The 69653-nt window shown below is 49.9% G+C and overlaps 3 protein-coding genes across 4 annotated transcripts; 2 read left to right on the forward strand and 1 right to left on the reverse strand.

Annotated features, from left to right (window-relative positions):
- The first annotated feature begins 4467 nt into the window (after positions 1–4467).
- Positions 4468–32553, forward strand: GRPEL2 (GrpE like 2, mitochondrial). Its single transcript, XM_074960588.1, has 4 exons — positions 4468–4630; positions 21089–21245; positions 25119–25200; positions 27505–32553. The coding sequence occupies exons 1-4, from the start codon at positions 4554–4556 to the stop codon at positions 27858–27860; spliced, it is 672 nt and encodes a 223-aa protein (XP_074816689.1). The 5' UTR covers positions 4468–4553; the 3' UTR covers positions 27861–32553.
- Positions 32554–39614: 7061 nt separating this feature from the next.
- Positions 39615–48615, forward strand: PCYOX1L (prenylcysteine oxidase 1 like). 2 transcript variants are annotated; one of them, XM_074960590.1, is made up of 6 exons: positions 39615–39966; positions 41271–41477; positions 42255–42429; positions 42657–42868; positions 43096–43236; positions 47174–48615. In XM_074960590.1, the coding sequence occupies exons 1-6, from the start codon at positions 39846–39848 to the stop codon at positions 47830–47832; spliced, it is 1515 nt and encodes a 504-aa protein (XP_074816691.1). In that variant the 5' UTR covers positions 39615–39845; the 3' UTR covers positions 47833–48615. The 2 variants fall into 2 exon arrangements, with proteins under 2 accessions (XP_074816691.1, XP_074816692.1); XM_074960591.1 differs by lacking the exon at positions 39615–39966 and adding an exon at positions 40682–40758 and having other exon boundaries at positions 41242–41477.
- Positions 48616–51919: 3304 nt separating this feature from the next.
- On the reverse strand, positions 51920–55545 carry IL17B (interleukin 17B). Its single transcript, XM_074962105.1, has 3 exons — positions 55378–55545; positions 52676–53010; positions 51920–52181 (listed from the first exon to the last, which is right to left on the reverse strand). The coding sequence occupies exons 1-3, from the start codon at positions 55396–55398 to the stop codon at positions 51920–51922; spliced, it is 618 nt and encodes a 205-aa protein (XP_074818206.1). The 5' UTR covers positions 55399–55545.
- Positions 55546–69653: the final 14108 nt, after the last annotated feature.

Genomic DNA, 69653 nt, shown 5'->3' on the forward strand with positions numbered 1-69653 from the left:
GGGGTGGGCCTGGGCTGGATTTAGGCAAGGGGAGGGGTTAGCTGCTCCCTCCCACTGGGGGCCTGGTGCAGCAACCTAACACCATGATGCTGCACAGGCCGGGCTTGCTGCTCATGCCCTGGGGTCGCCAGAGCAGAGCTGGTGGTGTGCACACTGGGACTCTGGCAGGGGCAGGCCCCACAGCCTGATCCCTGGTTGGGCAGGTGTAAGATTACAAACTGCTGCCCCTCAGAATCTGTGGCTTTGCTGACACACGGCGTGCTGGCACGAAGTGGGGCTGCTCAGTAACATCTGCTGAAGCCGCTGCCCTCCCTTGTGATGACAATCCACTCCCTGCTGCTCAATAGGATAAGAGGGGGCAAATTGGAGGGGAGGGATGGGCTGAGTCGGAGGTGGGGGGAGGGACTGAATGCACAGGAACGTCAAACAGCTGGAGGCAGGGGAAAGAGGGGTGGAAAATCAGGGGCAGAAGATAGGAGCTGGGGTTAAGAACTAGCTTGAGATGCTGTCAGACAGTGACAGAGGGGGACAAACCCGACATCAGCAGGGGCAGAGAAGATAAAAGTTACCCCAGATGGAGTGAGCCACCTGCAGTTGCTGCAAAAATAGGGTGTTGGGGGCGGGGAGAGGGGGCCAGAGGACAGTACAGCTCAGCACCTGCTTCCCAGAGCTGTGTTCTTAAAAGCACCATGTGTCCCAATGCCTAGGCAAGGCAGCTCTTCCCTGTCTAAAATAATGTCTTGAGCTGCCGAAGGAGGCTTGAGTCAGTGAAATATTTCACATACACCCACTTCCAGAAATGGTAATTGTCACACAGTTTTTTAGAGACTGTATAAAGCCTCACAGCTCATAGACAAATTTGTCTCTTCTGCTGTTCGCACTGCCTGAATTGGACTGCCTGTTTCTTGTACTCCATTGTAAATGGAGTGTCACTCCTTTAAATTATTTCCTTTTTAAAATGCTATTTTAATTACTCGTAGCACTTTGTCATTTAGCTTCATCAGCATTGTGCAGATGGATGTCATTGTGCTATTAAGTGATATTTTAATAGCAAATAATCATTGAAAATAGTAATAATTACTCGTAGCTTCAGCAACAATGTCTCTCAGAGTTTCTAGTAGACCGCTTCTGGTTGGTATTGCAATGTTAGTTTTTATTTCTAAAGTTTTGTGTTGTTTGTTTTCATTTTTTATGCACAAGTTTATTTTTTGGGATTATATGACATCAAGGCTGACATTTCCTGGTTTGACATCAGAGCTTTTCAGATGCCTTTGAGCCGCCAATGGGGATTGCCTTTGTCAACAGTTATTCTGCATCTTTATCCAGCACCCTAGTGCTTTTTCGTGTCATCACTTGTGTCTGGAACTTGGTTCCCAAATATTCACCACAGGCCAGACTTTTAAAGGGTGAAAGCACCTAGATGCTTTTGAAAATCCCACTAGTTGCCTAAATTCTTTTAAAAATCTGACCCTAAGGGCATTATACTGTACTATCTTGTATGTAATCCTTTTCAAAGGCAAACTTCTACTGTGATGTTTAGTAAATATACATTTACAACCCTGAGAGAAACTGACAACCATAAGTATTCAAAAATCATGTTCTACACCAAAAAGTCATTAAATTAAAATAAATAAATACATTTAGAGTCCTCTTAATTTGCCTTTTTGTTTCTGAGCCTTTAGGGCACGTTAGCTTCATACTTTGCTGTTACCTTTCCCAAAGAATCCATATACCTAAAATCATTGTACACTCGTATAACATTCAATTCCATTTTGGATTTCCAGTAATATGTGATTTCCCCCCCACCCTTTGTATTGAAAAATTATTAAAAATCCTTGTTTCTGTATGGTTTCAGAGTAACAGCCGTGTTAGTCTGTATTCGCAAAAAGAAAAGGAGTACTAGTGGCACCTTAGAGACTAACCAATTTATTTGAGCATAAGCTTTCGTGAGCTACAGCTCACTTCATCGGATGCATCCCTCACAAAAAGTTTTTGTGAGGGATGCATCCGATGAAAGCTTATGCTCAAATAAATTGGTTAGTCTCTAAGGTGCCACTAGTACTCCTTCTCTTTTTGTTTCTGTATGTAATTCCCTGTCCTGCAAACACTGACTTGCACACTTGCCTCTTCTATTACTTCATTTGTTGCATACATAAATGTTGATTTTTCTATTAAATTGTTTATACTTCTAATTGCATATTTTAATGCCTTTTATGTATGCTACAGATTTGTTATGATCCATTTCAGTGATATTCCTTACGATTTTCACTGCCAAAATCAATTTTTTAAGATGAATTAGCCTGTTACTCCTTTGCATTGGCTGCCTTTTGGAGAAACCAACGTGCCTTGTCTCCGCTATGTTTTTACAGGGGGATAGCTAATGCATAAGTTACCCCATGATAAAAACACACATTTTTGTTCTCAGTGTTAAGTGCCTATAATGTTGACTCAGGTGTTAAATTATTATTCAGAGCCTGACAAGTCTCAGATGGATTGTGGCTAACACTGCTCCTTCGCCACCAGAGGTGTTTGTGTCTGCAGCCTGCCATTGTGTGGGTGTCATGGAAAACCAATTAAAGCATTTTAAATTAAAGGAATTAACAGCAGCATTTCCCCCTTCAATTTCCTTTATCCTCTTCCCTTATAAGGGCCTGCAGATGGTGTGACACAGCTGTGGAGTTGATGCACATAAATTACAGCACCTTAAACCCCTGCGTGAATACTTAAATTCAGAAATAAAGTGGTCTTAGTTTTGAGAATGTCAGTCAGGGCAAGCACAGATTGCAGGAGTCCTTCCCCAACAGCTATTAATCATCAGACCTTTGACCTGTCTTGAACATTTTTAAAATGTGGTACGGTCCAGGTGATTTTTCAAGTCCAAAGAGGAGTGAAGTAATGGAGCACTCTAAATATCAGAGGTGTAGGACTGGAAGGGACCTCTATAGATCATCTAGTTCAGTGTGATGGGCACATGTCACCCATAGGGTTGCCAGGTGTCCAGTTTTTGATGCTGGCAACTCTGATCAGTACCGCCAATCAGGCCGTTAAAACTCTGGTCAGTGGTGCTGCAGGGCTAAGGCAGGCTAGTACTCACCTGTCCTGGCACCGTGCTGTGCCCTGGAAGCGGCCAGCAGGTCTGGCTCCTAGGCGGAGGGGCCACAGGGCTCCGGGCGCTGTCCCTACCCTGAACACTGGCTCCGCACTCTCATTGGCCATGGTTCCTGGAAAATGGGAGCTGGGGCTGGATCTGCTGATTCCTGCTTCCAGAGCGCAGTGCAGAGCGAGGACAGGCAGGGAGCCTGCTTTAGTCCCGCTGCGCTGCTGACTGGGAGTGGCCGGAGGTAAGCCTGCACCCCAACCCCCTGTCCCAGCCCTGAGCCCCCCCAAACCTAAGCCCCTTCCTGCACTCCAAATCCCACATCCCTGACCTCACCCCAGAGCCTGCACCCCCAGCCAGAGCCCTCACCCCCCTGCCCCAGCCCAAAGTCCCCTCCCACACCCTTAACCCCTCATTTCTGGCCCCACTCTGGAGCCATCACCCCCTCCCACATCCCAACCCCTGCTCCAGCCCAGTGAAAGTGAGTGAGGGTGGGGGAGAGCAAGCCACTAAGGGAAAGGGAAATGGGAATGTAGTGAGCGGAGATGGGTTCAGGGGCGGGGCCTCGGGGAAGGGGCGGGGCTAGGGTATTCATTTTTGTGCGATTAGAAAATTAGCAACCCCACCTGCCTCCAGAAGATGCGGGAGGGCAGAGCCATCAGACTATGCAAGGCTGGCAACCCATATCTCACAGAGGGGGCAGCTTGGGACAGGCTACCTCCCCCAACCTGCACCAGAGCCTGGGCAGGGCAGCCCAAGGGACCTCTAGAGTCGAGACCGGGGGTAGGCAACCTATGGCACACGTGCCAAAGGCAGCACAGAAGCTGATTTTCAGTGGCACTCATCCTGCCTGGGTCCTGGCCATCTGCATTTTAATTTAATTTTAAATGAAGCTTCTTAAACATTTTAAAAACCTTATTTACTTTACATCTAACAACAGTTTAGTTATCTATTATAGACTTATAGAAAGAGACCCTCTATATGTATTACTGGCACGCGAGACCTTAAACTGGAGTGAATAAAGGAAGACTCAGCACACCACTTCTGAACAGTTGCCAACCCCTGATCTAGACGCCAGGTACCGCTACGGGCGGCGGCGTGTAACATTGCAGGCGAGGGCGGCACTAGGACCCGGGGGTGGGAGCAAGGATGATCCTCCTGCCGGCGACAGGCGCCCAAGCCCCGGCTTAAAGGGCAGCTCCGCGCGGTGCCTGCCGGGATGGGGAGCGCCGCCGCGTGTGCAGTGGCTAATGGGAGTTGTAGTCCCCACCGCCCCGTGCTGCCGGCAGCATGCACACAGGCCCGTGCCCGCTGACGCGGGGGCTAATGGGAGTTGGAGTCCATGACGCCGCGGCGCGGGGGCCGACGGGGCCTGTAGTTCTGCCGGGGGCGGGCGCATTGCCCGGCGGGAGGCGCTCAGTCACACGCCCGCGGACCAAGGGAGGGAGGCGGGAGCATGGCTGGCAGGTCCCTGCGGGCGGCCCGGCACTATCTCATCTCGCTGCTCTCGTTGGGCGCTCGGCGGCCCAGCAGGTAAGGCGGGGGGAGCCGGCCACTCATCCTATCACACAGGGGCCCCGTCCACAGCGTTTCCTGGCCCCGATCGCTCCCCTGCCCCCCGTGCTCTCTGTGTGCCCCTCACCGTGGTGCCCGGGCTGTCCGCGCTGTGCAGCGTGCGGGGCTTGGCCGCTGATCCACTGCGGGCTAGCAAGGGAGCCCGGGCGGCTGCACTCTCGGGTGAGCTGTGTGCCACTGCTAAGTACTGCCTGGCTGCTGCTCCGGTGCCCTGCCCAGGCGGACGGGGCTGGACGGGGGGGCGCGGCGCGGCCGGGGTCCGGTGCCCTGCCCAGGCGGACGGGGCTGGACGGGGGGGTGCGGCGCGGCCGGGGTCCGGTGCCCTGCCCAGGCGGACGGGGCTGGACAGGGGGGCGCGGCGCGGCCGGGGTCCGGTGCCCTGCCCAGGCGGACGGGGCTGGACGGGGGGGTGCGGCGCGGCCGGGGTCCGGTGCCCTGCCCAGGCGGACGGGGCTGGACGGGGGGGGTGCGGCGCGGCCGGGGTCCGGTGCCCTGCCCAGGCGGACGGGGCTGGACAGGGGGGCGCGGCGCGGCCGGGGTCCGGTGTCCTGCCCAGGCGGACGGGGCTGGACGGGGGGGCGCGGCGCGGCCGGGGTCCGGTGCCCTGCCCAGGCGGCTACGCTACTGTGGAGGAGGGGGAAGGCGTCGGAGCGCAGCCAGGTTAAAACCTTAAAACGCGGCCCCTGGTCCGAGCTCCTCCGTTTTGGGAGGCCACCTTGAGGGCCTCCGGACTGGTTTTCACCTGGGGCTGTGCGCCTCCGACCCGCGGGGGAGCAGGGCGAGCAGCCTCAAGCCGCTCCCCGCGCCAGGGTCGCTGCTGAGTGCTGGCCTGGCCCGCTGAGGGGAGAGGGGCCCCTCCCAGCAATGAGCCGACCCCCCCCCTTGACTTGCACTTGTGTTTTTAGTTTGGCCTTCCTGTTCCTAAATCAGATGTAAATAGGTACTTTATTTCATTTAATCTCTAGCAATAAAAGGAAGAAAAATTGCTGGGTGCTGGTTCTGAGAGGAGAAGAAGGTAACTGAAAGTAAGGAGGAACAGGTGTTAATCACTTCTGGGGCACAAGGGCTAGTAATTCAGTCTATGTGTTTCAGGAAAGCTCCAACCATAGACCTTGCTGGAGGTGTGTTCACTGCAGTCATTTTTAAGGCTTTTAATGAGAACGTGGGTGGCCCCTGTTTCTTTTTGAGGCCAGAAACAAATGTAGCTGCAGCTGGTCCATGACCAGGTCATCTAGACACTGCAATAATATAAATAAATAATCATATTGGGGCATATGTGTGGGGAAGTTAGTATATGCTGACAAAGCTTTAGGTATGGAATTGTTGCAGTGTGTATATAGAAAGCAAATTGTTGTCTAGAATTAAAAAAAAAAACCATAAAAACCAGTCTTGGCTACACGAGGGAAAATGGCACACAAGTTCCCATTGCTTCTGCTGCACTGGTGGGGGGCATAGTGTGGACAGGCTCCCTGTGGCTGAACCTGTTGTAAAAACTCTTCTAAATACATGAGCTTACAGAAGGTTTAACTAAAATAGTTTTAGAAGTGGGTCTCGGCTGCAGGAAACTTGCTTACAGAGGGGATCCCACTGGTGCAATGAACCTTTGGAAAAATTTGGTGAAACATCCTGGGTATAGACATAGCTATCTTAATGGAATCTGAATGTATATTAAATGGATTTTCAGATAACTAATCAGAAATAAGAGAGACAAAGTGGAGAGGTAGTATCTTTTATTGGGCCAACTTCTGCTGGTGAAACAGGAAGCTTTCAAGCTTACACAGAGCTCTTCAGGCAGATGCCTAGTGCTTTTCCTCTTTCTCTTTCACCAAAAGAAGCTGGTCCAATAAAAGATATTACCTCACCCACCTTATATCGCTAATATCCTGGCATCAACATGGCTATAGCAACACTGCAAACAATAATCGTGAAAGCAAGATGTATTTTGAAAAGCAGGTTTTTTGAACAGTTCAGCTTGCCTCTGAAAGGAAGTGGTTGTATAGTAAATGCAGTGGGTCAAGTTCTGCCCTCGCCTCCCACTGACTTTATCTCAGTGTTAGAAAAGCAGACAAGTGGCCTTATGAATACAGTTCTGTGCCTCTATAAACACCTTGCAAAAGGCTTTTAAATTTGTCAATTAGTGTAGTGTTGCTGCTTTGTCCATTACATACATAGCCTAATATTTTATATTCTTAAAGTGTTTCTTGGGCTTAGTTTCTAGCAAGATTTGAATACAGTTGAACTCAGATACAGTGTATCTGATTGGGGTAGCTGACTCCTGTTTTGGGTGATTTAACCTGGAGGCTTAACTTGGAGTGTCTATTCTATGTGAGTCCCACTTCAGACCTTGTGTTAAAGCACAACTGATGTCTACTAGTTGGTTCCTTGGTTGAAATGCAGACAGCAGAGAAGGGGAAAGACAAAGGGCTCACAGGTTTATTCCATATTTATCACTCTAAAGGGAAATAAGAAGAAAATTTAAGCAAAATAAAATGGAGAGTTCCCATATGTGCTTTGGGAACTGCTGGGCTTGGGGTTTGTAGTAAAAGCATGTTATGTCCAGAAATCCTCCCCTTCATGCACTCTTGTGTATTGGGTAATTATCCTTGTAAATGTAAATGTGCTGTCCGTGTTGAAATAGGTGTGGCCTCTGATCTGTAGATGGTGTCATTGGGATAGTTCATGACAGACAGTCAAGCCGCATCAGTAGTGTGAAACCAGTCCATAGATGCAAAATGTAAATGTATCCTCCAATTGCACACTGTCATGCTAATAAAGTGACTGTTAGGTGGATGATTGCATTGCAGAAAGTGACATTCAGATTGGATTGTCTGTCCTGGGTCTTTGACATGTGTGCCTGGGATGTGTAACTGATTATCATTAGAGAAGCAGGCTTCCTCACATCCAAAAAGGGAACATGGAGAGAAGCTTGAATTGGGAGAAGAGATAATGAGACAGGTGGGTGTTCAGAATGTGGATCAGGGAACTTCAGACTGTTGTATGACATCCTGTATGGCGGAAGGAGAGATGGTGCTATGTATCTTATCACACACCTACCCGTCTCATCATTTAAAGTCTGAGGTTTAAGGATAACTGGATTAAACTATATGGATAGATTTGGGTGTTGTCCCCTAAATCCTCTTCTACCCCCATTGATCCTGTCCATCTCTGGCACTGGTTTCAGAGTCTTTCACACCCAGCTCACTCCTTCAGAGATTTCCCCAGTGCTGTCACTGTCATGTCAGAATTTCCTAACTTCCTCTCGTATAATTACTATCTATTCATAGTTGTTTTCAGTGTTGATGTGGCTGTGTTGGTCACAGGATATTAGAGATGCAAGGTGGGTGAGGTAATGTCTTCTATTGGATCAACTTCTGTTAGTGAAAGAGACAAACTTTTGAGCTACACAGAGCTCATCTTCAAAGAAGTTGGTCCAATAAAAGATATTACCTCACCCACCTTGTCTCTCTATTCCTAGGAAAACTGGGGTTAACACTGTGTCTGGAAGGCAGGACAGTATTACAGTAGCTGCAGATAAACACTTGTTTGTTTCCTTAGTGTAGTATGCGCCTCATATCTCTTAGGAAGAAGCAAACTGTGCAGCTTTCTCCTGTGTTCCATTCCATATGGCAGTTCTGAGCAAACCCCTTTTAAACATTGCTCTGTGAGAGAGCTCTTGTTCCTCCTCTGCCACATGAGGCAGGCTAATCCAAACAGCATGTGGGAGTGGGGACTTTCTGTAGGATGAGGGTGTGTTTTGAGACTTGGATTTGGTTTCAGTAGCTTGGAAAGGGAGTCCATGCAGGCAGCTCTCTGCTTCACGTAGGCAGGTTTCTCTGGCTGAAACTCTAGCTCGTTTATTCCTCTCTCGCTCTTGCGTGCATACCCACCCACCCACCACAAGTCACATGCAAACAGCTCACTAAACTTCTGTTTCTGGGAAGTGAATGAGCAGCAACACCTTGAAATATCTATATAGGGTTTTAAAGCAAAATTTGTCTTGATCTGTGTATTATAAAACTGTAGGTGATTGAGCTGCCAGTTACATTTCAAGGCTATTTTGGCTGAATGGTTCATCTGCTGCATGTTTGTTAACTTCAGTGACTGAAGTTTATGTAAATGAAATGTAAAAAGTTTATGGGTCAGAAGTCATAATTACAATTCATATACTCAACCCATATACACTTTTTCCTTTACAAATCTTAAAATTTTCCAAACTTGCACTGATCTGTTTTGAAATCTAAGCTAACTTTTTCCCCCTACAGTTTGTGTGTCTCCTTTTAATTTTGGGAAATAGTGACCTGTTAATGTTGTTACCTTCTTTTTAAAGAGCAACTTTTAATTAACTGCTTGCCATTTGCAGCTTTTAATTCTAAAATAACACACCCTAGTTATTTTTAAGTCTCCGCCTCTCTCTGTCTTGTGATAGTGAACTGCATTTTTGTGGCATGACTGGCTAGACAGTTGCATCCTATCTTTTTATCTATCTCTTAGTGGGATAGTCTCTTTCCACTGAGACACAGAATCTCATTCACAGATTCCAAGGCCAGAAGGGACCATTGTGATCATCTAGTCCAGTGGTTTCAAATTTTTTTCTGGTGACCCAGTTGGAGAAAATTGTTGATGCCCGTGAACCAACGGAGCTGGGGATGAGGGGGCTGGGGCAGAGGGTTGGGGTTCGAGAGTGAGGGCTGCAGGGTGGGGCTGGGAATGAGAGGTTCAAGGTGTGGGAGGGGGTCAGGGCTCTGGGCTGGGGGTGCAGGCTCCAGGGTGGGGCCGGGGATGAGGGGTTTGGGGTGCAGGAAGGGGCTCAGGGCTGCGGCAGAGGATTGGGACATGGGCTTACCTCAGGTGGCTCCCAGTCAGCTGCGCAGTGGGGGTGCTAAGGCAGGCTTCCTGCTTGTCCTGGCACCGTGGACCGCGCTGCGCCCCGGAAGCGGCCAGCAGCAGGTCCGGCTCCTAGGCACGCAAGCAGCTCCACGAGGCTCTCACCCGCAGGCACCCCTCACACACCCCAGCTCCCATTGGCTGGGAACCAGCCAATGGGAGTGTGGAGGTGGTGTTCAGGGAGGGGGGCAGCGCATGGAGCCCCGTGGCCCCACCCCCACCCTCCGCCGGCCTAGGAGCCAGACCTGCTGCTGGCCACTTCTGGGGTGCAGCGCGGTGTCAGAACAGATAGGGACTAGCCTGCCTTAGCCGGGCAGCACCGCCGACAGGACTTTTAACGGCCCAGTCGGCGATGCTGACCAGAGCCGCTGCGACCCAGTGCCTTACATTCTGCAACCCACAGTTTGAAAACCACTGATCTAGTCTGACCTCCTGTATAACACAGGTCATAGAACTTCCCCCAAAATAATTCCTAGAACATATCTTTGAGAAAAAAACATCCCATCTTGATTTTAAAATTGCCAGTGATGGAGAATCCCCCACCATCCTTGGTAAATTGTTCCAGTGGTTAATTGCCACCCTCACCGTTAAAAATGTATTTTCAGTTTGAGTTTGTTTTGCTTCAACTTCCAGCATTGAATCATGTTTTACTTTTCTCTGCTACACTGAAGAGCCTGTTATCAAATATGTGTTCCCCACGTAGGTACTTATAGACTGTAATCACATCACTGCTTCACTTTCCCTTTTGTTAAACAAAATAGATAGATTCAACGAACTCACTTACAATATGGCATGTTGTCTTGTGGCTCTTCTCTAAACCCTTTCCAATTTATCAAAATCCTTCTTGAATCCATTTAGCTGGAGTAAGTTGGAAAGAAATAGAAATTGTCAAAAGTCGTTTATGGCTTTACATAAGGAATGCAAACCGTACTTGTTCTCAGCTTTTGGTTCAATTTTAAACCAGCATTGATACGCTGTTCAATAGTGGTTAAGTTTAATAAAGCAAATGGGACACCGCTGTTAGTTTGTACACTGAGAGATCCTCAATCTATCTCTTTAATGTTGCATTGTGAAGTCTATTCTGTAGTGCAAAAGCTTGCTCAGTCTTCAGCCATTATAATAGATTTGAGGGGGAAACCGTCACCAACATAGATTTGGCTGGCACTCAGATATCACAGCAATAGGCACCTTAAAAGTGCTCCAAATCACATCCCTCTGTCCAGAACAGGTCTCCATGCTGTGGTGGTTAAAATGCTAGCAGCCGTCAGCTCCTTGTCTATGCTGGTACTCTCACAGATAGAGCTGGAATAATGGGTAATTTTTTTGGAAAACAGCTTAGTGTAGACAGGCCCTAGGATAGTTCTTGGGTTATTACGTAAGGATTGCCTAGTGTAAGGACAGCCACCTCATGGTAGCAGGGTTCACAGGGCAAGTTAGTGTGCTGTAGATTCGCACCCTGGCTTGCCGCACACTAAAAGGGACAGTTTGCCATGCAGATGGTGCACTAAGCACCTAATTAGCAGATATTTATATGCAGATGTAGTTTGGAAGGGATAAGGAAGTTTCTGGATATCAGTTGTTGGTCTTGTGGGACATGGGACAACCTCCTTTCAAAGACAAAAGAGCGGAGAAGGTGGCCTGCTGAGTGAGGAATTGTAACACTATTCGGTGTTAACTAATAGTTAGGCTTGATGGTCATAGGTTGGTGTAAAGCTTTTGGTTACCATGTCAACAAGCCTTTTTTAAAGGAGATATTGAAAATCTTGGTTTGGGGGAGAGCTCAACAGGCACTCCCAAGAATTAGAAACTCTTTTGTTCAGCAGATGCCAATGTGCTTTCTGAATGGAGCCTTCTTGGAGGAACACTTCCCCAAACTATGAATGTAATCCTAATCTGGTGTGAAGTTTGAGAGGATGATAGGCAGGCTTGGGGTGAGCACAGGACTTGGAGCCAGCGAATTCCTGAGTGTCAGTCCTGGTTCTGACACAAACTCTTTCTGTGACTTTCTGAAAGATATTGCTTCTCTGCCTCAGTGTCCCATCTGTAGACTAAGGGTATGTCTACACTACGGAATAAGGTCGAATTTATAGAAGTCGGTTTTTTAGAAATCGGTTTTATATATTCGAGTGTGTGTGTCCCCACAGAAGTGCATTAAGTGCATTAACTCGGCAGAGTGCTTCCACAGTACCGAGGCTAGAGTCGACTTCCGGAGCGTTGCACTGTGGGTAGCTATCCCACAGTTTCCGCAGTCTCCGCTGCCCATTGGAATTCTGGGTTGAGATCCCAATGCCTGATGGGACTGAAACATTGTCGCGGGTGGTTCTGGGTACATATCGTCAGTCCCCCCTTCCCTCCCTCCCTCCCTCCGTGAAAGCAAGGGCAGACAATCGTTTCGCGCCTTTTTTCCTGAGTTACCTGTGCGGACGCCATACCACCGCAAGCATGGAGCCCGCTCAGGTAACCGTCACCGTATGTCTCCTGGGTGCTGGCAGACGCGGTACGGCATTGCTACACAGTAGCAGCAACCCATTGCCTTCTGGCAGCAGACGGTACAGTACGACTGGTAGCCGTCCTCGTCATGTCCGAGGTGCTCCTGGTCGCCTGTGTGAGGTCGATCAGGAGCGCCTGGGCAGACATGGGCGCAGGGACTAAATTTTTAGTGACTTGACCAGGTCATTCTCTTAAGTCCGGCAGTCAGTCCTATTGAACCGTCTTATGGTGAGCAGGCAGGCAATATGGATTGCTAGCAGTCCTATTGTACCGTCTTCTGCCGAGCAGCCATGAGATGTGGATGGCATGCAGTCCTTCTGCACCGTCTGCTGCCAGCCAAAGATGTAAAAGATAGATGGAGTGGATCAAAACAAGAAATAGACCAGATTTGTTTTGTACTCATTTGCCTTCTCCCCTGTCTAGGGGACTCATTCCTCTAGGTCACACTGCAGTCACTCACAGAGAAGGTGCAGCGAGGTAAATCTAGCCATGTATCAATCAGAGGCCAGGCTAACCTCCTTGTTCCAATAAGAACAATAACTTAGGTGCACCATTTCTTATTGGAACCCTCCGTGAAGTCCTGCCTGAACTACTCCTTGATGTAAAGCCACCCCCTTTGTTGATTTTAGCTCCCTGAAGCCAACCCTGTAAGCCATGTCGTCAGTCGCCCCTCCCTCCGTCAGAGCAACGGCAGACAATCATTCCACGCCTTTTTTCTGTGCGGACGCCATACCAAGGCAAGCATGGAGGCCGCTCAGCTCACTTTGGCAATTAGGAGCACATTAAACACCACACGCATTATCCAGCAGTATATGCAGCACCAGAACCTGGCAAAGCGCTACCGGGCGAGGAGGCGACGTCAGCGCGGTCACGTGAGTGATCAGGACATGGACACAGATTTCTCTGAAAGCATGGGCCCTGCCAATGCATGCATCATGGTGCTAATGGGGCAGGTTCATGCTGTGGAACGCCGATTCTGGGCTCGGGAAACAAGCACAGACTGGTGGGACCGCATAGTGTTGCAGGTCTGGGACGATTCCCAGTGGCTGCGAAACTTTCGCATGCGTAAGGGCACTTTCATGGAACTTTGTGACTTGCTTTCCCCTGCCCTGAAGCGCATGAATACCAAGATGAGAGCAGCCCTCACAGTTGAGAAGCGAGTGGCGATAGCCCTGTGGAAGCTTGCAACGCCAGACAGCTACCGGTCAGTTGGGAATCAATTTGGAGTGGGCAAATCTACTGTTGGGGCTGCTGTGATGCAAGTAGCCCACGCAATCAAAGATCTGCTGCTATCAAGGGTAGTGACCCTGGGAAATGTGCAGGTCATAGTGGATGGCTTTGCTGCAATGGGATTCCCTAACTGTGGTGGGGCCATAGACGGAACCCATAACCCTATCTTGGCACCGGAGCACCAAGCCGGCGAGTACATAAACCGCAAGGGGTACTTTTCAATAGTGCTGCAGGAATAGTGCTTCAGGAACTCTGGTCTGTTTCAAAAGCTGCAAGAAGGGACTTTATTCCCAGACCAGAAAATAACTGTTGGTGATGTTGAAATGCCTATATGTATCCTTGGGGACCCAGCCTACCCCTTAATGCCATGGCTCATGAAGCCGTACACAGGCAGCCTGGACAGCAGTCAGGAGCTGTTCAACTACAGGCTGAGCAAGTGCAGAATGGTGGTAGAATGTGCATTTGGACGTTTAAAGGCGCGCTGGTGCAGTTTACTGACTCGCTTAGACCTCAGCGAAACCAATATTCCCACTGTTATTACTGCTTGCTGTGTGCTCCACAATATCTGTGAGAGTAAGGGGGAGACGTTTATGGCGGGGTGGGAGGTTGAGGCAAATCGCCTGGCTGCTGGTTACGCGCAGCCAGACACCAGGGCGGTTAGAAGAGCACAGGAGGGCGCGGTACGCATCAGAGAGGCTTTGAAAACCAGTTTCGTGACTGGCCAGGCTACGGTGTGAAAGTTCTGTTTGTTTCTCCTTGATGAAACCCCCCGCCCCTTGGTTCACTCTACTTCCCTGTAAGCTAACCACCCTCTCCTCCTCCCTTCGATCACTGCTTGCAGAGGCAATAAAGTCATTGTTGCTTCACATTCATGCATTCTTTATTCATTCATCACACAAATAGGGGGATGACTACCAAGGTAGCCCAGGAGGGGTGGTGGAGGAGGGAAGGAAAATGCCACACAGCACTTTAAAAGTTTACAACTTTAAAATTTATTGAATGACAGCCTTCTTTTTTTGGGGCAATCCTCTGTGGCGGAGTGGCTGGTTGGCCGGTGGCCCCCCCACCGCGTTCTTGGGCGTCTGGGTGTGGAGGCTATGGAACTTGGGGAGGAGGGCGGTTGGTTACACAGGGGCTGTAGTGGCAGTCTGTGCTCCAGCTGCCTTTGCTGCAGCTCAGCCATACACTGGAGCATACTGGTTTGGTCCTCCAGCAGCCTCAGCATTGAATCCTGCCTCCTCTCATCACGCTGCCGCCACATTCGAGCTTCAGCCCTCTCTTCAGCCCGCCACCTCTCCTCCCGGTCATTTTGTGCTTTCCTGCAGTCTGACATTATTTGCCTCCACGCATTCGTCTGTGCTCTGTCAGTGTGGGAGGACAGCATGAGCTCGGAGAACATTTCATCTCGAGTGCGTTTTTTTTCTTTCTAATCTTCACTAGCCTCTGGGAAGGAGAAGATCCTGTGATCATTGAAACACATGCAGCTGGTGGAGAAAAAAAAAGGGACAGCGGTATTTAAAAAGACACATTTTATAAAACAGTGGCTACAGTCTTTCAGGGTAAACCTTGCTGTTAACATTACATACATAGCACATGTGCTTTCGTTACAAGGTCACATTTTGCCTCCCCCACCGCGTGGCTACCCCCTCAACCCTCCCCCCTCCCTGTGGCTAACAGCGGGGAACATTTCTGTTCAGCCGCAGGCAAACAGCCCAGCAGGAATGGGCTCCTCTGAGTGTCCCCTGAAGAAAAGCACCCTATTTCAACCAGGTGACCATGGATTATATCTCACTCTCCTGAGGATAACACAGAGAGATAAAGAACGGATGTTGTTTGAACGCCAGCAAAAAATACACTGCAATGCTTTGTTGTACAATGATTCCTGAGTACGTGTTACTGGCCTGGAGTGGTAAAGTGTCCTACCATGACGGATGCAATAAGTCTGCCCTCCCCAGAAACCTTTTGCAAAGGCTTTGGGAGTATATCCAGGAGAGCCGCGAATGCCAGGGCAAAGTAATCCTTTCACATGCTTGCTTTTAAACCATGTATAGTATTTTAAAAGGTACACTCACCGGAGGTCCCTTCTCCGCCTGCTGGGTCCAGGAGGCAGCCTTGGGTGGGTTCGGGGGGTACTGGCTCCAGGTCCAGGGTGAGAAACAGTTCTTGGCTGTCGGGAAAACCGGTTTCTCCGCTTGCTTGCTGTGAGCTATCTACAACCTCATCATCATCATCTTCTTCGTCCCCAAAACCTGCTTCCATATTGCCTCCATCTCCATTGAAGGAGTCAAACAACACGGCTGGGGTAGTGGTGGCTGAACCCCCTAAAATGGCATGCAGCTCATCATAGAAGCGGCATGTTTGGGGCTCTGACCCGGAGCGGCTGTTCGCCTCTCTGGTTTTCTGGTAGGCTTGCCTCAGCTCCTTCAGTTTCACGCGGTGCTGCTTCGGGTCCCTGTTATGGCCTCTGTCCTTCATGCCCTGGGAGATTTTGACAAAGGTTTTGGCATTTCGAAAACTGGAACGGAGTTCTGATAGCACGGATTCCTCTCCCCATACAGCGATCAGATCCCGTACCTCCTGTTCGGTCCATGCTGGAGCTCTTTTGCGATTCTGAGACTCCATCATGGTCACCTCTGCTGATGAGCTCTGCATGGTCACCTGCAGCTTGCCATGCTGGCCAAACAGGAAATGAGATTCAAAAGTTCGTGGTTCTTTTCCTGTCTACCTGGCCAGTGCATCTGAGTTGAGAGTGCTGTCCAGAGCGGTCAAAATGGAGCACTCTGGGATAGCTCCCGGAGGCCAATACTGTCGAATTGTGTCCACAGTACCCCAAATTCGACCCGGCAAGGCCGATTTAAGCGCTAATCCACTTGTCAGGGGTGGAGTAAGGAAATCGATTTTTAAGAGCCCTTTAAGTCGAAATAAAGGGCTTCATCGTGTGGACGGGTGCAGGTTTACATCGATTTAATGCTGCTAAATTCGACCTAAAGTCCTAGTGTAGACCAGGGCTAGGGGTGTTAAATAGTGACTCCGCTCTCAGGGTGGCATTATGGTTACTGTTAGCCAAAGGCTTTGAAGTTCCACGTAAGTGCTAAATGTTTTAATTATTTTGCAGGCTGTGCAATCTGCTGCCTGTTTTGCAAGTTGACTGAAATGTCTCACATGCTGACTGATTTTTTTCTATTTACTTAACTAGTTTTTGAGAGAGTCACCAAGTTGTGTTGGGACAAATTCCTATGAACCTGGATAGTACTTAGTGTTTATACAGCTTAGTCCAATTTCCTGACTCTCGTGGTTCTGTAATTTCAGCTGCCAATGTAGGAGCCAGCTTGTTCTAGAATCAATCTGATGAAGTGAGCTGTCGCTCACGAAAGCTTATACTCAAATAAATTGGTTAGTCTCTAAGGTGCCACAAGTCCTCCTTTTCTTTTTGCAAATACAGACTAATACGGCTGCTACTCTGAAACCTCTCCGGGGTGAGTGACCTGGCTGTTGCAGCATGAACCACAGTAGCTTAGTCTCCAGGCTTTTAGGCGCACACACTTTTCAGCAGGTGAAGCAACCTGAAAGCAAGGATTCTGAACTAGATACGAACATGCCAAGTTGTATGGTTATAAGTTTTATTGTCCACCTGGGCTATATCTGCTTTTTTCCCCAAAGAGCAGATGCAACTCTCTGCATTTGAACTCTGTTTATGTATTCCAAGTAATTTAGGCCTTGTCTAAACTACAAAGTTTTGTCGGCAAAAGTTATGCCGCTTTAATTAAAGCGCTTTAATTAAAACGAGGGCTGTCAAGCGATTAAAAAAATTAATCATGATTAATCGCGCAATTAATCGCACTGTTAAACAATAATAGAATGCCATTTGTTTAAATATTTTTGGATGTTTCTACATTTTCAAATCTATTGATTTCAATTACAACACAGAATGCAAAGTGTACAATGCTCATTTTGTATTTATTTTTATTACAAATATTTGCAAAGTAAAAAACAAAAGAAATAGTATTTTTCAATTCACCTAATACCAGTACTGTAGTGCAATCTCTTTATCATGAAAGTTGACCTTGCAGATATAGGATTATGTACAAAAAAATAACTGCATACAAAAATAAACAATGTAAAACTTTATAGCCTGCAAGTCCACTCAGCCCTATTTTTGGTTCATCCAATTGCTCACACAAACAAGTTTGTTTACATTTGCAGGAGATAATGCTGCCTGCTTCTTGTTCACAATATCACCTGAAAGTGAGAACAGGTGGTTCACATGGCACTGTTGTAGCCGGCATTGCAAGATATTTATGTGCCAGATGCGCTAAAGATTCATGTGTCCCTTTCATGCTTCAACCACCATTCCAGAAGACATGCATCCATGCTGATGGCGGGTTCTGCTCGATAATGATCCAAAGAAGTGCGACATGTTCATTTTCATCATCTTAATCAGATGCCACCAGCAGAAGGTTGATTTTCTTTTTTGTTGGTTCAGTAGTTTCTGCATCGGAGTGTTGTTCTTTTAAGACCTCTGAAAGCATGCTCCACACCTCATCCCTCTCAGGTTTTGGAAGGTACTTCAGATTCTTAAACCTTGGGTCAAGTGCTGTAGCTGTCTTTAGAAATCTCACATTGGTACCTTCTTTGCATTTTGTCAGATCTGCAGCAAAAGTGTTCTTAAAACAACATGTGCTGAGTTGTCATCTGAGTCTACCATAACATGAAATATATGGCAGAATGCAGGTAAAAGAGAGCCAGAATTGAAAAAGTGAGTTCAGTCACAAATTTAAATATTGTAACTCATTATTTTTTTTAAGAAGTGTCATCAGTGTGGAAGCATGTCCTCTGGAATGGTGGCCAAAGCATGAAGGGGCATACGAATGTTTAGCATGTCTGGCATGTAAATACCTTGCAATGCCAGCTACAAAAGTCTCATGGGAATGCCTGTTCTCACTTTATTGTGACATTGTAAATAAAAAGTGTGTAACATTAGCTCCCGTAAATGTAAACAAACTTGTTTGTCTTCGCAATTGGCTGAACAAGAAGTAGGACTGAGTGGACTTGTAGGCTCTAAAGTTTTACATTGTTTTGTTTTTGAGTGCAGTTATGTAACCAAAAAAAATCTACATTTGTTAAGTTGCACTTTCACAATGAAGAGATTGCACTTCAGTACTTGTATGAGGTGAATTGAAAAATACTATTTCAGGGGCTCTCAGACTTTCTTTTTGAGGCCCCCCCAACATGCTATGAAAACTCCACGGCCCACCTGTGCCACAATAACTAGTTTTCTGCATATAAAAGCCGGGACTGGCATCAGAGGGTAGCAAGCAGGGCAATTGCCAGGGGCCCCATGCCACAGGGACCCCCACGAAGCTACACTGCTCAGGCTTTGGCTTCAATCCTGGGTAGTAGGACTCAGGGCCCTGGGCTTCAGCCGCATGTGGTGGGGCTTCAACTTTCTACTCTGGGCCCTAGTGAGTCTAATGCTGGCCCTACTGGGTGGCTCCCCTGAAACTGTTCACAGCCCCCCAGGGGGCCCCAGTGAGCTGTAGCTCACTAAAGCTTATGCTCAAATAAATTTGCTAGTCTCTAAGGTGCCACAAGTACTCCTTTTCTTTTTGCAGATACAGACTAACACGGCTGCTACTCTGAAAACTGCAATACAGTATTTGTATGAGGTGAATTGAAAAATACTATTTCTTTTGTTTATAATTTTTACAGTGCAGATATTTGTAATAAAAAATAATATAAAGTGAGCACTGTACACTTTGTATTCTGTGTTGTAATTGAAATCAATATATTTGAAAATGTAGACAAACATCCAAAAATATTTAATACATTTCCATTGTATTCTATTGTTTAACAGTGCGATTAAAACTGCGATTAAGCACAATTAATTTTTTGAGTGAATCGTGTGAGTTAACTGCGATTAATCGACAGCCCTAATTAAAACCACTGTTGCATGTCCACACTAGCTTCTTTTGTCAGCAGAGTGCATCCACACTAACAGCTGTTGCATCGACACAGAGAGCAGTGAAACACTGTGGTAGCTATCCCTGTGTGGCCATTCTTATGAGAGACTTATGTGCCGAGCAGAGCCGAGGGCTGACATGGGGGTTGTCCCCTTCCTCCTGCCTCAGGATAGGTCGCTGCAGGGTGCTTTGGGAAGGGTTTGCAATGCTTCATGGGGGGGGGGGGGGGGCAGGTATAGCATCCCCTGATGGAGGTTTCTCAATCCCATCCTTCTCGGAGCTTCCAGTTCCTAGTAGATTGTCAGCTTTTCAACTGAACTGTGTGAGGGGAGGGAGAGGAGAGTGGTATATCTGGGGCGGGGGAAACAGCAGGCTGAGCGACCTATCCTGAGGCAGGGGGAAGGGGACACCCCCCACGTCAGCCCTCGGCTCTGCGTGGCACAGCAGTCTCTCATAAGAATGGCCATACTGGGTCAGACCAAAGGTCTGTCTAGCACAGTGTCCTGTCTTCCAACAGTGGCCAATGCCAGGTGCCCCAGAGGGAATGAACAGAACAGGTAAACATCAAGTGATCCATCCCCCATTGCCCATTTCCAGCTTCTGGCAAACAGAGGCTAGGGACACCATCCCTGCTCATCCTGGCTAACAGCCATTGGTGGAACTATCCTCCATGATGGAACTAACCTCCTCTCCCCAGGCAGCCCGCTCTGCCTGCGGTCCTGTGATTCCCTCCCAGTTCTCCCACAGTCTCCTCAGCTGCTGGGAGCCACAGTCTGAGCAGCCTGGTGAGCTCTCTGTGCTGAGGAGTGTCAAAGCAGCACAGTAGTCTGTCGTTCCCCCCCCCCCCCCCCCCCACTTACCCCGCTCCCTGCAGCAGCAGTCTGCCTGCTGCTAAGTGTCAGGGTGTAGCCGTGTTAGTCTGTGTCCACAAAACAACAAGGAGTCCGGTGGCACCTTAAAGACTAACAGATTTATTTGAGCACAAGCTTTCGTGGGTAAAAACCCCACTTCTTCAGATGCATGGAGTGCAAATTACAGATGCAGACATAAATATACTGACACATGAAGAGACGGGTGTTACCTCACAAGTGGAGAACCAGTGTTGACAGGGCCAATTCGATCAGGGTGGATGTAGTCCACTCCCAATAACAGATGAGGAGGTGTCAATTCCAGGAGAGGCAAAGCTGCTTTTGTAATGAGCCAGCCACTCCCAGTCCCTATTCAAGCCTGTTGCTGTGTTCCTAGTGCAGGGCAGGACAGGAGCATTCCATGTTAATGATTTGCTCTTTGTTCCCCAAACGGAGCAGGGCGCAGTTGTCAGATACTTCCAAGAGCTTTGAAAGGGGAGGGGCACATGCCTGTGAGGCAGAAGAGATCAAAATAGTGAGCAGGCAGGCATTGTGGGATACTGGTGGAAGCCAGTTGTATGGACAAAACAAACAGCAGTGTCTACACTAACACTTTGTCGCTTTAACTTTGCTGCAAAAAACTTTATGCTTGTCGCTGAGGTGGTTTTATTTTGTCGGCAGAACAGCAGAGGTTTGCTGCCAAAAGTAGTTTTGTAGTGTGGACACCTCCCCTGTTTTGTCGGCAAAAGGCAGCTTTTGCCGACAAAACTTCGTAGTGTAGGCAAGGCCTTGGTGTCTGACTGGCGCCAGTCACTGTATTATCTAAGCACCAAAGCGTGGTATCTGCCTTTCATATCTGCTTATTTTACATGAGTTAAGATCCTACCTAGGTGTCTCCAAACAGAATGTGCTTTTAACCTTGATGATGGGCACAAAGCAACATCTTCCCTTCTGAGCTCTGGATCATGTTTCTCTTCCTTCTTTGCCCTTGGCTTGTATTTCAGAGATTGCCTGTGTGTCTTCAGCACTGCGGCCCAGCAGAGGAGCACGGGAGATGAATGTGGACCTGAGGATCCCCGCGATGAGCCAAGGCATCCCCTTTCTGAGCGAACTCTAGAGCTCAAAGCCAGCAAACTGGAAGAACAAGTCCGTGATTTAACTGTGAGTCTACCACTAGCAGCATCTTAGCAAAGGTATCCCCATGTCTTCAGGGTTCAGTCCCTTCAAAGTGGGAGGGCTCATTCATTTCACTGTTAAGCCACCTGCCTGAATATATTATAGATGACATCTTTCATCCCAAAGCTCTTCACCACGGAAAGGCAGCCATCTCCAGGCTGCAGGGTGACAACCAGCTACCCTTGCATAACATTAGGAGGCAATGCCCAGTTAGCAAAGTGCTTTATGTCTTCCTCCAAAACATCAGCTGTTGATTACTCCTGGAAATAGGAGACCAGACTGGATGAACCAAGTAGTCTGGTCCTGGCTAGGAAATCCTGAGTGTGTTAGAGATTCCCTGTTCAAATCTTTGAGTGTTGTCTATTTAGACCTGCAGTAATTTTGCCTGTGTCTTGTGAGAATTCAAAGGATGATGATCCTGATTAGCCTGGCCTTATGGCATTCAAGGATCACCAGGTCTTAGAAGGGTTTATACAGCTCAGATAAATGTGCAAAATGCTCCAGCTCAGGCAGGCCTGATGTGTGGAATGTATTTAGCTGCTTTTCTTATTTGAGGAGATGGTTTCCTATGCATTTGGAAATCAGCATCCGTTCTGAAATCCTGCTCTCTAAACTCTAGGTACAAGGTGTTGTGGCCAAGTTACTCTTGCTTTAGGTAGCAGAGCAGTGTTTCTTCCCTCTACCATAGGCGCCGACTCCATGGATGTTCCAGGGGAAAAAATAGTGCGTGCTCTGCAGCCCTGCAGATCAGCCCTTTCCCCTGTGCCCCTCCCACCCACTGCAATCATCTGTTCAGGGACTTGCAGGAGGCACTAGGGGGAAGGGGGGGGGCGGGAAGAGGTGGGGTGGGGGGGTAGGGGGAAGAGGTGGAGTGGGGGCCTCTACCCTTGCCTTTATCCCTCTCAGTTCCTTCATCTTATCAGTTAATCACTCTCATCATTTTTAGAATGGAATCACTCATCCCATCTCTGTGAACTTGTAATCACGTCCTAGCTCACCCACTCCTTCTGTATTTCTAGACTTGGCCTCCTCCCTGTCCTCTCCCTGTGACTCTCCACAGTTGAAAGAGATGGCTGTTTCATTTGTGCTGCATCATCTTAACTGGAACACCCTCATACTTCCACCTCAAAGCAATGAGTTACTTCCATTCTGTAACCCTTCCGCCATTGTACTAATTTCAATTGAATTAATGGGGTCAAAGATGTTAATGTGACCCTGTCATAATCCAACGTTAAACAGATCTCAGCCTGCTTCGTTTCATGGCAAACACATGATGAAAATTTTTTTTATCTTTTGTTAAAGATACAGAAAAGAAAGGAAAACAGGTAAAGTATTATGTAAGGCTTTCATTGTAACAGCTTGCCTTGTTCCCTTTCCTTTTTGCCATAGAGTCTTTAGTGGGGAAAATTCCCTTGCTGACAGTCTCTTCGATGGTATTAAAGATCCTAATAACTGTCCCTTTTTTAGGGAAAAGAGAGAAAGTTAATTGAAATGGGCTGGAGCTGCTGTTATTGTTAAAGTCCAGTCCCATTTTCAAGAACACAAAATAAGATGCACACAAAGGAGAATACTTTCCACAGTATGCATCCGATGAAGTGAGCTGTAGCTCACGAAAGCTTATGCTCAAATAAATTGGTTAGTCTCTAAGGTGCCACAAGTACTCCTTTTCTTTTTGCGAATACAGACTAACACGGCTGTTACTCTGAAACCTAACAAAAGAGAAAAAAGAACAACAAAGATAGAAAATGCAACTTCCATTTCTGGTATTGACTTTCACTTGCAACCTCACTATTGGAGAAACGGAGGCATCGTGCACTGTCTTATTAGTCACTCTGAGATCTGGCAAACTTGTACTCACATCGGGCTGTTTAGGGCATTGCTTTTATCTTCCTCTCTGGTTTACAATGGTGTTGCAAAATACACAGTCTTGGCCAACTAAGTGAGACTCTTATTAGAAGGAAAAAGGAGAGGGGTAAGAAAGAGAAGAAATAAGGTGAGGAAGGAAAAGGACACATGGGATGGGTCTGGAGGTATGTGGCATTGTCACATCCCAGGTGGTGGTTGGGATTTAGAGAGAGCAGGTGGAGGTGGTGATGTCATCTGTGTCCCTCTCTCTGGTCCAGTCTGGTCAGGGCATCTCTCAGGATCAGGATGGCCCAGTGGTGTTACAATAGACCGTGGGATCCCAGGAAACAGCAGGGGTGGCAGCCATGGTGGTAAAGCTTGCTTCAGCTGTTGCTGGCAAACAGCTGCTGCTGCTTCTTGATATTTTTTTCTCCCAAAAGGGAGTGATGGGCAAAATATCCCAACTCCTTATGTTCACCAAGTAGGCTTAATTTCCAGCACCCTGATTTTGGTTAATTGATTTCCAGTTGAGAGCTTCTTTTGTTTATCAGGCTTGATTGTAACCCAGTCCTTGAGTTACATCAATAGGCCTTTTTGTTTGGATTAATTCAGCCTTTGTCTCCCTTTTGCATCTTTTTCCATCAATTTGTATTATTATAGATTGTGCCATTTTATGAGCTTTCACTCACTCCTTATAGTTGAGCTCACAATTAAGGTAAATTCATAGCCGTCATTACTGGCTGATGCTCTGAATCCCTTTATGATTCAGTACTGTTTACATTTATAAAATGGGTTTATCCACCAAGCTATAAGTTCCTGAGCAAATAGTAAATTAGCACACCACTAATGTATTAACTATATGAACTTCCTCCCCAAGATGGCTCCAAGCTCCCTCATGGATACACTGTGCCTTAAGGGCAACAGACTTTGGCCTGACAAACTAACAGGGCAGGCAAAAAGTAGAGTTGAGAACCCTGTCTTGAGATTCCTCCTGTGCATCATCACTTTATGAAGGGTGCTACAAACAAATACATTTTATTGGACTTCTCTATTGTCTCTACATCTTGCAATATTTCAAATTCTGTTTTCACTTGCCACATTGGTACGTTTGCCACCCTCATTTTCTTCTTATCCCAATGCAAATGTACCAATGTGGCACGTGAAAATAGAATTTGAAATATTGTAAAAGACTCCACTTCTGCTGAAGCACTTTCTGAGAAATGTTACTCCTCACTCAAACAAATGGGGCGGGGGGGTGTGAGAGAGAGAGGTCACCAATACTACTTTATCACAGTGCCACCACTGTCCAGTTGGGGAGAGCAACTGGTTCAGCTAATGTGGTGTGAGCAGTGTTGGCAGCCCTCTATTGAGGAGCCACCACTGTCACAACGATTTGAGCACCATGATTAGGCTTGTTCCAAACAGGGTTAATTCATATGGTACTAAAAAGAGCTAATCTTCCCTAGGGGTGCCACCTCTGCCAACACTGGTTCAGCTGCACTGGTGAGATTTTTTTGAGCTACCCCTTGAGTAGGAAAGGCTAAAGAAGAGGGAAAGATGCAGGGCTTTTCTAGAAATTATTACCCTGACAGCAGCTATCTTCTGCACCAGCAAAGCATCAGCTGATTGCACATTCATTGCTAAGACCTTCCAGTCAGCTGCTAAGTGAAAGAATCCATCAAGAGCTGCACCCTGAATGGTTCAAAAACAGCAGACTGACCTGACCGTGCAAAGTGGTCTGCTCAGCTGTGCCCAAAATCCTCCTGACCAGTGACTTGGCTGCTGTTAATCTGCTCCTAGTTTTGCTGCCTCAAGCAATGGGAGAGGCCTTTGGGCATGTGTGTGCTTTGTAACTGGGGTCGGGGAGCCAGCATGAGCTGGTAACTTGCAGGGGGAGTATCTCTTTAAATAGATTCTGTGTAGGGGGATACAAGGTTCTACAGCAATAGGTGTGGCCCTGTGATGGATCACTCCCCTTGTCTGATGCCTGTGCCCGTTGCTGTGTGTGTGCAGGAGCGATACCGGAAAGCCTTGGCGGATTCTGAAAACGTCCGGAGGAGAACACAGAAGTTTGTGGAAGATGCCAAGCTGTTCGGTAAGCGAAGAGCTGCTGGCACTGTGCAGGAGCTGTTTGCGGCAGTGTGACTTGCTTGGCTAAGCAAAGTTAAGAAACAGAGCAGAAAGTACAAATAAGCAGCTTCCCCTCCCCGTCCTTCTGCCCTTGTTCTTTCTAAAGCCTGTTGTGTTTGGCCTGAAGTGACTGGTGGCTGGACTCACTAGCTGTTGTATCTGCATGTTCACCCAAATCCTGTGGGCTTATCTCGGTGATAGCCCTAGGGCTTGTTTCTTTTTTCCGAGGTCTGTTTTGTAAGAATGATCTATACTAATCAACCATACATCCTTTTGGATTTTAGGAATGTATTTGTAAAATGCTGCTGAGCTGGTGTAAATCAGCGTAGCTTCCTTGACTTCATCGAAGATGATTTACACCAGCTGAGAATTGACACTTGGAGTTTATTCCATGCTCTGTGCAATGTCATCAAGCCGCAATCTCCTTTCTAGTACTGAGATCCTGTTCTTCCCTTCACCTCCACTATGAAATTAATGGATGTAGTGCATGCTGGGATAGAGGCCAATTAATGTTTCTCAATTAATGTATTCTTCTTAAAATATGTTGAGTAAACTTAGTGTTGGTGAAATGGGCTGGATTGATAACTCTGGAGACTGATATCCTTGATTATCCACAGAGCAGGTGCAACATGAGAAACAGCAGAGCAAGCATTCCAAACTCTGTCCTGTCAATGTACTTTAACCCTTCTGTGAAGGGACTACCTCTAGGGGTGAGAGGATAATTCAGTCCCAGTGGAGAATCCAGTCCTTGGCACCTTTGCTTAGACTGTCATCAAAAATGCTAGTTATGGTTTTGTGTGATGTGGGCACCTGTCAGCTTAGAACTGGGCTGAGTCGTCCACCTCATATCACATAGGTTGCCAAGTAATCATCAGATGGTAGCACTCTAGGATACTACTGGTATGACTTTGATTCAAGCCAGAAACCTAAGGATAGAAAGCTCTGTAGCCCATATCAGTCCTAGGAGTTTCCTTTTTTCTCATTAGTTAACGCTTATCTGGAGGCTCTTGGAGTTTATCCTGGATAAGAGTGCCTATATTTCCTTTGCTTTGTGCCTGCCTGGTCTGTTTGGAAGTAGCTATTGCATTCAGGGTCCATCTACATTGTTGGTGCTCTTGAATTTCTTGGGGTGTTTTTATAGTGTATGTTTTAGGTTTGAAGGAAATAATAAAGATTCTTGCTTTACATTAGAATTGGTCAGCTGGGAAGACATGGGGTTCAGTAAGGCATTGGAATAAGCCCGAATGCAAGGCTACATAGACCAATATCTGATCTGCTATGGATGCTTCTCTTCATTCTCCTCCTTCATATTGGTTCTCCTACATAGCTGTCAAACCTATATATGAAGGAGTATGCAGTGTTTAATTGCTGCTAATGTCTTCCCCTTTCCTCTCCCATCTATCTCAGATCCCTTTTTGTTATGTTACTAAGGGTATGTCTATAGTACCCGGCAGGCAGCGATCGATCCGGGGGGGGTCAATTTATCACCTCTAGTCTAGACAAGATAAATCGACCCCCGAGTGCTCTCCTGTTGACTTCCGTACTCCAGCGCCGCGAGAGGCGCAGGCGGAGTCGACGGGGGAGCAGCAGCAGTCGACTCACCACAGTGAAGACACCGCGGTGAGTAGGTCTAAGTACGTCGACTTCAGCTACGTTATTCACATAGCTGAAGTTGTGTAACTTAGATCGATCTCCCCCCCCCGCCAATGTAGACCAGGCCTCAGTGAACATGTGCCTACCATCTGAGAGAGGGTTTTTTTGGTCAATCTTCATATCAGATTCTCTGCAACCAGAAATATACAGCTGCCCAAAATGTATACAAACTGAGCTGGGTTTCCTAAATGGCAACAAGGTTTGGATTCTAGACCACGCCTATGTTACCAGAGGTCACCTGAAGTCTCACTGTAATGTCCCAGGTTACAGGACAAACAAAGTATTGAGACTCTTTGTGAAATAACTCTGCTTTATGGAACCTGTGTATATTACATAGCTATTGATCTGCCTAGGTATATACTTTACCCATTACTATGGTCTCTGGGAGCCTGTAGTGCACTCTTAAGTACTGTCTGTACAATACTGAGGTCCCAGTCGCAGGAGATGCTGAATGCCCTCAGTTACCATTGAAGTGGCAGTTGAAGGCAGTCATCTCTTAGGATTAGTCCCTTCCAGTGTGGCATGGCAATATGACCAGGGCTGATGCTGTAGCCTTGCACTGTCTACCACTGAACTGACATTGCTTAACATCCTGCCTATTTGTATGTGGCTGCAGGGATCCAGAGTTTCTGCAAGGACCTGGTGGAGGTGGCTGATATCTTGGAGAAGACTACTGAGAGCACTGCAAGAGAAGCAGAGCCTAGTGACCCAAAACCAACCCTCAAGAAGATCTATGAAGGCCTCTCCCTCATAGAGGCCAAGTTGCAAAGAGTATTTGCCAAGCATGGCCTTCAGAAGATGAACCCCGTCGGTGGCAAATATGATCCATACGACCATGAAATAGTCTGCCATGTGCCAGCAGAGGGAATGCAGCCGGGCACAGTGGCCCTAGTGACTCAGGATGGCTATAAACTCCACGGCCGCACTATCAGACACGCACAAGTTGGTGTGGCAGTAGAGTCGCAGGAGTAATGTGGTGGGTGCACCCACTGGGATCTGGGACCTTAATGAGCTGAGGACTCTGCCACACAGTGGCGATAGCAGCTGCATGTCTTTTCTTAATTTATTAAGCTAGGTTTGTATTGTACATTGGCTTCTTCACAACATGTGCATAATCTTGGCTTTAATTCCAAGAGGCTCAATTATTTAATGTCACTTTTTCTGAGTGTGTGTAATACTGGGAGTCCTGCTATTTATCAGAAGCATGTGGCACTGCTAGCTCCCCTTCTCTGTTGGATTCACGTCTCTCTCAAAACTTACACTGGGGGAAGAGGGAGTTGGGGAGAGAGAATCTGAGAGCCAGGAATTTATGCCTTCCAATCCCAGCTCTGACATACTCTTTCCCTGGCTTTGGGCAAGTCACTTAGCCACTCTTCCTCAGTTTCCCTATATGTAAAATAGGGATATAATAATACTTACTGACCACCTCACAGGGCCATTGTGAGGATTAAATAATATTTGAGATGCACCGTAGAGATGAAGAGCTCTAGCTAAGTGCTAAATATTATTATGAGACTCTTTTGTAGTCTTTTATTTTTTTTTTTCCCGTTTCCCTTAGGCAGAAGGAGCTGTGAAAGCATCTGCCATGTTCAGCCAGACTTTTCTCATCTCTCTTCAGAAAAAGCAATTCTGAATTAACAAAGCCTTAATCATCTTGTATTTGAGTATGGATGAGGGTTTTTAAAAAAAAAAAAATTATCAACTGAAACTTGATCAGATTAATGTTTGCTCTCCAGCTAAGACTTCAGACCTGCAGAGCTGTCCCTAGGGGACAGTGAATCAGGGTGACCGCTCCCAGCCCCACACTTGAGGACCCCCACGGGCCGGCGCCGCATGGGCGGTGGGTGAACCGCTGGCTGGGGGAGGGAGAGCCACACTTGGCTGTTTGGGAAGGCACCACCTCCACCAGCCTCTCCTACCCGCTTCTGGCGCAGTCAGTCCCGGAAGTGATGTCACTTTCGCCCCGGTCCCCACACCTCCCTAGGGACGGCCCTGCAGACCTGTCTGCTTCTTACTGAAGTTAATCAGTGGGAGTGACACCAGGCAGGGGGAGCAGGACCTATTCTCAAGTCTCAGCCACCGAGCAAGGATCTAGGCCTGTTCTCCAAACAAGAAGTATTTTTAAGAGAAGGGAAATCTATCTCTAGATCATTTGTGCTACAGCTTCCAAGCACCAGAAACGGTTCACTCTTTACTAACCCTGAAAAGGGAAATATGATCTCTTATTTTGTCAACAAAATACCAGCTAACAGATACACAATTAACACTGATGACTTTCCCAACCCTAATTCATAGCCTATTTCTGCCTGGCTGTGGATAGACATCAAATTTAGGCTTTATTTCATTTTTTTTTAGATGGAAGGAGAGAAGTCTTAGCAAAAGCGCCAAGTGTCCTTGAATCAGTTGCAGCAGCAATTATGAGCAAGTGAAGAGAGGCAGGGATCCAAGTGCCAGTCGAGAGTGGGAGCTGGCCTGAAGTGTTCTAGCTCAAGGCAGTCTGGCTGGTGCAGCCTGGCGAAAGATCATAGGGCACGTGTATCTCTGTTGCTGAACAGTTTGTATGTGTGATACCTTCAGCTAAACTGAAAGGATGGGTAGACTCCTCATCCCGAGCATTACTGGCTTACTAGACACTAATGTCTATCTCTGAGCTAAATGGGAATCTAATCCTCATTTAATGAACAGCAGAAGAAATAATGGAAGAGAAGACCCCAAGCTATCAGCTGCATTATAAAAGACAAGGAGGGTGAACAGTTGTACTTTCAGGTGGTTCTTTCAGGAGTTCTTGCCCTCTCACTTGCTATCAAACCTATGGTCTGGCAGGTGTTTGGGCTCTGCTTCCAAAGACTTTTGTCTAGTGCGGGTGCCAGCTCTAGCTCAGAGGAGGTATTCCTTTGCAGATGTGAGATGCTGAAAAAGGCAGGAGAGGTACCCATGGTCTTGTTGTGATGGCTCTCGATTACAACTCCCTCAATAGGCAGCTACAAATTAAGACTTTCTGGGAAGATTCCATAAACATAGAACATATTAATCTGAATGAGTTTCATTCAAAGACTGACATGACTTGTCTCTTATGATTAGTGCAAAACTGCCTCTTAATGACAACGGTACCCATAGTTCCCTTGGATTCAACGTTCCAATTCTTCATTACAAAACACTTCTTAGTGTGTGTACGTGCCTTTGACCATTTAGGATGTTGAGGCAGGTACTTGAGATCTCAGCCCTGGAAATCAATACTTCATGGGAAGTTCTAGCAAACATCCACTTAAGTTTCTTTATCTGTGTAACTTCTACAATACTGGCATACCTTACAGGGCTGTTGTGAGGATTAATTTAAGGTGTATAAAGTGCTTTGAGTTCCTTTGACTAAATGTGCTAGAGAGAGGCATGGTATCGCCGCTGTTGTTCCTAGTTTTTTGACTTCACTTTGAATCCCACAAGGAAAGTGCAACTTAGCAAACCTTTGGGCCAATCTCCCAAATTCCCTAGCAGGAGTTAGACAGCTTAGGCTAATTTTGGACCTGTTGCCTTTCAAACACACACACATCCCTCATGTGGTGTAGGTTGTCTATGGCTAAGTTGAATTTCTTCTGTGGAGATTCCTGTCCCCTTGCTGTCTTCCATGGTTTGTGTAAAGCTTGCACGCTAAACACGGGGAGCCAGATTTCTCTTTGGCATAACTCTTTTGCACTTCAGGGAGTTACACCATGGAGGAATTGGGCCCTTTGGCTTTTTCTTCCCAGTCACTTCATGATGGCCTGACCTGAACACAGAAGTGTATTAGAAGGGAAGGTTTGGCGGAGGAGGGAAAATGTCACATAAACACTAATCATTTCCACTTTAATACACCCATGAACCTTGGAACCTGAGCACTTAATGTAGATGACTGGATAACAAATGTGTGTTCAGCTGGAGTCATGGGATAAGATAGGAAGCAAAGGGTAGAAATAAACAGTCAGTTTTCACAGTCGAGAGAGGTAAATAATGGGGTCCCCCAAGGATCTATACTGGGAATAGTGCTATACAACATATTCATAAATGATTTGGAAAAAGGTAAACAGTGAGATGGCAGAGTTTGCAAACAACACAAATTTACTCAAGATAGTTTAAGTCCAAAGCTGACTATGAAGAGTTACGAAGAGATCTCACAAAACTGGGTGACTGGGCAATAAAATGGCAGATTAAATTCAGTGTTGATAAATGCAAAGTAGTGCACATTGGAAAACATAATCCCAACTATAAATACAAAATGATGGGGTGTAAATTAGCTATTACCATTCTTGAAAGAGATTGTGGACTCATCATGAATAGTTCTCTGAAAACATCTGCTCAATGTGAAAAGCTAACAGAATGTTAAGAACTGTTAGAAAGGGGATAGATAATAAGAAAATATCCTAATGCCACTATATCATCCATGGTAAACCCACACCTTATATACTTCGGGCAGTTGTGGTTGCACCATTTCAAAAAAGATATTAGAGTTGGGAAAAGCACAGAGAAGGGCAACAACTGTGATTTATGGGTAGGGAACAGCTTCTATAAGAGGAGAGATTAAAAAAACTGGGACTGTTCATCTTGGAAAAGAGACTAGGGGGGGAGAGGACAGAGGTCTATGAAATCATGACTGGCGTGGCGAAAGTGAACAGGGGAGTATTATTTTCCCCTTCACATAACACACAGAATGAAATTGATAGGCAGCCGGTTTAAAACACATAAGGAAGTACTTCATACATTGCACGGTCAATCTGTGGAACTCATTGCCAGGGGATGTTGTGATGACCAAAAGTATAACTAGGTTCAAAAAAGAATTAGATAAGTTCCTGGAGGATAGGTCCAACAATGGCTATTAGCCAAGGTGTTCAGGAAGGCAACCCCCTACTCTGGGTGTCCCTAAACCTCTGACTGCCCTAAGCTGGAACTGGACAACGGAGGATGGATCACTTGATAAATTGCCCTGTTCTGTTCACTTCCTCTGAAGTATCTGGCATTGGCTACTGTCAGAGGACAGGATACTGGGCTAGATAGACCACTGGTCTGACCCACTATGGCTGTTCTTATGTGGTGTTGGTCAGTAGAAATGGCTCTCTGCCCTTGGACTCTGACAACCCTCCTTTATGTTAGCAATCGCCTTACTTCATGACCTCTGTAGATCTTGCCAGTGGGGCACATTGGGGTTCAATTCTTCCATGAGGCTCCCGGTGGCACGATCATATAAGTTTGGCAGCCTGTCTGTATGCAGCGCAAAATGTGAATGTTATGTGGACCTCAAATTCTCAATATTTCATTAACAGATTCTGTTGAAACAGCTGTGATAAATCAATTGCTATTAGCACTCTGATTTTAAAAATATTTAAGTTTTTATATTTTAGTATTTTTTTTATTTTAAAGCACAACGTATTTTGATATCACTTTTGCTGAGTCAAATGAACAAAGAATTGCTGATCTCCAAAAAGTTACATCCTTGTAGTTGATAGGAAACCTTCTGTATGGTTTTTTTTCATATGTTTCTATGCTCTTATTTACCCAAAGGTTCTAGCTGTATGAAAGGGAAATTCATATGGAAGTGTGGGGAGTGGTGCTGATGATTGATGACAGAGATTTGAGTTAATGTTGGAATTTGCTGATTTCTTCTAGATGTCTAGATACTGTGTGTGCGCTAATAAACATTTTTTTTTCAGGATTTTTTGACTGTTGAAATGTATTGCGCATTGCAAGTGCTGTTTAAATGGGGGCAGTACTGTAGGGTTAAAGATTTGTAGCTATTCTAGTTCCTGCTGTTTAGAGTCAGACGCATTCATCTGGGTTTTTTAGTGATCCTTCATCTGGACTCCCAGAAATATTGTTCATGTCTCTGACAGGCTCTGAGCAGGCTCTTTCACACTCCCACAGGTATGCCGTCAAGGATCTCTGTATTGGACTAAACGATCTGGTGATGTGATGGCATCATTGCTGTCCCATGCTTCCTGGACTGTTTGCCGTGTCCATAAATACAGCCTTCAATCTAAGCCCGTTTGCACAGAGAAATGCCTTACTGCAAAATGATCGGATGCTACTGCATCTCCCAATACTTCACCTTGCAAATCACTGCCCTTATGTGACTCACGGTCTGTCGTATTTTGCCCTTTTGGATGCAATATACTCGAGCAAGTTTACTCCTTACTGACGACTCATTTCAAACAGCTTTATTGTACAGTGTTACCCTCTTCAACTGGAACTCATTGTCATCCGAAGGTAGGTTATGGTCTCTGGGATTTACTGAGGAGGACAGGCTTCCTGCTCCCCTAGGACTAAATGCCTGTTTATTATTGCCTTGTCCTGTCCCCACCCCAGACCTTCATACTGTACAAGGTCTGCCCTCCATTCTGGTTTTGGCTGAATGTAGGGAACTTATACCCCTTTTTTGGTGGGTCCCACTCTCCTAATTTTGCCGGCAGCTTTGATTATCCCTGTACAGCACCTATTCTTAAGGGGGCCTCTGCAGTTTATTTCCAAGTTGCCAATATGGGGTGAACTCCCAGTTCTTATGTGAAAGGCAGCTGCTGCTCAAAGGGGCCTAGCTACCAGACAGCAGTGATAAAACCTGCCCCACCTGTTTGCAGAGGCCACTGCCTTGTGGGTGCCACAGCAGGGACTTCTATGCGCTACTGTTGTCCCATGCTGTGGCGCTAGGAGTGGCAGTGTGTGGCAGCTTAGTCTAGAGTGGCCCAGCGTAAGGACAAAACCAGCCCAGCAAGTGCTGTATGCTGCCCCGTGTAATGCATGCTAATGGCTCTCTTAGTCTATCAAACAGCCAGAAGCAAGAACTCCTAAATGAGAATCACCCCACCATGATTATACCTGTGTAACCAGGTCAGTTGGAGATCTTGTAAATATGAGGAAACATATGTACACTAATGATACCCAGTTGTAGAATGTCTGCAGACAAGGCTGGGGCAGTCTTTACAGGCATAGCTGAAGGAAGGTAAGAGTATGCTGCTGTTTCTCCAAATCAAACACCTACCAGCCTTATCATTAGCACACCTATTTATTTATGCTGCCTCCCTGTCACTTGCACATACAGCTCGGGTGAAAATGAGGCAGTTAAACGGTGTAGAGCAGTGGTTCTCAACCAGGGTTATGCAGAGGTCTTCAAGGAAGTACATCAACTCATCTAGATATTTACCTAGTTTTTCAACAGGCTACATAAAAAGTATTAGCTAAGTCAGTACAAACTAAAATTCCAGGGGTCTGTATTAGGACCAGTCCTATTCAACATATTCATAAATGATCTGGGAAAGGAGTAAACAATGAGGTGACAAAATTTGCGGAAGATACACAACTACTCAAGATAGTTAAGTCCCAGGCAGACTGCGAAGAGTTACAAAAGGATCTTACAAAACTGGGTGACTGGGCAACAAACTGGCAGATGAAATTCAGTGTTGATAAATGCAAAGTAATCCACACTGGAAAACATGATCCCAACTATACATATAAAATGATGGGGTCTAAATTATCTGTTACAACACAAGAAAGAGACCTTGGAGTCACTGTGGACAGTTCTCTGAAAACATCCACTCGATGTGCAGTGGCAGGTCAAAAAGCAAACTGAATGTTGGGAATCCTTAAGAAAGGGATAGATAATAAGACAGAAAATATGATATTGCCTCTATATAAATCCATGGTACGCCCACATCTTGAATACTGTGCAGATGTGGTTGCCCCATCTCAAAAAAGATCTATTGGAATTGGAAAAGTTTCAGAAAAGGGCAACAAAAATGATTGGGGTATGGAACGGCTTCCATCTGAGGGGAAGAACTTTTCAGCTTAGAAAAGAGATGACTAAGGGGGGATCTGATAGAGGTCTATAAAATCGTGACTGGTGTGGAGAAAGCACATAAGGAAGTGTTATTGACTCTTTATAACACAAGAACTAGAGGTCACCAAATGAAATTAATAGGCAGCAGGTTTAAAACAAACAAGAGTATTTTTTCGCACAATGCACAGTCAACCTGTGGAACTCCTTGCTAGAGGATGTTGTGAAGGCCAAGACTATAATGGTTTAAAAAAGAACTAGATAAGTTCATGGAGGAGAGGTCCATCAATGGCTATTAGCCATCATGGACAGGAATGGTGTCCCTAGCCTCTGTTTGCTGGAAGCTGGGAATGAGCAACAGGGGATGGATCACTTGATGATTACCTGTTCTGTTCATTCCCTCTGGAGCACCTGGCACTGGCTGCTGTCGGAGGACAGGATACTGGGCTAGAGGGACCTTTGGTCTGACCCAGTAAGGGCATTCTTATGTTCATACAATGACTTATATTGCTCTATATACTATACACCGAAATGAAAGTACAATATTTATATTCCAATTGATTTTTTTCAATTTATATAGTAAAAATGAGAACGTAACTAATTTTTCAGTAATTGTGTGCTATGGCATTTTTGTATTTTTATGTCTGATTTTGTAAGCAAGTAGCTTTTAAGTGAGGTGAAACTTGGGGGTATGCAAGACAAATCAGACTCCTGAAAGGGGGACAGTAGTCTGGAAAGGTTGAGAGCCACTGGTTAAGAGAACTCTAAAGCAGATTGCAGAGGTGTCTGCTCTTTAGGTAATGGTGATTTTCTATTTTGCTTTGCACTAAGTGGTTCTTAGGATAGCAGTTCCTGGCTTGATACGTTTGCCTTTCTGGTGTTGGATATGGCTGAGCAGAGGTCATTCTCAGGCCTGTTTCCTCCAACCAAAACCTTTTGCCTGTAGCTGTTGTCCTTCCAGAGACCAACCATCTCACTGTAGAGCAACACCCAGACTATAGATTGTGTGGCTGAGAGGCAGGCTGTGAGTGGAGCTTGAGACTCCTGCCTCTCAGTGCAAAGTGCTATCCCTAGGTGGCCATACCATGCCTCCGGTGTGGTGTACTGCTCTGTCTAGGCACCGTAATGATGATATAAACATGGTGCTGCAGGGTCATGGTTGGTTGTCGCACGGACTCCTATCCAGTGTGCTCCAGTTAGAAATTCCAACTCCTAGAGCCAACCCCACCCGCACCCTTGGGCTATGGGATAGAAACTGGATCATTGACTTGCCTAGGGTGGAGTGTGCAACTGAAACTTAGTCAGCAATTTGTCAACTGTTTGAAATGGGCCACATTGATTACAGTGAGCTCATTAGCACTACAAAAGTGATTTTTCCTCCCTTCTTGTCAACTGTTAAGAATAGCCCACTTCCACCTTAATTGAATTGGCTCGTTAGCACTGACACCCCCCCCCACTTGGTAAGTCAACTCCCATCTTTTCATATGCTGTGTATTTATATTGCTCTACTGTATTTTCCACTCCATGCATCTGATGAAGTGAGTTTTAGCCCACAAAAGCTTATGCCCAAATACATTTGGTAGTCTCTAAGGTGCCATATGGACTCCTTGTTGTTTAGTCAGCAATGCCACTGTTGCATGAGTCACTCTAGAATCCAGCTTGCACTCTATCTCATAGGGCTTTGGGATCTGCAGGCATGAAAACAGGCCTTCACTCTTAGTGTTGTGGTAGCAGCCAAAGGCCTTATTGGGAGAAGGGTCCCACTATGACAGACACAGTACAGACTCACAGTCCCTGCCCCAGTGAGCTTGCAGTCTAATTAAAAATAACTCTAGTGAATGCATCGAACCATAGAGAAGTGGGGAGAGAGGACATGAATGAGAAAACAGTCAGGGGGTTACAGAGTTAAGGATAGCTGTATTGCCCGGCTGACTTCTTAGAAGCATAACAGTAGAAGTGAATCTCACGGAGGATTTTAAAGGGGGAGAGGGTAGGAGCCATTCCATGTGTAAGGCGCCATGCCGATGAAGGCATGGAGATGTTTGTGTGAGAAGCTGACATAGTGGCATTCAAGGGGGGTGCACTCGCTTTCAGTCACTAATTCAAAGTCGGGTTGGCTGCCCAGCCCAGCCCACCAAGTTGTTCCCATCTGATGGCCTGTGTAATAGGAGTTTGGGGTGATGTCTGAGTGAAGCAGGGGAGTCTGTCTAGTAGCTAGAGGACATGGGTCCAGTTCACACACTGCAACGGGCACTGATTGATATTCTTCTTGGCAGTCTCAGCAAAGAAGCCAAGGGTCGATGGGCCATGGAGACAGGACTCCCCTTTCAGCCCCGGAGTCGATTCCTGTGCTGGGAAGGAGGCAGGGGACAGTGTGATGGAAGTTGCCCCTGTTCAAGCTGAACTTTGGCAGCCCTGGAGACAGAACATTTGGCATCTTCACGAAGTGCTGAATTCACACTATGTCTTTCTGAAGATAAAAAGTATTGTACATCCCTTAGGAGACTGTGGGGACCAATACCCAGGGTCCCACCCCATGAACCACCTCAATTTTCCTGAACCAGATCTCCGTTGCAAGGGGGTGGGAGAGGAGGGTTTGGGCCAGTGCTTTCTGTACTACAGGTTACTTTCTTTTCTCACCCTCTCAACATTTCAAGTCCCCCTATAACTATCAATGACTCGCCTCTTCCAACAGCCACACCCCAGTGTCGCATACCTGGCAGAGAAGGAAGGACATGAAAGTCTAACATTCTTCAATTTCCATTTCCTGTGTGTGGTATTGGGTTAAGTTCCTTCTGGCCCTGGCAGTGGGCCTCATGAATGGGAGAGATGGGTAAGGTGACTGGAGGGTATGGAGTTGTGTGTCCTGTTGCTAGGATTACATCTCTCTTCCCCTATCTGGCTTTACAAGTATGGCAGGTGGAAGCTGGAGCTCTCCACCCATGGCTCTTTTGTGTGGCAACTTGGAAAGAACATTAAAAGTTGATGTCCAAGTTTGTCATCCACTAGTCCGACTTCTGATGACATGGAGTGAACCAAGGCTGTCCTTTCAGGGTCGTAGAGGACAGCAGAGCACTAGATGTTCTGTGCTTTGGATGGAGTATTATGATAGCAGATAGAAAGATGAATGTTCTAACCCCCGATGATGTCAGATCCTGGCTGCTGCTCTGACAGCAAGTCCCAGGGGTCACTGCTGGCCAGGCATGTGCTAACTGTTCTGGGCAGAGCTCTGGGAACGGCCATCTCTCCTTCATGGAGGCTTGTAAGTAAGCTGGAGCCTTTCAGCCCGTTCGAAGTAAAGGGTGGGGTTTGCTGCAAAGACATTCTCTCTGCTCCCAGAGACAAAAGGATCTGAACTGGTCTGTTGTAGCACACCTTAAATTTATTGCCTCGACGCTACAGAGACTGGAGCCTCTAAGAGAGAGAGAAATAATTCCCTCTTGCCATACTTCCTCTCGCCCTGTCACGATGATTCTGAGCCTCACTGGGGCAGAGCTTGATAATCAGGCTAAAAAACCCCAATTGAGTGTGGAGGCGGAGGATAAAATGTCCACTAACCCTGCCCAGTTCATCTCGCTTCTGGCCTAGAAAGCTGCTCTCCAAAGGCAAAAGTGGAGGAGTAGCCTACTGCATTGCCTACCAGCCCAGAATGGCAGCAGCAGAGCACAGGCAATTGACTTGGCTGTATAGGGCACCCGCCCCATAGGGATGCATGCTACTCTCAACTCCCCTGCCTGAGTGCCTGACTGGTGCTAGGGGGCTGCTGCACATGCTGAATTCCTGACTGCCTGTCCCTAGTGTCCCTTTGGAAAGGTGGATGCTGGCTCTACCTTTTGACTTGCCAGGACCATCACCTGAAGCTGCAGAGAGAGGGGACGTTTGCCACAGCGTGAATGAAAGTGTAGGCAGGAAGCAGCTGGGAGTGCGTGTGGAGTCATGAGCTGTTCACAGAGGAGGATGCGGGGTGGCTCCTAGCCGCCACTTCCCAGAGTGCCCCACAATGCTTAGGGTGTTATTAACATGTCATTTTCTTTGCATCATTTTTACTTTAAAGAGACAGGCCTATATTCAGACTGTACAGACCCCAACCCGAGACATTCAATACACTGATGTTTTTCTGCATGGGCTCGGGTCATCCCAAACCGTTGGGTAACCACACACTTAGATAAATGGAAGGGCTATTAACTAACAGAGGGTTACATGCGGGACGCACTGTGGATTTGAATAATTAGAATTTTGGGCTCAAGGGAATTCAGATAACCGGACATGTGCTGTATTTCCTTTTCCTTTCTTCTTTTTTGTAATTTTGACAGAAACTTTGTATTTATTTATTTTGCAAGTTCCCCTGCCATGTTTGCAAGCCAAAGGGTGCAGTGGGTGAAGATGACTATGCACACAAGGGAAAGGGACGTCATTGTGGAACAGAAGGCCCTGATCTTTCAACTGGATGTGGGGAGGTGGGTAGAGCCCTGTGCCAGCTGCAGCTCAGAGCACCACTGACTTCTCTGGGGCTCTACATGGGCTTAGGGGTCCACCCACGGGGATCCAGCTGCAGGATCTGGCTTTAAGAGGGGAAAAAAGCCGTCTCTGCTAGGCCTTTATCCGCCAGTGAGCTCCACTGCAACGGCCCCGTGTCCACAGTGCAGGATCAGGGCCACGGGTGAATTTGTCTAGCTAGCAGCAGCCTGTTCCATGGCGATAGGGCCCTGCCGGCTCCATCCCCGTGAATCCTACAGGGCTCGCAGCAAGCTGGAGAGAGACACAGGGCACCCAAGCTGGGACTGGTGGCTGACCTGCAGCGGCAGCCAGCCCGGGCGCTCTCTTGAGGCAGGCACGGCAGTGCGTTCGCTCTCGGGGCGCGGTCCCTTTAAGAAGGTCCCTCCGCAGGCTCCGGGGCCAGTGCACCATGGGATCCGCCTCACGGAGTAGGCGGGGCTGGGCTGCCGATGAGCCGCGGCCGCGGCCTTTCCCGCACTTGGGGCCGCGCAGCCTTCGGCGGGCTACGCGAGGCGGACCGTGGGCCCCGTGCTCAGCCGGCTGGGGTGTGGCGGCTCCCCTGTGCCCGGGGGCAGCGTGGCTGGCGATGATTTGGTTGCACGCGCTGGATTGGTGCATTCTCTTTCTTTTGCTAGGTGCAGCCTCCTGCTCCTCCCCCGGCATCGTCCATGATGGCTGAGCTGCAGCCGCTGCCCTGTGCAATGCGGCTCCTTTCAGCTGTCGCTCTGGGGGTGCTGCTGGCAGGTCCCTCCTCAGCTGCAGCAGGGGATGCCCCGCCTGGCAAAATAGGTAGGCGCGGCTCCTCCTCGCTGGAGAATGGAGGAGAGAGACTGAGATCAGGACAATAGAAAAGATGAATGGGGGGGAGCCACTGATCAGAAGAGGCCAAGGAGTGGCGGGGGCAGAAGAGGCATTGGCACTGGGGGTGGGGGGAGAACCCAGCCTTGGAAGAACAGCGGGGTGCTGAGGGCTAGGATTCAGGGGCATCCGCAGGTCCAACAAGGGCTGCTGTGATCAGGGTGGTGAAGCTTTGCAGAGCTGTGGGCCTTCGGTGCTCGCCTGTCAGGGGAGGGGGTGCAGCCATTGGCGTAGTTTGACTTCTGTATGGACGGGGCAGCTCCAGCCAGGCCAGTGGGGCTGCATGTGTGCGGGGGTGGGGGAATCCTGCGCCTGCCCGAGGCTTGCACTTGGGGAGCACTACGCCCATGGATGCCGCTCATCGGGACTGAGGCACGTGGGTGAAGCTTTGGTAGCAGTGTTACCTGCCCAGCTCTCGCCTGTGCTGTGCTAGGTTCCAGGCAGCGTGTGTCTCTCTCTCCTCCTGAATCCACTCGTTTCACCTGGGGGGTAAAAGAAGAAATAACTCGGAGCATTCCAGTTCTCAGGGGGCTAGGGTGCCCCGGACCTGGCGAGCTGGGTTTGCTTAGTGCCCTTCGCAAGGGTCGTGTTTGTGGCCAAACTAGCCCTCGAGCTGCCAGGAGATTGGGACTGATCTGAGTGTCCCCCAGACAGCTGACCTATGGCACATGCCCAGAAGGTGGTGGTCTGCTCCTGTGTATGTCTGCTCCCCTCCCTCCCCAGGTCAGGGCTGGTTTGTGGCATGTGTCCAGTCAGTTGTTTAGCTGAATTAGCCTCTAGTAGATAGGAAAGACCCTCGGGCTGCTGATGCTGCTGTCGTCGCACTGAGTGTGTCTGGCGTTTGGTAACGGACACCTCTGACCCTTGCTGTCCCCTTACATGGAGTTTCCCCCATCACTCAGGTTCCTCGGCCCTTCCCAGGTCTGGGGCCGGTTTTATTTTGATCCCAGCCTTCTTGCTGGCTCACTAGGAGCGGAGTACCTTAGAGTTGCTGCCTGGGGAGCCCTAGCCACTGCTCAAGCCCATCCCAGCGTCTCGCATTACAGAGGCTTTCTTGATCTGGTGCGGTGTGTGGGGATGGCCCCCGCTTTGGGGTCCCCTCTGTACACGCTGTGTCTCCCTGCGAAAGCAGCCTCCTGCGGATGTGCTGCTCCGCTCTGTTGTGGCCGTGGTGAAAGCTGCGGGTACGTGCTTTGTGTCTAACAGGCCTGTTTCCCTTGCCTCCCTGCTGGCAGCCGTGGTGGGCGCCGGGATAGGTGGCTCAGCAGTGGCCTACTTCCTGCAGCAGCACTTTGGGCCACAGGTGCAGCTGGACGTATACGAGAAGGGCAGCGAGGGGGGCCGACTGGCCACCATCTTCGTCAACAAGCAGCAGTACGAGTGCGGTGGCGCCTCTATCCACTCGCTCAGCCTACACATGCAGGACTTCGTCAAGCTCCTGGGTGAGTGCTGCCCCTCCCATCTGGTGGACACAGGGAGTGGGCGGGAACCCCTGTGTCCTTGCCCCTTCCCTGGAATTTGGGAAGAGAAGGTTCTCGGTGCTGACCCTGCTCCTCAGGAAAAACCTTCTGCTCCAGCCTGCAGGGCTGGGGTATTTGCAGCACAAATTCCCCTCCCCTCCAGACACCTAGGCCTCCACCTAGCTTAGGGGCCAGTCATGAGTGTGGTGAGGATGGGGGGACTCAGCATCGCCAAACCCACCAGGTTGATGTGACATCCCAACTTGATGAGCTGAATCCCCTTCAAAAAGGGCTGGTGTAGTCGGCACTCCTACTCCCTGACCGCTCGACCCAAGGCAGGGCGTAGATAGACCCTGACATGAGCTGTGTCTCTCATTCTGAGCTAGAGGGCCAGGGAGTTGCAGGGTCGGAGAGTGGCCAACAACCTGCCTTCTATGTTTGTTACACTCGAGCCCTATCACTCCCTCGTCCTGAGGGACATCACAGGTCTCAGGACTGGGATAGCAGAGGGGCACGACGGGGGCCCTGTGGGACTTGGGCTTGGAAGAGTAGGGGCTGCGGGCAGGATCAACATCCTGACACTTCACCCCATTCCCGCCCCACGCACAGGGGCATTTTGCTGTGGGCTCGCCAGCACTCGGGCCCATCAGCAGTATCAGTCTATACAACAAAGTCTTGTTGTCCTGTGGACCCCGTGCTCTGGATGGCTGACTTCAGAGAGGAGGGTGAAATAGCTTCTCTCTCTGTCACCCTCTGCAGGCCTGAAGCACCGACGAGAGGTGGCAGGGAAGAGCGCCATCTTCAGTGGGGAGCAGTTTGTCCTGGAGGAGACGGACTGGTACCTGCTGAACCTCTTCCGGCTCTGGTGGCACTATGGAATCAGCTTCCTGCGCCTGCAGATGTGGGTGGAGGAGGTGATGGAGAAGTTCATGAGGTATGGGACGGCTCGGCAGCACCAGTGCTTCTGGGAGGGGAGGGAGTGGGTGTGGGTGTGGCCTTCCCCCTCTCGGCCCCAGGCCTGGTGCTATGCCCGATCCCCCAGGGGACTCTGTCACCAGGTGGCCAAGCTGAGAGAGGGCACGCTAGCCCTCCAGGCTTGGCACAGGGGCCAGGATGGGTGTGTGTGCTGATCCTGACTCCCTTTCTACTCGCCTTCTGCAGGATCTACAAGTACCAGGCACATGGCTATGCCTTCTCCAACCTGGAGGAGCTCCTGCGCTCGCTGGGCGGTGAGACCTTTGTCAACATGACACAGTGCTCTGTGGCCGAGTCCCTGCTGGAGGTGGGCGTCACGCAGCGCTTCATTGATGATGTCATCGCAGCCGTCTTGCGCTCCAGCTACGGCCAGTCGGTGCTCGTGCCCGCCTTTGCAGGTGAGGCCTGGCTGGCCGTGCCAGTGCTGTCTTCATGCTCTGCCCTGCGAGGTCTCCAGGAGCCTCCTTGGAGCAGGCAGCTGGTGCTGCTCAGTGGACCTGGGGACACTTTGGCATTGGGACATATGAAGCCAAAGACAAGCATTTATCTTCCCTGGGAGCAGGCATCCTGGGGAAATGCGTCCCTTCTGCAAATGGAGTCTAATCCCCCTTATTCCTTTTCCCAGGGGCCATGTCGCTGGCAGGGGCTCAGGGCAATATGTGGGCTGTGGAAGGTGGCAACAAGCTGGTGTGTTCGGGTTTGCTGAAGCTAACTAAAGCCAACGTGATCCAGGCCAAGGTGACAGGTGTCTCTCTGCACAGCTCAGGTGAGCCAGCTGGGCCTTCTGGCTCCTGCCTTCGCAGGGGGGAGGTTGACATTGGGGATTGTATGTCTGTCATGAGCACTGTCAGCCTGTGGGGCGGGGTCTGAGTCTGTGGGGCAGGGGTATCTCTAGGATTAGTGCATTCCCCTTTTGCCTCTGGATTGAGGGGCATGAACAGAGCAATGGGGGAAGCAGAGGGCAGAAAATAGCAGATCTGATGGCAGGATGAGGCAGGCTGAGAGGCCTTAGATTCCCTTCTCCTCTGCCTGCCCTCTGCCTTTGCCATTTCCCCCTGCTCTGCCCATTTGTTCCTGTTAGGTTTGGGTGGATGCCTTCTCCCTGTGCTGTCATGATACTGTAAAGCATCGATGTGAGGGTGCTTGGGATGGGTCACGCTGAGAATGCCACACACAGGACAGACTGCAAGAAACAGGGTAGACACTCCCCAAAACTGGTGGTTTATTCTAGGGCTGCCAAGCAATTAAAAAAATGAATTGCGATTAATCACACTGTTACTTAAATAAATGATATTCTATTATTGTTTATTTTCGGCTGTTTTCTACATTTTCAAATATATTGATTTCAATTACAACACAGAATACAAAGTGTACAGTGCTCACTTTATATTTTTTATTACAAATATTTGCACTGTAAAAAACAAAAGAAATAGTATATTTCAATTCACCTAATATAAGTACTGTAGTGCAATCTCTTTATAATGCAAGTTGAACTTACAAATGTAGAATTATGTACAAAAAATAACTCCACTCAGAAATAAAACAATGTAAAACTTTAGAACCTACAAGTCCACTCAGTCCTACTTCAGCCAATCGCTCAGACAAATAAGTTTGGTTACAGTTTGCAGGAGATAATGCTTCCCACATTTTGTTTACAATGTCACTTGAAAGTGAGAACAGGCATTCGCATGGCACTGTTGTAGCCGGCATCGCAAAATATTTATGTGCCAGATGCACTAAAGATTCGTATGTCCCTTCATGCTTCATCTACTGTTCCAGAAGACATGCGTCCATGCTGATGACTGGTTCTGCTCGATAATGAGCCAAAGCAGAGCAGACAGACACATGCTCATTTTCATCATCTGAGTCAGATGCCATCAGCAGAAGGTTGATTTTTTTTTTTGGTAGTTCAGGTTCTGTAGTTTCTGCATCAGAGTGTTGCTCTTTTAAGACCTCTGAAGCATGCGCCACACCTCCTCCCTCTCAGATTTTGGAAGGCACTTCAGATTCTTAAACCTTGGGTTGAACGCTGTATCTATCCTTAGAAATCTCACAACCTTCTTTGCGTTTTGTCAAATCTGCTGTGAAAGTGTTCTTAAAACGAACATGTGCTGGTCATCACCCAAGACTGCTATAACATGAAATGTATGGCAGAATGCTGGTAAAACAGAACAGGAGACATACAATTCTCCCCCAAGGAGTTCAGTCACAAATTTAATTAACACATTTTTTTAACGAGCATCATCAGCATGGAAGCATGTCCTCTGGAACGGTGGCTGAAGCATGAAGGGGCATATGAATGTTTAGCACATCTGGCAAGTAAATACCTTGCTACGCCAGCTACAAAAGTGCTGCGCGAACGCCTGTTCTCCCTTTAGGTGTCATTGTAAATAAGAAGCAGTCGGCAGTTTCTCCCGTAAATGTAAACAAACTTGTTTGTCTTAGCAGTTTTCTGAACAAGAAGTAGGACTGAGTGGACTTGTAGGCGCTAAAGTTTTACATTGTTTTGTTTTTGAGTGCAGTTATGTAACAAAAAAAAAATCTACATTTGTAAGTTGCACTTTCACAACAAAGAGATTGCACTACAGTACTTGTATGAGGTGAATGGAAAAATACTATTTCTTTTATCATTTTTACAGTGCAAATATTTGTAATAAAAAATGCTATAAAGTGAGCACTGTACACTTTCTATTCTGTGTTGTAATAGAAATCAATATATTTGAAAAGATAGGAAAAGATCCAAAAATATTTAATAAATTTCAATTGGTATTCTGTTGTTTAACAGTGTGATTAATCGTGATAAATTTTTTTAATCGCAGTTAATTTTTTTGAGTTAACCACGATTAATCGACAGCCCTAGTTTATTCTATAATTAGATTCACCAAGCCAGTAACAAGAGCTTCTGTAGCACCGCGCTGGTTAACCAGAAGCCAAACACCATCCCCCTTAGGCATTCCAGCCCTTGGCTCCCTGCCAGACAACCAAGTCTAATATAGTGAGGGCTTACTGAAAACCCATTTCACCATATGTGAGGTTCTACCAATCCCAAAGGATCAGACACTTGCCCTCAGGTCAAAATATAAATCGGATCTTACCCAAATATCACACTGTCAGACAATCCTTAGTAAACGAACAAAAGATTTATTAAGAAAAGAAGAGAGTTATTGAATGGTTAAGGAATTGTATACGTACAAGTGATTTTCAGTGTTCCTAGATCAGAATCATAGCAGTGAGGTGTTATCTGCTGGCTTGTAAAAGTCTCTCTGGAATCATCCCAAAAGGTTAGCATCCAAATGCAGGTTAGTTGGAAAGTCTGATAGTCTTTCCATGCATTTTCCAGGGTATTCCAAATCACTATTTGGAAGATCTAAGTCCCACTGCTTAAACTTTCCCTGTTCAAAGTTCAGCAGACTAGAGATGAAAGGATCAGCCAGAGGTTTCTCTTTTTAGCTCTCTAGCAAGCTGACAAGCCTCCTCTCAGAAATTGTCACAGCCGGGCTTTCCTCCGAGGAAGAATAGGCAATGCAGGTATTTTGTGGACCACTGCTTTGAAGTTAGTTTTCTCTTTCCTATGCATACACAGTTAATCTAGTTACACTATAAGACAACAGCCAATCATTCGTTATAACAGAAACAGATAAGCTGAAGACAACATACGTAATCTTATTAGTTCCCTGCAGCGTCTCAAATCTTTGATCTTAAGGTTTACTGAACGCTGTACATAATATAAGGCAATGACGACGTGAAAGGGAATTAGCATCTACAAACTAATTTGGTTACATTATTAAACTTCTAACAGGACACAGGTACTCGGGCAAACACATTTAGCATCTGCCCTTGATTTCTATTATTACAAATGAATGAGCTGGTGATTACTGCTCTAGTACATCTCTTTGTAATTCACAGACAAGTGAGTTGTCCTGGTACAGTTGTAATGCCTTTAGTTTAGTTGCTAAGGGTCTTACACAGGTGGGCTGCTCTGCCAGCGTCACAATCAGCCTGGCCTGTTGGGTGAGACTCCGATCTGACTCCCACATGGTTTTTGGCCCTGGCTCCTACTTCACCAGTGCCCTTCTTTTGGCTGTGGCTGTCTCTGTTGACCCAGACCAAGCTGGCTGTGGCTGGACAGGTCTTTGAGGAGGGAGAGCTGTGAAATGGGAGGCTGCAGTGCAGACCTCTCACGCCAGAGGGTGCAATGAGGCTAGCGTGTGGCTCACAAGCTCTGTGCTGAGATACCGGCATCTCTGTGGCAGCAGGTGTTTTCCAGTCTGTGCTGGGGAGGGAGACTGTTACCCCAGCCCCGTCTGCTGCCATGGGAATGGGAATGTTTATTGATCAGCCACAGTTTCTCCTTTGCTCCGTGACCCCGTGTTGCCTGACTGCTCTGCCATCTGCCAGGTGACTCCCCAGGACTGGAATGGGGGCATTGGGGGGATGTTGCAGTCTAATAGTGAGATACGGTGGGAGTACGGGGAGGGGGCTGGACTGGAATAGCAGGGAGCTGCAGGTCAGCACTGAGGTGCGTTGGCAGAGCTGAGGTGGGCTGCAGGTCAGGATGGCGGTGGGGAGTGTGCCCAGTGCTTTGCCTGGCTATGGTTTGTGCTTTCGATGCCCCCACCTTCCTGAGCGCTGAACCTGATGCTGTTGGCAAACGATGCTCTGGGCTGATGGCTGTTCTGAGTCTCCGTGCTGTCCCTTTGCAGACGGGAAAGCCCTGTACCAGGTGCGCTATGAGGATGACGAAGGCCAAGCCTCGGCCTTTTACGACATGGTGGTCATCGCCACGCCGCTGCATTCCAGCAAGAGCAACATCACCTTTGAGAACTTTGACCCCCCCATTACTGACTTCCCAGGCTCCTTCCATCCCACCGTCACCTCCGTCATCCACGGCTACCTCAACTCCTCCTACTTCGGCTTCCCTGAACCTAAGCTCTTCCCTTTCGCTAGCATCCTCACCACTGACTCCCCTGACCTCTTCTTCAACGCCATGGACAACATCTGCCCCGTCAACATCTCAGGCACCTTCCGACGCAAGCAGCCCCAGGAGGCCGCCATCTGGCGGGTCCTTTCCCAACAGCCCCTGGACAAGCAACAGCTGAAGACCCTCTTCCGCTCCTACTATTCAGTTCAGGTGACAGAATGGCAGGCCTACCCCCACTATGACTCCACCAAGAGCATCCCGCCCATCATCCTCCACGACAACCTCTTCTACCTCAACGGTGTGGAGTGGGTGGCCAGCTCCATGGAAATGGCTGCTGTGGCAGCCAAGAATGTGGCGCTCCTGGCATACAACCGGTGGTACCAGGACCTGGAGAAGATTGACCAGAAGGACTTGATGCACAAGATGAAGACTGAACTGTGACACCAGGGGGCTGCTGGGGAGCTGGCCAGGAGCCTCTTCATTTACTAGCCTGCTGAGGGTTTATCGTTGGGGGAGAGACCACTGGATTTCTGGCCGAGAGGAAGGGAGGGTCTGACCAATGAGGTCCTTGTATGTTGTTGCCTTCAGTAACGCCGTCCCTGCACCACCCTGTGGAGCTAATGCCAGGTGCCTGCTACAGGCATCAATGCTGAGGCTTCCTCCCTACCCAGCTAGCACCAGGGAGGGGTGAGGAGGGAACCTAAGCTCATTACCAGGGAACTGCCAGCCAGGACCCATTTCAGATCCTAAGTCGGGCTGGGGCTGTGAATCCTTAACAATGGTCAGTGCTGTGGATGGGGTGGAGGTGGGATGTGCAAATCCATTCTCCGATCACTTACCTTCTGGGACTCGAGTGTGGGATCCCATGAGACTTTCAAGGGGTAAGATATGATGATGGGAAGAGCAGATATGGGGCCTAAAATATGTGGCCATGTGCCTTGGGCCCTGACACCTATGGGACCATGTACCATGGGCACAGATCCAGAGGTGGATATGGACCTTCTAGTATGACCCACCTAGCAAGACCCAGCTATCCTATAGACTAGGGCTGAGTCTAGGCAGTTGCCTGGCCCCAGCATTTCCTGTGCAGGACTCCCCTGGCTGGCAGTGCAGTCACACTCCTTGCTCTAGCTGCTGGGGTTGTCATCAGTCCTTGCAAGGCCTGTGCTGGAGCCAGCGCTCAGGTCTCGGCAGGTATGTGGTTCTCCATGTCTGTGCTGTGAGTCCGTTTGGCTAGTGGGTCCCTCTCAGCTTCTCACCCAGAGCTGCTCTCTTGCTTTGTTAACCAAGCCCATCAGCTCCCGTCTAAACACAGGCAGGCAGGGCAAGAACTGGAGGGAGCTACCAGCTAGAAGGGCTGATGCTGCAGCAGTCACAAGGCCCACTCACCTCCCTCTCTGTACATGCATGACGTCCGAACCTCTTTCCCAGCGATAACCCTGACCCCTTTGGGCCTTGCTAGCCTCTCTAAGCCCATGCGTGGGGACAGATTGAACGCACACTCAGAAAGCGCTGTAGCAGCTGGCGGTCCTTGGCAGGTTCCCTGGGGCAGAGGGATTGATGCTCAGTCTAAGACGGGTTTTCAACCTTTCTTGAGTCATGTCCCCTGAATCTTTAAAAAAACTGGTGAAGCCGCCCCCTTACAAAATGGGACTGTCCAATGTAATCTAGAGGGAACTGAGGCCATTAATACATTGATTTCAATAAAGGGGATTCTACTTGAAATAAATCAGTCCTTTGATCCTGCTGTCCAACGGAGCAGAGGCTAGAAAACCTTTCAAAAGCATGTACCTTAATATCCACCCGGTGTTCAGGGCAGTATTTCTCAGTTTCAGCATTGAAGACCCCATATGCCCCGTCACAACACGCACTGAAATTTGGCCCAGATGCCCCTGTCATACAGGGATGGCTGGGCCAGATTTCAATGCCTGGCGTGACCCCATGAATGAGGGGAAAAGCTGGCCGTGCTGCTTAGAAAGTTTGACGTGGGGCGCCCCCTGGCTGAGAGCCGCTTGTGAGCTAGTGAAAGCTCTCCTTGCCTAGAGCCATGTGGCTTCAACCACCAGCCCACAGCATCCCTGTGGTCCCTGAGGAGCTGAGACTGTTCTGCTGGCTGAATAGGCCCTGTGGTAACAGATGGAAACTGGCCAGCAGCATCCCCAGTAGAGGGGGGGCTGAGGAATAGTTGTCGGGGGGGAGTTCAGTTTTTGGGACTAGAAGAAAAGCATGAGCACTCCCTTCTGGCTCCTTGAGGAATGGCCAGCCCCACTGCGGGAGGAGGGCCCATGCGCTGGGGCTAGTGCACTGGAGGAGAAGTAAATGCCAAGGAGCCCTGTTAGTTTGGCTAAGGAGCGGTGCCTGCAGGTTGGGGTGAGGGATGCCCTTTATTGTCAGCCTCCAGTGCCATCTCTGAACTACAGAGCAGACCGTGTAACCCACCCCCTGCCAACCACAGCTCCAGCAGGGCCAAGGCACTAGGGGCACTGCCTCCCTTCTGACCATCCCCGTTAAAGCTCCCGAGCTGTTCGGGTCGGTGACTTGCTTTCTGTGCCGGCTCTGGGGGAACAGTGACTGAGGCTGGGAGGGGGTGGTGGCCGTCACCCCTTCCTTGGGGGAGAAATATTTTCCTCAGTAGAAACAGAGGGAGCTAGTGGTCTGCACTAGGACTGCCAGGCCCAGGGCACTGGCCAAGCCTCCCCACCTCTCTTTGCCTCAGTTTCCCCATGTGTACAATGGGTAACACAATAGCAGCTGTGAAGCTGACTTGGTCAGTGCGTGTGAAGGGCCATGGTGCTGCTGAAAGTGAGCCCAGCTCCCCTCAGGCTCATCCTGAAGACACTGCCTCTCGAGCTAGGCCCAGCCAGATTTCATCTGTTTTTCGGTGTCCCCTCTCTGCGCTCTGTGAGGGGGCAGTAGCAGGGCCTGGTGCCATTGTTCTGTTGGTGGATGCAGCAGAGGGCATTGGAAGGGCTGGCAAAGGGGAGATGGGCTCTGATCAGCCAGGGGAGGAGGGATTGACACTCCCAGGATGCTGAGGGGCAGTCCTGGTCTAGTGCCCAAAGACCAGCCAGGAACCAGCCCCTTCCTCATGCTGCCTGGCTCTGTACCTGAACCAGGCTTGCCTGGGGTGAGAAGCTAATGCTGTTCCCCCATTCCACTCCCAGCTGTCTTCTGACCCCATCCTCAAGACCTCTCCTGCCCTGCTCCTGGGGGGCTGGTATGCTTCATGCATGGGTAGACGTGGCAGCCTTCTCTAGAGGGCACTGCCCCTCCCCAAGGGGTGATTTCATGGTGGGCTTCCCACTTGTTAGCACACACTACCCTTGGAAGGCAGTAGAAGCCCTTAGGCCCTTGGCAGCCAGCCAGGCTTCCTGCTCCAACCCGGACCCTGCTATCAGGTGTTTCTAGTGGGGCCAGGACTGGTCCCGGTGGCACTGAGATAAGGCACGTTCCTCACAGCTGGGTGCAGCCCAACAGGAGTGGCAGGGGCCAGGGAGCCTGGAATTTCAAAGGCAGCATCTGCTGCCGGGGGCTTATGTTCAGCAGATGTGCCCCCATCCCAATGATCAGTTGCTGGCAGTGGCCCACAGCGGCCCTGGCTTGTGCTCTCACTAATACCTGACCAGGTCAGAGAGTTGTGGAATCGGCTGCAGTGAGCTGGAGTCAGGGTGCATTGTACTCACCATCAAATACAAGCCCCCCTTTGCAGACCTGGGGCGTCTGCAGGGCTAGCCTGGCCACACACTGGATCTCCTGTGCTGGCACTGCTGGGAGCAATAGGCCGCCCCATCCTAGCAGCAGGGGGAAATCAGGCCAAGAGCAGCTGCCTCTCCCGGCCTCTTTGCCTGAGGTGGTTTGGGACCTGCCCATGAGATGTTGCCTCCCTTCTGGTCATGCTGCTTGGCCGCGAGAAGGGGCGGCCCCTTGGACTTGGTGGGACAGTTAGCCCGAAAGGCTGTGCAGCAATGCGAGTGCGTGGACGCGAGCTCAGAACTGAGTGGCTGCTGAGCAAGGGGAGCAGGTGGCAGCCGACGGGGCCGTCTTGAGGGGCATGGGGAGTGGGAGTGGCAGCCTTGGAGCCCTGGATAGCAGCCACCTCCCCCTCCCCCTCCCCTCCATTCTTCTGCGTGAGCTAGCTTGGGGCGAGGGTTGCAGAATGGCCTTCCTTTCAGGGCCCTGCTGCAAGCTGCAGAGCTGGCATGGCACATTGGGCACCCCAAAGAGCAGGGCCCTGTGGCAGTTGCTCATGCTGGAGGCCGGATAGGGATATGTGGGTGCAAAGGGGCAAACCATCTCTAGTCTAAGCAGCTGCCTCCTTGCTTCAGATCCCCCACCACCACACACACACAGTGCTTGTGCCTTGACCACCTCTCCTTGCGGGAGAGGCTTGGTGGGCAGTGGCTGGGGCCTTTGCCAAATGGATCCAGCAAGTGGAGGAGGCTGGTTAGACGGGAGCTGGTGTCCATACAGAGAGGCCGGGGGTTTGGTGCTGCCAGCATGGAGTGAGGGTGAGAGGTCTCTCTTGTCCTCAGAAGATGCAGGTGCAGCCCACAGCAATGGTCTCCATGACCATCTTATACTCCTTGTGGCACCTCTTCTTCTTCCTGCGGGTCTTGGCTCCCGAGCCCTCAGGGGGGTGGCAGAGGAGCCGGCGGACGGGCAGCTTGCTGTAGATGGGGATGCTGACAATGGTGCGGTCCTCCTGCATGGTGAAGGGGTTGATGCAGCCGGTGCAGAGGCACTGCGCCTCTGGGATGTCTGCTGGGATCCGCGTTGGATCGTGGTTTATACTAGAGAAGAGGGGGAGCGTGAGGCTGACAGAGCCTGTAGGGGAAAGCAGGGATGCGGGCAGGAGTGCAGGCCACTTGCACACGGAGGCGCCTTGGACGAGTGTGTTTTTGTGAGGGGGCAGTGCCTGCACCCAGGGAAAGGGGGAATACGTGCCACTATAATGCACACATGGAGAAATGAGCCTGCACCGGGCTCTGCCTGTGCATGGATTAATGGGCACCCATGTTGCTATGCCCACACCTGGGGGAATGGGTTCGTATAGGGCAATGGGCACATGCATGCTCAGGGATGCAGATCACTCACCCAGTGCAATCACTACCCAATGGAACAGCACCCATAGGGGTTCCCCACTTAGTGCCCATTAGGGCTCACAGGTGAGTGTCTAAGTGGGGTTTCCTTCACAGCAGAGCCCTGCCCTGTTCCTTTGTGGTGCTGGCGAGAGCCCTGCCCTGGGAGTGCCAGTCCCCAGGAGCGCTTTGCCCGGCAGTCTCACCTGTAGGCCCACGGAGACAGACTCCTCTTATTGGACCTCCAGAGTCTCAGGTTGACCTGGCACTTGCTGTCAGCTGGCTCCGAGCTGTTCTGCAGCTGGCTCACCATCTCCTGGATGCTCTGTTCGTAATCCTCCAGCAGGGTGTAGGGGCTGTCTGCCGCTGAGGCCATGGAGTTCCCCTTCAGCACGCGGTCGGGGCCAGGTGCCTGTGCCTCCGGCAGCTGGACCTCATCCCTAGCCGGTCCTTTCCTCTTTCCTTTCGCTCCCTTGCTTTGGTGCTTGGGTTCGGCGGCAGCAGCCCACGCGAAGGAGACAGAGAGTGCGCAGAAGAGAAGCTGAGAAGGAAGCCAGGACAGGGCATGACTCTCCAGGCACTGGCCAGTACTGGGCTTCCACCCAGCCCATGCTGGGCTGGGGCCCTTGGAGGTTATGTTCAAAGGGAACAATGTTCTACCATAGGAATTGCCGAACCTACCAGGGCTGGAACGTCCCAGAGGGGCATCGGTGCGGGGAGACAGTATGGGGTCTAGTGGTAAAAACAGACTAGGGCAGCAGGACTCCTGTGTTCCATTCCTGAGTGCCACAGCCTTATTGGGTGACCCTGGGTGAGCTCTCAACCTCTCTACTTCAGTAAAGTGGGGCAAATGAGACAGGTTCTCCTTTGTAACAGGCTCGCAGGCGGGGATTCCAGCAACGATCTGTCTGTGGGGAGATTGCCCTGTGAAATCTAAGCTCCTGGGGTGGCGTTTCCTGTAGGCACATCCTGTAAGGTGTCAGCCTCAGGTGCCCACTGTGCTGGCTGGGTACATGGGGCGGCTGGCTGGCTCAGCCTTGCTCCTAGTTACCGGCAGCTGGCAGCGTTCCCAGCTTGCTAGAGGGGAGAGCCCCATGGTGGCAGTTCCAAAGCTAGGCTGGCTGAATAGCTGCTTGTTGCAAGTGCCCTGAGTGTTGCAATGATGTAGGGGGGAGGCCGTTTGCAGAAAGTCAGGACAAACTCCCTAGTAAGCTGGACAGGCCGGGGGGAGGGGACTAGCCCCCATGTCAGGTTGGTTTATTAATGGGATAGAAAGGGTTTCTCTGTGTTTTTCCCCTAAGGCCAAGGCAAACAGAGCTTTGGTCTATTTCCTAAGCCACTGTTTGCAGGGCTGGCATGGCAGAGACCTGGAGGAGGAAATGATTATAGAGCAACAGCGGCCAGTCTAGCTTCGCTGGTGAAATGCAAAAAGATAAACCCACCATGGAAAGTCAGTCCTGAATGCACTGCTGTGCCAAAGGCTGGCAGTGCCACAGGGATGTGTGTTGGTGCACATCTGCAATTCCCACCCTGATGGCATCTCTAGTGGGCCGCTTGTCATGAAAAGTGGGGAGGGGGATTCTGGGTGTTGTATCTGCAGGTGGGCGGATCTACAGCAGAACATTAGATCAACTCAGCTAGATGACTTGAGTGTGTGAAGGATCCAAACCCCGAGCCACGTCGTTAAACCAACGTAAGTCCCGGTGGAGCCAGCGCTAGATCGACGGATGAGTCTTCTGTCGACCTAGCCACCGCCTGGGGGGGAGGTGGATTTGCTGCCACGCCAGGAGAACCCCTCCCATCGCTGCAGTACGTGTCTAGTGGAGGCTTAGCCTGGGATACTCCGACCCTCTGGAGCTATTAGTGCAAACCCTGATAGGGCCAGCGCCCCCACCCCCAGGGGAGGCTGGCTGAGCCCTCATCTCTCAGAGGTAGATAAAATTAGTTGTGTGCAGTTTTCTGTGTCTTCAGTGCTAGCCCCTCAGCCCCCGTCCCTGTTTGTTGTGCATGGGTGTTATAGCCACGCTAGGAGAAGGTATTTCTGTTCCCCCCTGCCCCTTGACTAAAATGCCCTTCCCCTCCCCAGCTTACTGCTGCGCTTTGTTGGGTGGACTATTTGCTCCCCACCCCAGAGGTGGCTGCATCGCTGTAGGGTGTGGTACATGGCCATTGGGTGGTAGGGGGCTGCCAGAGTACCTGAGCCCCCAGGGACTGGGCTACTGAGGTACCTGCCCTGTGCCCTGTAAAGATTCCATTCTCCAGGCACAGTCCATGACCTGAGTTGTCTCTCCTCTGCCTGTTGTGAGCCAGTGCTTTGCCCTTTGGCCATTCGCCTCTGCTCCCTCCCTTCCTGTCTCCGGCCCAGTCACAGTGCAGGGCTCTGTGGCACTGTCTCTCACTCTTCTCCCTGCAGGAGCCTGCTCCATCCTTAAAGGGCAGAGCAGGCTTCCCAACAGCAAACGAAGCCACTGTTTCTACATATAGTCCCCAGTTGCAACTGGACACAGGAGTCTTCTTCACTCCCTGTCCTAAACTCGTGGGGCGTGACACTGTGTCCAGATAAACAGCTGCCATGCCCCACCCCAGAGGTGGTTGCATTTCATTGCTGGGTGCCATGATTCCTACATGTGTCTTAGCTTGCAGAGTGCTTGGGATCCTTGGGGCTGAAAGGAGCTCTCTAAATGCAAGCTGTTCTCCAGGCAGGAGCTCTCGCCCTGGCCCCTTTGCACTGGAATCTCTGCAGCCCACAGGCTCTGTGGCTGTTTTGTCCCAGCTATGCCAGGCGTGGGGAGCAATAACTCATCCAGGCAGAGCGCCTGTTTCCAAAGCAAACAAACCCAACCAGCCCTTAATAAACAGAGCGTAAATAAAAAGCACCAAGTTTAGTGAAAGCAGCCCAGGCACCTACCAGGGATGGAGCCCAGTCCATGGCAGAGGGTGACTCAGAGACTCCTCGCCGCAGTGTGACAGGAACAGGATGAGCCAGGCGATTTAAAAAGGAAAGCACCAGCCCCTAATCTCTGCAATGCCTGGGGGTGGGTCTGGCAGCACAATGAGCTTCCCCCAGGTGCCAGCATGGGTGTTGACAGAAGGGACAATGGCTGGTGTTGTCTGGTGCTGCGGGCGGAATGTGGGCTCCCCATGGTCCATGTGCCCTTTGCTGACGGCGTGAGTTCACGGGCTGTGTTTGCTTAAATACCTGCAGCCCCAGCAACGGGGCAGGCTGAAAGCAAAGTCCCTTGGGAGCACTTTGGAAAGGGTAGATCATGCCATGCAGACTGGCTGTGGTGTGCATGGTGCAGGCTGCATAGGCCAGTGGCAGGAACACAGGGCTGGGAGTAGAATCATAGAATATCAAGGTTGGAAGGGACCTCAGGAGGTCATCTAGTCCAACCCCTGCTCAAAGCAGGACCAATCCCCATTTTTGCCCCAGATCCCTAAATGGCCCCCTCAAGGATTGAACTCACAACCCTGGGTTTGTAGGTGCCCTGAGTTCGAGTCCTGGCTCTGGACACTGCAGTCATGGCCCTTCCCGGGATGTAGAGGCTTCTCTCTTGGACAAGGGTTTGGATTCAGCTGATGAGTAGCTAGTGGAAGGTCTCATCTGGAAACTGTTCGTTGGCCTGTGTGAGATATTGTGGGGGGGGTCACAGCTCAGTCCCTGCTGCATGGGAAGCTGCACGGCTAATGGCACAGTATATGTCCTAAAGAAGAGATGGCTCCTGGTGCATGGCACGGCTCGGGAGCTTGGCTGACCAGCTGCTTTCCTTCTCTGACGAGTGGAGGTCCCAGAGCAGCAGCCCCAGTGTTCCTGCCGAGAGGTACGGGGCTGACTGGTGAGAGGTGCAGAGAGCTGGCTCCAGGCCTTCCAGCCTTGCCAGCTCAGATCCGTGGAGGCAGAGAAGTGGCTAGGTGGCGTTATTGTTCATTTCCACCACGCATATCAGTGGCTTCTCTGAAACCCTCCCCACCCTTCCCCCAGGGCTTTGCAGGAAATACAGGTGTTTGTAGGGCACAGCAGAAGCCTGCCTGTGCACCCAGCAGCAAGGCAGAGGGGCTGGGCTGAGCTGGCTTTGGAGCTGGCGGTAAGCAGCACCCGTGCTGTGCTCTGGGCTGTCCTGGCTGTGACCGCACACAAACACACATGCTCATGGTGCATAAGAGCTAGAGTCCCCCAGAGTCATGCCTGTCTGTTTGCAGGGGGACAAGCAAGGCAGAAGTGGGGTCTCCAAAGGCCTCAGGCCAGAGAGTATGGAAAGCTGCCCTGTATCTTCGTTGATGAGTTTAAAACTTCCCAGAGCTGGATGACAGATAAATGTCTAATGCTAACCACAGGGAGAGGGAGCACCCCCTTGGCTCCGTGACCCAGTGAGAAGTCTTCACAGCCCTTTTCAGGAGGAACTGGCTTGGCAGGCTGTGTGGTCATGACAATTGTATCAGTCTGTGGTGTGCTCTGTTGTGCAGTGCGGTGTGGCCAGGAGTCCCTCCCACCACGGCTCCCGCCAGGCCAGGAATTAGGGCCTGAATCTGTACCCTGGGTGGGGCAGGTTCTCTTTCCCTCTACAAGCCTGGGTCTGGTATCCAGTAGAGCTACTGCTGTGTGCAGTTGTCATGGCTGGGTTTTGCCACAAGATGGTGTTGTCCTAAAGCCAAATGGTTTGACACCCGCTGGCGATCATCCACAGCCCTCTCCCTCAGACTAGTGTGGGTGCTGGAGAGCAGAGGTGAGCTGCTTCTCTGTCCCTTGGAGTTTCCCTCCTCCTACCTTCCCTTCTCACCCACACCCCTAATGATAAGAAAGAGCTGAGGTGCCTCAAGCACCTCTCACCCCAGCACTTTCCCAGCTCCAAGTGGACCGGGACAGAACTGGGCCCCCCGTCACTTTGCTGCAGACCCCGACTGCTTCGAACCTTGTAACAACGGCAGGGCTGGAACCCAAATAGCCTGCTCCCAAAACACAGACTGCGGCCTTTGGGCTACAAGGGATTCTCTCAGCCCCAAGCGTTCAAGGAGGTAGGAGATTTCATCAAAGCAACATGTTTTTTCTTTGCCTTCCAGTTCCTGAGCTGCAGTCGGGTCACGTGTTCAAGCTTTTCTCCATACCCAGGAGGGCTAGAGCCAGCCAGGGCCCTGCTGCGTAGTCCTCTCTTATTGCAAGGCACACAAGAGCAGAGGGGACTGTTAATACAGAGCTGGGTCCCATATCAAATGTCCCCAAACGCTAGAGTCTGAACTCCAATCAGAGCCAGACTTTGTAGGGGGTCCCTCTGCCTCTAATGGGCTGAGCCAGGTGCCTGAATCCAAACACCCCTCAATCTGGAGTGCTGCGAAATCTGGGGCTCAAACCCTTATCTAGCCCAAAGGCTGGCAGCTGTTCTTAGTCATCAGCGGGTGACATGTCAACTTCCAGGTGTTAGCACTAGGTATCTACCAATAGGGGATGCTGCGGGAAGGTCACCGGGGAAACGATCCCCAGGGCTGCAGCACACTCAGGGATTTGGCTCCAAGTGCATCCTGTCTCTAATTCCCTGATGCTTGTGGGACTAGCTCCTAGAGGGTCCAGCATATGACCCCAGACCTCCTGCCACCATCCCTGTCCCAGACCGCTCAAGGAGGAGGTGTTTGAATGGGCCCCACCAGAGTCCAGGAGGGACCCACTGCTGGTGCCTTGGGATCACATCGGGGCATAGGCTCCACACCCCACTGCCCAGGGCATGTTCCTACAGCAATGCCACAGCCTGCAGCCACTCTGTGGTCATCTGCGCCTTGGGAATACTTGGGATGCTTTTGCAGCGGCAGCAGTCTGGATTGTATCAACACTTGGATATGCTGTTTACACATGAGAGAGGCTCAGAGGCATCTGCACTGGGAGCCAATTACCCGGTTTTGATCTTTTTTGGTGAAAAGGAAATGAGGGCTTTTCAGACATGGCCAAATTTGATAAGCTGGGCTGGTGGTTTCTCCCACTCTCCTTAAAGAAGAAAAGGGGCCATTTCTCCTGGCTAGGCCAAATCCTGGCTCTGTGGGAGGGGCAAGCTCTGGTGACCACTCTCCAGCCAGGGCTTCGTCTTTGGCACTGCTGGGTTGTGCTGGCTGCTGCTCTCTGCACCCGAGCGAGCGAGAGCAGCAGTGTAGAGGAATGGGCCAAGCATAGGCCTGCTGCAAGCAGGTGAAACTCGGGTGGAATCTTCGCTGCTTATGCCAGGACCAAAGTTGGCCCAGAGTCTGCAGGGAAAAGTGTTGGAAACCCCAGGGTGATGTTTAAAACTGGATGGGACAAGGCATGGGTGAGGGTGCAGCAGAGCTGAGCCCAGCCCCAGCAAGGAGATGGACTGGATGGATCACAGGGCTACTCCACCACTGCGTTCTAGGAGGGAACTCGCTTCTGCCATCCGGCGCCACTGCCCCACGACCAGAGCGAAGAGGACATGGGCCAGGAGCATTCAGCTTTGCAAAGTTCTGCTGAGACCTGCCATTGCTTGTTGCCCACTCAGCATTCCCGAGGTGCCACCAGCCTCCTGGCAGTTACTCTCCCAGGCCGTGCTTAGCCGCCCTTGTCCTGCTGCACACTCCATTGCTCCCAGTCTTGCTAGGAACTGCCAGACTGGGTCAGACCTGAGGTCCACCTAGCCCCATAGCCTGTCTCCAAGAGCAGCCAGCACCAGCTGCTTCAGAGAAACAAACCTAGAAAGGGCAGTTATGGGGTAACATGCCCCCCCTGGAAAGTTTCCTTCTACCCAATAGTTAGAGATCAGTGTGTGCCCCAAAGCTGGGGAGTAAGATCCCGATCAAAGCTCTTGTTTGTTTTAATTTGTTTACATAAAATTGTCCCCATCATCACCCACTACTGTGATTTCCGAGTTTCCACCCATTCCTATTGACTTTCCATGTGCCCTACCCCACCCTGGAGAAAAGCTGTCGCTGCCTTTGAGGTCCCCAGGGAAATCAGATAAAGTGGGGGTCCCCATGCAAATCAGCTAAAATGACCCTTCTGAAAACAAAGAACCAAGCTCAAGAATTTCAATGAAGATAGAGGAGAGGTGAAGAAAGTAAGTCAAGTGTGCATCTCCCATGCTGTAACCCAATTTGCATATTGCCTGTGCCATTTGTTGCTTCATTTAGTGACAGTCCATGGTGAGATCCACATCTGGGTTCTTGTTCTATGTTTCAGGTCTGTGATTAACAAACTAATAATTTCACACACACTCTGTGCTTAGAATATCAGGGTTGGGAGGGACCTCTGGAGGTCATCTTGTCCAATCCCCTGCTCAAAGCAGGGCCAAGCCCCAATTTTTGCCCCAGACCCCTAAATGGCCCCCTCAGGTATTGAACTCACAACCCTGGGTTTAGCAGGCCAATGCTCAAACCACTGAGCTATCCCTCTCCTGAAGGATCCCAAAGCACTTTACAAATGGTGTCTACAGGCATCACTCACCCCCACTACAATGCAGCCGTCCCTAGGGTAGGATGTAGGATGCAGCAGCCATTTTCCATCAGGAATGGCCATTTTGAGGAGGGGAAGTGAGGAATAATTTGAAACTGCAGGTGAGGATTTTAGGGAGGTGGAACGTTAATGTGGTAGCTGGACTTTGCCCAGGGCACTAGGGTTTCCACTCCAGCTCTTACTCCAAACACCATGGCCTTTTCCCCTGCCCCTTGCTACCTAGTGAATTCTGACACAGCCTAGCCTGAGAGGATATGTGACAATGGAAAGATAAAAGTCACCATCCCTCAAGGCGAGGGAGGGGCCAAAATCCGGCCCCCAGGTCTGAACATCCCCTAACTCTGGGGACATGCAGATCCAGATCTCCTCTCAGGCCTATCCCCTGGCTGGGCCCAGCCGCTTCTGCTCAGCCACACAGGATAGCCGAAACCCGAAACCTTGGCCCTGCTTGGAAAGGGAAACCGTGCCTCTGATGACTCCACCAACAGCTGGTGTCACAGTGGCTTTGGCTTTTGGGTACTCTCTGTTCTAGCTAGGGGGCAGGTTCACCCAAAGGAGAAAGTGATGACACCTCTGCAGACTAGAGGTACCTTTATGGGGCTGTAGCCAATGCAGTGGGGGGTGAAGGAGTACAGCCATGGCCAACCCAGGAGGAGGCAGATGGAGTTGGTGAGACCAGCCAGTGACCACCAGGCAGCAGGATGATTAGTATTAATGAGGAAGGCCCAGATTTTCAGAACTGCATGGGCAAAAATACTTGGGTGTAATTTGCATGTGCGGTTATGTGCACAGTGTCTGTGGTACATATATAGCAACTGAGAATCCATGGGCAGTTAATGCATGCAGAGACCATAGTTACACATGCCGTTCTAAGACTCCGACATTAAATCTCAGTAAATGGGAGTAAGAAGCATAGGTGCTGGAAGTAGGGGCGCTTGGGGTGCTGCCGCACCCCCTGGCTTGAAGTGGTTTTCCTCATAGACGGGTTTACAGTTTGGTTCAATGACTTTCAGCACCCCTACTATACAGATTGTTCCAGCACCCCTGGTAGGAAGGCAAGGTACCATTGTGATGGCTGATCGGGACAGAACTGGCCAGGGTATTCCAGAGAAAAGCATGGAAGCTGTAGGTGTGAAGTGTCAGGAGAACTAGAATTCAGAGAGCAGCTGGACATAGATTGGGTGGAGAGACTTGTGGGGTAGTCGTTTGGAAGGGGGCCATGGGACAGAGAGGATCTGAATCCAGCCGCCTCCCAAAGTGCTATGCACCCAGTGCACAGAAACACATATGGTGTCCCTAGCCTCTGTTTGCCAGAAGCTGGGAATGGGCGACAGGGGATGGATCACTTGATGATGACCTGTTCTGTTCATTCCCTCTGGGGCACCTGGCATTGGCCACTGTTGGAAGACAGGATACTGGGCTAGATGGACCTTTGGTCTGACTCAGTATGGCTGGTCTTATGTTCTTACTCATTCTTGGGGATGAAGTGATCAGCCAGTGCACCAGCTTTAGCCAGGCAATCGGGGCGCACCCTCCCTCCCCACCCTTGGGAGGCCTGTGCTGGGATTGTTCGTGCCCACAGCAAGGAGACAGGACCTTTGTGTTTTTTGAGACCCTCTGACAGTAAACTGCAATTGTCTCCTCTGTTTTAGCAAACTGAAGGCTCAGTCAGTCCCCTCTGGGCTTTGAACTTGTAACTGCAGGTTAAAGGACTAAATTGGGGGAAGGAGCTAACCTCCCAGTGCACAAGAAGAGAAATGGGAGAGGGCTAACAGACAAGGTGCCTAGCCCTGCTCTCACCTGTACCAGTACAAGGCAGTTGAAGCCAAGGGGTCTGCATGGTGGGAGCTGAGAGGCCCCCGCATCTGCTCCATGAATAACATTTTCCATCCATCAGACCCGCATATGTTTCATCTAACAGCAGCATCCACCAGAGCGAATCCCACTCCATGAAAGGAGCAGCTGGCTGGGTGGGGAGGAGGTAGACCTGGGGCATTGCAGAGACTTTTCAGCTGTCCCAGTCATTGCCTGACTATCCTCCCCCAGCAGGTACTAGCTGGTCTAGTCCGCGTAGCCTTGGGGCTTTTTGCTCAAGTCCATATTTGCACAAACTGCTGCTTGACGTGCTCGCACTCGCGAGAAGGCCCGGCCAAAAGAGCTTATTTTAAGCTTGTTGGACAAGAACATTGTTTGGTGGGAATTTAAACTCCCTGTTCTCAAAAAAGGGAAAAAGGCAAAGCGCTTAATTCTGCCGACTCCTTGAGTTACATAAACACAGAGACATGTCCCGTCTGGAGAGGGAGCCAGGAATTTGTTACTGGCACTCGGTCGAGGTCAGTGCCCTCTCTATGCCCTCCCCTGTCATCTGTCAGTGCAATGGGGTAGGGGTTCAAGTCCCGTTGCCTACAGTTGCATTTCCCAGTGGTTCCTGCCCACAACAGGAAGGCTTTTCCCATGCAATTTCCATTGGATTTTAGTATCACTTTATCTTTGGCTTTAATGTTGTTGCTGTTTAGTTAATGCACAAACTTTAAGTGGCAGAGCTTTAAACATACTGTTGTCGCTGAGTGTGTGATGCCTTTTTAAGGAGATAGCGTGGCTTAGCAACTAGTGCAGGGGGCTTAGACGCCAGGACTCCTGGATTCCAGTTCCGGCTGTGCCGCTAACTTGCTGTATGATCTTGGCCTAATTACTAAACCTCCCTGTGCAATTGGGATGTTACTGCTTCTGCCTAGCTGGAACTTTGGCTTATTTCACAGGAGAGATGTGAGGTTTGACCCATGCTTATGAATGTTTGTAAATTGCCTTGACACTAGATAACAGCCAAGTTGAGAGCCATCCTATGGGGTGAGCCGAAAGGCACCATCTCCATTCTGCTTCAAGCTTCCTCCAGCCCAACTCCGAGCTCAGCCCTGACACGACCCATTCCAGCGCACGCCCGGCAACACAGTCACACAGGCCCAGGGGAGGAGGCTCTCAGAACCCAAGGAAGAAAAATGATCTCTGTCGTCAATAAACAGCATGTCAGCAGAGTAGGGCCAATGGCGCCAGGGCTTCCAGCACATCCTGCCGCCGCTGCTCCAGTGCATTTATCACCAGGGCAGAGTTGACAGCGCGTCGCCTGTTACGAGTTCCAGATGCACAGGTTTCCCACTGCACTGTCTTTGTTCTGTCTCTTTGTTTCCTCCTCTTGGTGTGTTTTGATACCGAGCACCTGGTGGAAAAAACCTGCTTGGATTCCTGTTCCTAGATCACCCTAGCAGCTTCCTTCCCACAGCCCTCCCTCCGTCCGGCTGTGAGCAGCTGCCAAGCAAAGGCTGTTCACCTGGGGTTAGGATCATGGGTTTCATACCCTTCCCATTGCTCAGGTTGGGTGCCTGTAATTCGGACGACTCACATGTCACCTGTAGGGATCCCTCGCTGACCAATGTGTCCTTTGCCTCGGCACCCAGGCATCGTCAGACTGATACACCCATGCGTGGGCCCTACTGGCCCAAGACCAGCCTGTAGTTCATGGGGCTAGAGGCGAGGCCTGGAGAGCTCATTGGAAGGACAGTCCTAGAGGAAAGCCCTCAAGCTCAAAGCCAACGTGGAGGTGGCCAAGGTGGCTGCAGAAGAGAAGCCTAGCCCCCCGGCCGCACTGCAGCTTGGAGCAAATGTCCAAGCCCACACAGACAGACTTGCACTAGCAGGGCTCGAGCTAGTGTGCTAAACATAGCAGTGTGGACGTGACTGAGGCTCCAACTAGCCACTCGAGCTGGGACCCAGGGATCGGGTGGTCTGAGTTCAGGTGGCTAGCTCAAGCCCCCATTACTGCACTGATGTCTACACTGCTATTTTTGGCATGGTAGCTGGAGTCTCACTGGTGCAAGTCTGTCTTCCCCAGGCTGGGCGGCTCGCTCCCAGCCGCAGTGTAGATAGACCCACAGAGAAAGGCGAGGCTGGGAATGCTGCTGCTGCTCAGGGCCTGGACCTGCAAGAGCGTCCCAGGAGGGGGCCATGACAGCTGGATGTCTGCTAAGTGGAGGAGGAAGAAAGGGCCTGAGGAAATGACCCCCTGAACCCAGCACAAACAGACATTGGGCCCAGAGAGAGAGGGCCTCTGACCTGAGCCCATCTGAGAACCAGCCTCCCCGAGGGAGATATGATCAGGACAAGTGATTCTGGGCTGCCTTAAGGGTGATCCCTGGCCTGGCAGCCCTTCCAGCTCAGGCTGTTTGCACAGAGAGCACGAATTGAGGAGAAACCCAAAGAGACTATTCAAGCTCTGGCACCATCAGCACATTTCCCCTAAGGAAGCTCCTGCCCCTTCCCAAAGGCCAGGCCCATGGGAACCTGCCCATCTGAGGTGACTGGGGTTTCTGTTAGATCCCCTTGAATCAGCTTCACCCAGGCTGCTTGGGGCTTTGCGCTCTGATTCCCTGCTGCGCTCTCTCTGGATAGGGGCAGGGAGGGCTGCAGGCCTTTCCACCACTTTTTTTGTTACCTTTCAAAGCCCAAGTTTGATGTTCCAGGAGTAACGGGTTACAGGATTCCCAGCAATAATCAGCTGCAGCTGTGGAAATGCAGGAGGGCAGCAGGGCCCTGAGTGCTCTGCCTTGCTTTTGATCTTCCCGAGAGACCCAGGCAAAGGCTCCAGCTACCCTGCCGCTGCAACCACGTCTGGCCTAGGGTGCAGCGGGCTGAACAAGGTAGGCGCAGTCCAGGCTGCACAGCCACTTTCCCTTTACAGGAGTGTCCAAAGGCAGGCGGGAAGGAGGCAAAGCGCCTGTCTGTTCTTGGGAAAGAAAGTGAGCCGGGCCAGGCTAATGGCTGAGGTGCAGCCCCTCCCCCTGCTTCACAGAGAGACCGAAGCACAGTCAGCTAAATTAAAACAAGCCAAACAGCACAGGGCACATTGGCAGGGTAGCTCTGCAGCCAGGAACTCCTAGCAATACAGCCATGCATCTGTATGCACTGCAGCTTGGCAGCTCTGGCTGTGTGCGGCATGCCTTTGGACTATACACCTGTGTGCTGCGACCACGCACACACCTGCATGTCCATGGCAGCCACCCATACACATGCCCAGTCTGGGAAGGCACAGCAGCTAAGCTTGATTATGCTCTGCAGTCTTCGATGTCTCTGGCCAGCGTGTGCACATCAAACCTCCCCATCTCGAGATCACCAGACAAGATGCACCTGCTGATAACGCGTCTCTGTAGCTCTGGAAGAGGCTCAGCCTGGGCAGCAGGGGTGCAAGTGTCCCACCCTCTTGCTATAGAAAGACTGGCACTGAGGAGGAGCGTCCCGTTCAGTTTCCAAGGCTCATTGGTATCCTGGGTCTTTGCTGAGATTGCCAAATGGAGGTCAGTTAGCACCAGCTATTGGCTGTTGGCACCTGTCATCAAGGCAGGAGTGAGACCCCGCCCCCCCCCCCAGCTCATTACATGGTGGCCACAGACAGCTACCAAATGGTAATGACTCTTGGTCACTAGCACCCGTGGCCCTTCTACACTTCCCTTCAGTGTCACTCTGCCTTGCTGCACCCACAACTGGCTGCTGCTCCAGTTCTGTCCCCAGACAGACAGGTACAGGGTGGGCAGATACTTCCACCTGCTTCTCCCTACAGCCCCCTTCTATTGCGCTCCCATCTAGGCTTGGCTGCTGCCAGTGTCTCCACCACCCGCCAGCAGCGCTGTCCATGCAGCCAGCCAGGATGCCATTCTAAATTAAGACTCCAAACCATTCCCTAATTGGTCCTGTGTCTGCCTAGAGGAATGGAGCAGCGCCCTGAGCAACACCAGCCAAGGCTCCAGCTGCTGGAGGGTTTTATGGGCTGCAGACATCCTAACATTTACTTCGGAGCCAGTACCTGGCTCTCACTTCAAACCGTTAAGTGGTCCCGTGGGGTTTTTGAGATGGATTGTTAAACTCTTCTTTAAGCCTTCTCCTGCCAAACAAATCACACAGCCCTTTGGCAAGCACTTCGCAGCTAATGGCCCTGAGTTAATCTGTGCCCAACCACATCAAAGTATTACAGGGCACTGTTTCACAGCTGCCCTCTTAGACCATGCCTGGGCCAGTTTTGATCATTCCTGGTCTTCTGGGGCCCACACCTGCAGTCTCTGCCAGAGCACACTAGCCACTTCAAAAAGCAGCCATTAGAATTGGCTCAGTTTGATTTTGTGCTGGGGATATTTCCCCCTCACTCCCCTCCAGGCACAGCACGTTCTCTCGTGACTGCCAGCCATGTCCTAAGAGTCCCGTATGTGTTCATTTACACACTGCCATTTCAGCACCTGCTGCCAGCTGATCCGTACAGCCTGATCTCCCGCTTGGTGGAGACAGGGCCAGAAGGAGCTGGAGTCTCTTCCAGGCCATCAGTTCCTTCAGGGTTGGTGATAAAAGGCACCATTTTAAGATTTGATTGGGGGTTTCTTGTGAGGATTTTTGCTTGTGGGCAGAAGCCCAAGTAAATCATTTCCTAGTGCAGAAAAGACCAAGGCTACAGCTCTGATTGCCCATTTGAGGGGAGTGGGCGGCTAAGCAGTACCCTACCCCCAAGCGTTTACAACTCTCTTTGGTGGCTAGTTGTCCCAGGGTCAAGCTTCCCTCCTTGTAGAGAGCTGTGTGTGAGGCTCACCTGCTCAGGCTGCTGGGCAGTGCTTTCCTGTGCAGCAGTAAATGTTTTACCTCCTGATAGGCATGGCAGGGCGAGAGCTGCTGACCTAAGGGATTGGTAATAGCATAAAGAAGCTATCACAGCTAGAGTCACTAGTTCAAAGGTAGGTCAAATGGTGATGCCTCTGTGGAAAGAGGTGGGGGGCTCAGTCCTATTCCTAGTGGAGAGGAGGTGACATAGTTAGCAGCTTTGATATCACCCTCAGCTGAGGGGCCAAGGATGGATGAGGCCATAGAAACCCCAGAGGTTACCTCGCTGGCACCCTGGCAGATCCCAGTCTTCCACTGAGACAGTCACCAAGGGTGTTAACTTGAGTAGCCACCCTTTGGTGACAACTTTTGGGCACTTACCAGCCTGGACTGGATTTGAAGAGACCTCAAGGTGAAAGGCCCCCCACCCCACTCCCTATCCCCTGGGCCATGGAGAAACCGGAACATTTATTTGCAAAACCCATGATCAGAGCTGCAGAGAGCGAAGTGGGCTAAAAACCTACCCCAGCCATGTTCTGAGCGTGACCCTTCAGAGCAGTGCTGACCCTGGCATGCGCATTAATCATTCCAGCCTTCACAAGTTTAATCTAGACAGCACATGCAATTGAGGAACAAGGAAGCCAGGTTCTGCCTTCTGTTGCATTTAATAATAATGTATGGGCTGAGAAACCCCAGCCTATCTCTGAACAGTCCCTGTCTGATGTCATGTCGCAGATTAAAAGGCTGTAAATGTAATGTGTTTTTACATTAACTTGGAGTTACTGGAGAGGGAGTTTTGTTATCAGTGTCTGTGCTCTTTGTCTGAAGTACAGCAAAGTTCAGAGCACACACGCACCTTGTCCTACGCCTGCTTATCCTCTCCTAGAGAAGCTTGCCTGGGCGCCTTGAACAAAGGCTGCCATCTGGCTTGTGTCTGCTAACTCACCGTGTGCTGGGAGCAGGGCGGCCTTTTCTTTTGTTTTACATTGTTATTGACTGTAGTCCTGGCTGGGGCAGGATGCCGGGCTGACAACACTGGGGACTGGAGTCCTCTGCTGAGCCACAAAAGAGGTGCGGCAAGGCCAGCTTTCCCCATCCTTCCATGGCAACACACCTCAACCAGGAAGCAGTCACACTCTAGAGGTGAGCACATGGCTCGGCCTTAGTGGCCCGTTGAGCCCGTGGCCTCCCTGTTCTGACTGCAGCCAGAATGCTAACTGGTATGGCCGTTTGTGTGAGATGAGCACTTTTCCTACTAGAGACTGGATCAAGACCCGCCAACCCATTTCTCATAGGGTCACTGGATTGTAAGGACTTCCCATCACTCCCAGGCTGGGAGGGAGATGGGCTGGTGACCTAGAGGTGAAACCCTCCCTAATGCCTGACCAATCTCCTGAGCACTACAGTCCCCTCTGCTAGATCCCACTTAGCCAATCAGGGGGATCCCTGCCTGGTAGGTGGAATTGCTGTGCATGTTGGCCTATATGCGTCGTTCCCAGTTGATCGTTAGTGCAGGCAGCCTTCCTACCTGGGATAGTGGCGCTGGGGGTGCTGTAAGCTCCCTTGTAATGCAGCCCCACGTGGAGGAGAGTGATGTTTCCACCAGGTAGTTGGGGGCTATTGGATGTAGCATGCTGCTTTGCAGAGAGCCAGGACATATCCCACTTGTACAGCAGCATAATGTGCCAAGGGCCAGAGCACAGATGTTGCAAGGCACACGCCTGAGAGCTGGGACACTGTGCTCTCAATCGATGGATGTATAAAATACAGGGGAAATGAGGGATTGTCATGGATCCACTCCCCAGATAGACCTCCATGGATATATCTATAATCAGTAGGGTTGCCAACTTTGCTTGGCTGAATTCCTGGGGGTTTCATCACATGACATTATCTTTAATTGACCATTAATCTTTTATTCCTGGAGACTCCAGGACAGTCCTGGAGCATTGGCAACTCTAATGGTCAGCCATGCCCCATTTCCTAGTTCAAATGGCAATGCCTCTGTGGAAAGAGTTGGGGGCGGGGGAGGGACAGGGGGGATCAGTCCTATTCCTAGCGGAGAGGACTCTTTGTCCTGGAGATGAGGGAGGAGGAAATTGTACAAGAATCTACTTTGAATCAGCTCACTGCTGGCCTTGAAGTCCAGAGCCAAATGGGACCACCCAGGCCTTCATGGCCAGCCAGGGGGACAGAGGTTATGGAGTGGAGAAAGGGCAGGCAGGGATCATCTTTGTGGAGATACTGAAACTGAACCCTCTGCAAAGAAGAGTCCTTCCACAGCATCTCAGTGAAGCAGTAAAAGAACAAACCCTCCTCTTGGAAGAATGCTTTGCCCCAAATGTTTTTCTTACCGAGTTGTAATAAGACAAGAGTTGTAAAGATAGTAACCTCCTAAACATTACCTTATTAAGGCTTCTTAGAAACCACGGGGCATGACCCCTCTGGGTCATGGAACAAGACTGGAGCATCCAGCGAACAAACAGAGGGTAACGTTACATTTTTCACTTCATTTAGGAAACCTGGTTTCTAATTATAGGGTTTGTTTAATGGCAGAGTTTATTTGTGTTTCAGTCGGAGCCAGCCCGTCAGTGAAAGAGATGGCTGGGGGGCTGTGTGTGGGTGGGAACAGGAGCCAGAGGGGAGGGAGGGGAAGGAGAACTGCTCGCAAGCTGGAGGGGCTTTCTATGTGGTGGATAGACTCAGAAAGCCATGGGGAGAAGGAATGGATCGAAGCAGTTCACCAACAGCCAGGGCTAGGGAAATGGGGGGTAGAGAGCGTAAAAAATCATACAGAATTAGTACTAGAGGCATCTATCTACTATCCCCATAATATCTATCTATCATCACCATCATACCTAAGTGTCTTTGGAAGAGACCCAGACAGCTTTCAGCTGTGTTTACTGAGGTACTTGGGACCATTTCTCTCGGATGGTCTTTCCCATCTTTTTCAATACTGTGACCCCATCCCATCTAGCCAGGACTTACCCGGGTCCCCTGTCATTTAGCAATATGGGCAGGAGAGGAACGTTAATGCAACCCCCTGCCACTTGTTCACAACCTCCTTGGAGGCCGTGACCCCAGGCTGAGAACCCAAGCTCTAGAACAAAGAT

The sequence above is a fragment of the Natator depressus genome, chromosome 8 (assembly GCF_965152275.1).
Source record: "Natator depressus isolate rNatDep1 chromosome 8, rNatDep2.hap1, whole genome shotgun sequence".
Lineage (NCBI taxonomy): Eukaryota > Metazoa > Chordata > Testudines > Cheloniidae > Natator > Natator depressus.

What these genes read in the sequence shown, in the direction of transcription:
- GRPEL2 (XM_074960588.1), top strand. Translation starts at nt 4,554, where the DNA reads ATGGCTGGCAGGTCCCTGCGGGCGGCCCGGCACTATCTCATCTCGCTG. An exon ending in GGCGCTCGGCGGCCCAGCAG is followed by an intron (nt 4,631 to 21,088) that starts GTAAGGCGGGGG and finishes CTTGTATTTCAG; the next exon opens with AGATTGCCTGTGTGTCTTCA. An exon ending in AACAAGTCCGTGATTTAACT is followed by an intron (nt 21,246 to 25,118) that starts GTGAGTCTACCA and finishes GTGTGTGTGCAG; the next exon opens with GAGCGATACCGGAAAGCCTT.
- PCYOX1L (XM_074960590.1), top strand. Translation starts at nt 39,846, where the DNA reads ATGATGGCTGAGCTGCAGCCGCTGCCCTGTGCAATGCGGCTCCTTTCA. An exon ending in GGACTTCGTCAAGCTCCTGG is followed by an intron (nt 41,478 to 42,254) that starts GTGAGTGCTGCC and finishes CACCCTCTGCAG; the next exon opens with GCCTGAAGCACCGACGAGAG. An exon ending in GCTCGTGCCCGCCTTTGCAG is followed by an intron (nt 42,869 to 43,095) that starts GTGAGGCCTGGC and finishes TCCTTTTCCCAG; the next exon opens with GGGCCATGTCGCTGGCAGGG.
- IL17B (XM_074962105.1), bottom strand. Translation starts at nt 55,398, where the DNA reads ATGGACTGGGCTCCATCCCTG. An exon ending in TGGACTGGGCTCCATCCCTG is followed by an intron (nt 53,011 to 55,377) that starts GTAGGTGCCTGG and finishes CTTCCTTCTCAG; the next exon opens with CTTCTCTTCTGCGCACTCTC. An exon ending in CTGTCTCCGTGGGCCTACAG is followed by an intron (nt 52,182 to 52,675) that starts GTGAGACTGCCG and finishes CCTCTTCTCTAG; the next exon opens with TATAAACCACGATCCAACGC.